This window comes from Talpa occidentalis, unplaced genomic scaffold, assembly GCF_014898055.3.
Source record: "Talpa occidentalis isolate TD23 unplaced genomic scaffold, MPIMG_talOcc4v2.1 talOcc4.5, whole genome shotgun sequence".
NCBI classification, from domain to species: domain Eukaryota; kingdom Metazoa; phylum Chordata; class Mammalia; order Eulipotyphla; family Talpidae; genus Talpa; species Talpa occidentalis.
Window position 1 is genome coordinate 73,757,330 of NW_023604861.1, and position 72,089 is coordinate 73,829,418.

The window sequence follows — 72,089 nt, forward strand, 5'->3', positions numbered from 1 at the left end:
CTAAGGTGCCCAGGGCCTTCCCAAAGTTGAAGCTGGGGTAGGGGAGGAGATCAAAGTGGAATCATTCCAGGGTCCTCTAGGTTTCCAACAAATGCACTGCAACCATTCTTCAAAATATGTGGACAGGAGAACTGGGTGGAGAGAAAACTCTCAAGATGCAGATATCTGGGGGAGGGAAGAATTGAAGAACAGAGAGAATACGCTCCAGTGGGGAAAAAAAAAAAAAAAATCTGGTAATCAGATTATAAAGCACAAAGAATCTCACCTGTGTTGAGATCAATGTAAATCATGCTAAAAAGCAAATTTTGATTCTTTCCTGAAATTGTGGCAAAATGAGTCTAACTTACATTGTACTCAGTCCTCAACTCAGCTGAACTACTGATGAAATTGACACACTCTCCCTCCACATGCCTTCATAAAGAAAAAAATGGCCCCCTTTTTAGACTATTATTTACTTAGCCTCCACTATTATTCTACACAAAATGTTCCCAGATAGCAAGATATATGAAAGGTGCAAAGAAGCAAGGCAAACTCAACCATTATCAAAAGAGGAAACAGTCACTTGAATCAGGCCCAGAGATGACCCAAATAGGGGTTTTAAAATAACAGCAATAAACATTTTAAAGGATCTGGTGGAAAACATATGCAGGAGCAAATTAAAAATTTCAATGGGGAGAAGAAAACTACTAAAAAATGATCCAAATGAAAATGACAGAAGTGAAAACTATGATATCAAAAATTAAGAATATTTTAATGGTTTTAACATCAAACCAGACATAGCATATCAATAAAATTGAAGAAAAATCAGTAGAAACTATGCAAACAATAACAAAAAGTAAAATAAAGAGAAAAAGAAAATATAACAGTGGACTAATAGCAAATGGTCTAGAAAATATGCAATTGGAGTTCCAGAAGAAAAAGAGAGAGATAACAAGGCAAATATGCTTTATCTTCTCTTGTCTTTTTTTAAAGAAATATTAGCCAAGTACTTTCCAAAATAAAATCATAATTCCAAGAAATTCAGTGAACCCAAGCAGTATAAATAGAAAGAAAACCACACCACACCTAGACATGTCATAGTTAAGCTGCTGAGACTCAAGAAAATTCATAAAGAAGCCAGAGGAAAAAAATCTTATAAGGAACAACCATAAGCATGAAGCCAGGAAACTGAAACAACTTTTCTATAGTGCTGAAAGGGGGGGAAAAAAAAGCTATCAATTTACTATTTCATATTCTCCAAAAAGAGACAACATTCCAACATTTTCAGATAAACAGAGTTTGTCTCCAGCAGATTAACACTACAAGAAATGCCCCCCAAATTTTATGTGTGTATAATGTATATTTGGTTGTATGTGTGCATACATGCATATAATTTAAAGAATTTAGCAGAAAAATACATGCGTGAACAGATTAACAATTTCAGGAGAAGGAAAGAAACTATACAAAAAGACCCAAATAGAAATGGTAGAAATGAAAAGTTTACCATCAAAAATAAACAATTTCTTTAATGGATTTAATGTCAAAATAGATAAATTAACAAACTGAGCCTAAAATTTATATGGTGATAGAATAATCCAAACACTTGTAAAAGAATAACAAATTTGGAAGACTTATACTACATAATTTCAAGCCTTATCATAAAGGTATATGGTGTGATATTGACACAAGAATAGACAAATAGATTAACCAAACAAGGCAGAAAATCCATTAATCAAACCATATATATATATATATATATATAGAGAGAGAGAGAGAGAGAGAGAGAGAGAGAGAGAGAGAGAGAGAGAGTCAATTGTCTTTTTAAAAAATAGCCCTGGTTCAGCTGAATACCTGCATGAAAAACAAAATAAACTTCAACACCTACGTCACTCCTTACACAACAATTAATTCAAGAAAGAGAGATCACAGGCTTAAAATATAAAAGCTAGAACCAATTACACTTTGTGTATGTTGGGACAAACAAAGACATTTTAGGATGATTGCAGAAAGCACTGACCAATAAGGATAAACTGATATAATAGAATTAATCTGGGCTAGAATGTATTTCTCAAAAATGGCTACAGCAATGTATCCAGCCCCACATGTTCTTTCAAAATTTTGTAACTCCCCCACAAAGAAATGGATTCAATTAACCCTCCCCTGGAATCAGGGTAAGCTTGGAGCTGCTCCAATACTTAGAATAAAATGGAAGTGATGCTCTATGACTTCTGGAGCTAGATCAGAAAAGGGAAACAGCTTCCATCTGATTCTCTTTTTCAGGAGATTATCTCCCTTGCAACCCAGCCACACAGAGTGGTCCTGTTAAATATTCCCACCAACACATCCACCTATGATCTAAGGTAATAGTATCAATGGCCAGATGTGATATTTTTTATAAATTTTTTATATTTTATTTTATATATTTTTACATTATTTTTTCATTTTTGCACAATGTATGCTTTTTCATCTTGGTTATAGTCCCCATACAATTCCCACCCCCTTTATTTTGACCGTAATCCTGCCTACCCTCCCCCCATCCATAGTGTGACTCTGGATCACAGTTGCTTGTTAATTTTGATTTTTACTTTATTATAATTAGTTTTTTCTGCATCCCTTATTTAGGCTTTCTAAATGCCTGCTATAGTGAGACCATCCGGTATTTTCCTTTTTCTTTCTGATTTATTTGGCTGAGTATGATCCCTTCCAGCTCCATCCATGTTGTTGCAAACTGCATATCTTTTTTGATTGTTGAGTAGTATTCCATTGTGTATATGTACCACATCTTCTTGATCCAGTCATCTATTTTTGGGCATTTGGGTTATTTCCATAGCTTAGCTATTGTAAATAGTGCTGCTATAAACATAGGGATGCAGGTGCCTTTTTGAATTAAGGATTCTTTGTCCTTTGGGTAAATACCTAGGAGTGGAATTGCTGGATCATATGGAAGCTCCATCTTTAGCAGGTTGAGGAATCTCCACAAAGCTTTCCATAGTGGTTGGACCAGTTTGCACTCCCACCAGCAGTGTGGGAGAGTTCCTTTTTCTCTGCATCCTCACCAACATTTGTTGTGGCTAGTTTTTTTTTTTTTAATATGTGCCATTCTCACTGGTGTAAGATGGTATCTCATTGTAGTTTTGATTTTCATTTCCCTGATTGCAAGTGATGCTGAACATTTTTTCATATGCCTGTTGGCCATTTGCATTTCCTCTTTGGAGAAGTTCCATTTTAGCTCTTCTGTCCATTTTTTGACTGGATTATTTACTTTATTTTTGTTGAGTCTCATCAGCTCTTTGTAGATTTTTGTGATCAGTCCTTTATAATCAGAGTTGTGTTTCTCCCAGTTGGTGGGGTGTCTGTTTGCTTTGGTTACTGTCTCTTTTGCTGTACAGAAGCGCTTTAATTTGATGTCGCCCCAGCTGTTTATCCTTGCCTTCACTATCACTGCTTTGGATGATGAGTCTTTAAAATTGTTACTGAGGTGTGTGTCATGTGGTGTTTCGCCTATATTTCCTTCTGTATATTTTATGGTTTCAGGTCTTATGTCTAGTTCCTTAGTGCATTTTGAGTTGGTTTTTGTGCATGGTGTGAGGTAGTAGTCAAGCTTCATTCTTTTGCATGTAGTGACCCAGTTTTCCCAGCACCATTTATTGAACAAATTTTCTTTCTTCTATTGCATATTCTTTGCTCCTTTGTCAAAGATTAGTTGACTGTAAATCTGTGGGTTTATTTCTGGGTTTTCTATTCAGTTTCATTGAGCCGTGTATCTGTTCTTGTTCCAATACCATGCAGTTTTGATGATTATGACTTTGTAGTATAGTTTGAAGTCTGGGAGTATGATGCCTCCATTCCCTTCTTTTTTTTTTTTTCAGGAGAGCTTTGGCTATTCAGGGTTTTTGGTGGCTCCATATGAATTTCATCAATATTTGTTCTATTTCTTTGAAGAATGTCATTGAAATTTTTATTGGAACAGCATTGAATCTGTAAATTGGTTTTGGTAGGATGACCATTTTGATAATGTTAATTCTTCCAATCTGTGAGCAGGGTATGTCTTTCCATTTCTTTGTGTCTTCTTCTATTTCTTTTAACAGTGTTTTATATGGGCCTCCCCGGTGGCGCAGCGGTTGAGCGCTGGGTTGCAAAGCTGCCTGCAGCCTCTGCAGCACCGGTTTAATCCCCGGCTGCTCCCTGGCCACCGGAGGAGGGTCCCACATGGCACACAGACCTCTCCTGCTGCCCACTGCTCCCCTCAGCAGTGTGCTTCGGTTGTTCTGCCTGCTCCGCTACCCGCTCTGGCTCTGGTGAATTCTGTCACCCTCCCGCACTTCTGACTGTACCCAGTGCTTGTATAAATAAATAAGTAAAAATAAATCTTTTTAAAAAAAACAGTGTTTTATAGTTTTCTTTGTATAGGTCCTTTACCTCTTTTGTTAGGTTTATTCCCAAGTATTTGATTTTTTTGTTTCAATAATAAAAGGAGTGGTTTCCTTGATTTCTTCTTCTTCAGATTTATTTTTTGTATATAGGAAGTCTACTGATTTTTGTGTGTTGATTTTGTATCATGCTACTTTACTAAACTGATTGATTAGTTTGATTCATTTTCCTGTGGAGTTTTTGGGGTTCTCTATGTATATTATCATACCATCTAGCAGATGATTTTTGCACCCAGGCTAAGGGACTCCAGCTGACACCAAAGGGTCGAGACACGCTATCCCTATGGAGAACTACTAGAGCTATAGATCCAAGACCAAAATAAATGGTGTCATTACTTTAATTCCAAAAATTGGGGGATAGTATTTTATGTCATCATCATATATGGAGCATTATCAAAGTAGAAGTAACTTTGTACGTCAAAAAGACACTATTAAGAAAATGAACAGGCTATCCACACACTGGACAAAAATATTTAAAACACGTGTATCTAATAAAAGTTGTATATCCAGTATATACTAGGAATATCTACAAATCAAACATTTAAGAAACAACACCCTTATTTTTTTAAGGCAAAGACATCTCACAAAGTAAGATATGACCATTAAAAATGAAAAAGTGCAACATATCTCAAAGTGCCAATTAAAAGCATAATTTCATATCTGTCAGCATCATTAAAATAAAAATTTCAGAACAGGTAAAATGTTTACATAGTGCTTGATATCAGTATAAAATAGAACACTCACTTTGGAGAACTATTTAGCTGTGTCTTATTAAGTTAATACATCTGTCTTATTCTGCAGAAATTTCACTACTAGGTATTTGCACAGAAGAAACTAAAACAGAGGCTTACACAAGAATGCTGATAGCCAATTTATACATAATAGTCAAAAATAGGAAATAACCCAAATATCCATCTAGAGGGGAAAAGGAAGACAAATTGTGGTACATCCATACAATGGGATATAACTTAACAGTGCAAAGAATGAACTATCACAACACACAACATTGTGGGTGAATCTTGAAACCATTCTTTTAAATGGAAGAAGCCAGACACAAGAGTACATATTAAATTATTCCATTTAGATGCAGTTAAACTACTCTAAGCTGATAAAAACAAGAAAGTGATTCCCTGTGAGGAGTAAGGAAATTGACTCTAAAGGGATATGAGAGAAATTTCTGGTATGTTCTATACCTTTTTTTATTATAGGCATATACAATGATTAATGGTCATTGAACTAAACACTGTAGATCCATGCATGAGTCTATAAATGATATTCAATTAAAAATTAAAAAGAGATGTTTCTTTAAACCCTGGAATACATCAGTACCCAAGTAGCTCTTCTTGGGAGGCCTGCTAACGAAGAAGATGAAGGCATCCCCCTGCCAATGCCCTAAACAAGACACAGGAGCAAGACATGAAACAAATTTTCAGGTCCACAAGCAGGGTGCAAGCTGGTCTACACACAGTGCCTCTCAGAGTGTCCCAAGAGTATTCATATAAGTAGGAAATTTTGCAGCGGGTAGGAAGGGTAGGGGAAGGGGGTCAAAATCATAAGTTATGCAGGTGGGGGTAATAAGACAATCAAATGCATGACTTTATTCAGCCTCATAGGCAGGGATTGAGTTATATCAGAGACCTGAAAAGCTTTAAGAACTTACTCTAGTGAAGCTCACCTTACTGTACTTTCTAAGCCACCACTCCTCACCTGACTACCTCCTCCAACCAACTGAAGAGTTTTAAAACTTATTACCACATGTTTTGCATATGTGCATACAACTATTTTTCCAAAAGTGTCTTTCCCACAATGTATGCAGATACTAATCATTCTACTACAAATCCACTTAAGGCATTACTGAGTTGACTGTATCTTTTCAAATATTAAATTAGAACTCCTACTGAATCTTTGTTATTCCCCTTTTTCTATTGAATTTAAAAAAGAAATACCTCAGGGCCTCCCCTGGTGGCACAGCGGTTGAGCACTGGGCTGCGAAGCTGCCCGCAGCCTCTGCAGCGCCGGTTCGATCCCCGGCCACCGGGTGAGAGTCCCACATGGTGCGCAGACCTCTCCTGCTGAGCCCGCTGCTCCCCTCAGCAGTGTACTTCATCTGTCTGCCTGTTGTGTTCCCCGCTCTGGCTCTGGTGAATTCTCTCACCCTCCCGCACTTCTGACTGTACCCAGTGCTTGTATAAATAAATACATAAATAAATAAATCTTTTAAAAAAAAGAAAAGGCAACTGTTAAATAAAAAAAATAAATAAATAAATAAATAAGAAATACCTCAGACTGGCACTCAGTACAATCCACAGCATGATCTCTACCCAGTGTCCAGTTCTACTGAAACAGACCACTGGCCTGGTCTCCAGAAATCCTGAGAAATCTCAGAATATGCATATCTGTCTTTGTTCACATTCTCTCCATCTACACTGACTCAAAATATGACCCATACTTTCAGAATAATTACAATTGTTACCTTAATTCTACTGCTTTCCCTAATTTCATTCTCCTTCCAAACCCCTTAGTACCTTTTTTTCCCTCTGGGATTCTTGAAACCTCTTGGCATTCAAGCTAAAGGCGCACATTGAGGACAGAATCTGACCTCTTAATGCACCATGACCCCTGGATCAGCATTGCCCAGTGCATGTCATGAGGCTTAGGAACGCTTGGGTTAGGGACATTAGAAAGTCCATGGGCTGGCATTGTTCAGGTCATGCCAGCACTGAGTGGGAAATCAGACAGAAGAGCTCCTGGAGTCTGTTCCAGGCCTACTCTTCCAGGTATCTGAGAAGGTTCTAGGAAACCTCCCAACCTCTGCCTTTCCTGAACTCCCTTGGCTACTTGCCACCTAATTCAGCATTAGACTGATTGATTGTGTTGTTGTTTACATTTAAATTTTTTGCAAAGACAATACATTCACATAATTCAAAAATGTTTCTGTAATTAAAAGATACCAAAGACAACACCTCATTCTCCTGCTCCTGCCATGTGCTGACTCAGTTAATCACTACTATTAGTTTTTGTATCCTTCCAGATTTTCTTTATGCAAATATAAATATATATTCTTCTATTTTATTACACAAATAGAGCATGTGTTAGTTGCTTCTGCAATTGATTTGGGAGGTAAATTTGCCTCACCAGCTGCAATGACATTGCTGTGAGGTGTGTGCCTTAAAGCTCCTTGGTGGCCAACTATTGCCGGCTCAAGGCAAGGCACACGCAATGCTTAAATAGGTGCTTCTTGGTTGGCTGCCCTTCCACAACTTTCTCTGCTCTGCTTGGAGCTGAGAGCACGTGCCCCACCTATGGTTCCAATGTATGAACAGGGGCACTCTCACTTCCTCAGACACATTTTTAGAGAAAGAGTTGAGCCCCAGAGGGATCAGTGCAAGTTTCAATCCATAGTACATCAAGCCTCCCACCCTCTTTCAATCTGGTAGAGGAGAAAGCACAACGGACCAGGAGTCAGCAGACTTGAAGTTGCAGCTGTGTCCCACACTGGCCGTGCAACATTGGACAAGCCGTGGTTCCTCTCCAGGTTTCATTCCTCAAGGAAACTTCCAGCATTTGTGTGGCCTCCATCAGAGTCTTCTGACCTCAGCTCTGCAAACTTCAGGTGCAGTGGGTGTGAGGGCATGTTTGCACCCCAGAGTCCAAGGGAGACACCTGGGGTATTTCCCCGAGACCTGAGTCTGCTGACCTGTTGACCCCAGTTCTGGTGGCACAGTCCTTGTTGCAGTCCCCATACCATCCCTGAACATGTCAGTGCAAAGGCTCCCTCCCCAGGACCCAGGCAGTTGTCTTCCCAAGGCAAGACTAAACTTTTCCTGCCGAAACTTATGCCTCTGGGCATAAATGAGGGGCCAGGTCATTCATCCATGCAGACTTCAAGGCCAGGACTCTTCTCACCAGCACCCCCTGAGCAGGTGGCACCAGAATGGGGAACTGTGTGGTTCCTGAGAGCCTCTGCTGGGGAATTCCTCTCAATTCCTCTCTGCTCCGCTGCCCTCCCCACCTGCCTCCTTGTGCCTTTTGGGACAGGAGAGAGTTGACATGGAAAGACCACCACAGCCATCTGGCTCACCCTCAATCTACAGATTCAGAAACTGAGTCCAGAGAGCAGAAGTCACTCATCCGGGGCTCACAGCTGCCTGAGAACAGTATTAGTAACAAGTCACCTAACAAGCCACAGAGAAACCTGTAGAGGCTCTCTTGCTCCCCTTCCAGAGGCCTCGTCCACTGAGGCAAACACCACACCAAAGCCCTCCTCTCAGGGCCCGGTGAGAGAGTGTCTTAGGATGGATCCAGCCAGACACCTCACACAGTTTCCTGTTCTGATGAGAACCCAGTGGGTTGATTCCCTTCTCTGCACCAGAAGCAAAGGCCACATGTAGGGGCACAATATTGGTTATAAATTTATTACAACTGTCCTGAGCAGGACAAGCATAGAAAGGAGAACAACGTAACAGTTTTGTCTTCAGCTGAACAGCATTCAGGCTGCACTTGAGAGTTGAGAGCAACCTCAAGTCGGAAAAGTTATTACTAGGTGCTGGAGATCAGCGGGGCTAGTGGAATTCCTCCTCCGTTGGCTTTTGCTGTTTCACTGTCTCCTCCATGAAGCCTTCTTGACTATAACGCCCAAAGTTCCCCATCCTCTGCCCTGGGCCCCCGTACCATGTCAGGGCTGCCCCACAGGGTGTGTGTCTGCCCTCAGCGCTGTGACCAAAGGCTGGGAGTCTTCAGGAGGAGGCTGGAGTTCTGCTTCTTCAGCATCCTTTCAGCCCCAAGCACAGCAGAACACACAAAAAGGTGCACAAGAGCAACTTCCTGGTCAACTGATTCCAGTTTTTTTCTATTGAATGAAAGATGCACCAACCACACCACCCTTGACATACTCGTTTCTCCTGTCAGGCAGCCTGCATGCCCCATGCCAGCACCCCAGGAGGTTCCACAAGAAGCCAGTACCTGGCAGCAAGGTGTCTACAGAGTGTGTGTACCTAGGGTCAGCCTCAGACCCCATTTGGGGCAGACTCCACAATGCCTCTCTGCCCAGGCTTGGGGCAGCTGACTGAGACCTGAAAGTCCCCTCTCCAGTCTTCACGACACAAACACACATGGTGTCCATGTTTTCCTTCCTGTGCTAGCTCCAAAGTCTCTGTTCACCCCATTCATCCTGGATGAATAAGTTAGGGCACGTATGATTTATCCTGTGGCCTGTATGGACTTGAGGAAAAGACATGCCATGGCCACACATTTCCTGCCACCAAACTCTCCCCCCAAGGACTGCTTCCTGCTCTGGCAAAGCTAGGTACGGGCAGCTCCCCACACCATGAGAAGGATCTGAGCAGTAAAACCATAAACGGAGAGAGAGCAGCAGTAAAAGCAAGCACCACCGTGTCACTGGACCTCACAGAGGCCCTTGCCAACACTTAGAAAGACCCTACAATTTCCAGACTGTTCCGCTCAATAATAATCTGGGGACAACCTTAATGCTTGATTTCTCCTTCCCCATGATTTGTGGCTTGTGAAGCTTCAAGATTCTTGAGTCCAAAACAGTATTTTTGCTCATTAGGCAAAGTTGCAGGGCCAGGCAGCTGTGACTCTCTCCAGCCTTCTCCCTCCTGGCCCCAGCCTGAGGCGGAAGAAACCTCCGTGGCAAAAGCTAAGGGTCTCACAGTGATATTAATTTAGCCACATTCCACACCTGTAATATTCCTGAGTAGTAGTTAAGCTTGTAAATCCATTATTTATGATGCAGAATCGCACAGGCAATGCAACATATATATGTTAGCATAACCGTGAGAAACTTCACTTTTGAATGTCCTTGTTTAGAGAGGTACAAATTTTACAACTTTAGCAATGCATCACCAAGCATTTCTTACATAGCCACTTCCATACGTGGCTCAAAGTGGTTGTTATATTTAAATATAGAATTTCCCCTACCTGATGACACTGAACAAATTAAAAATGGCTCAATCATTTGCATCCATGTTCTGGGTTTCTTACCATCGCCCTCGCTTCCCTATTGTAGTATTGAAATCAGACCTTAATTGTGCTTGTGAAACAAAAACACGGGAGACCATTTCCATTGCAGAACAGAAAGTCAAAGGCGAGCACCTGCATTTCTTGCTTTGTTGGTTAGGGGAGGGAGGGGAGGGAGGAGGAAAGGAATGCTTCCATTTCCACATCTCACCTTCAAGTCGGAGACTGAGACTCCCAAACTCTGTTGTGTCCAGGCACCCACTTCTATGCCTGGGCCTCGATCACCTGCTCTTGAAAACAGGCATACCACCCAGGCCTCCGCACTGACAGAAGAGAACTAGTCAGTAACTAAGGAAATACCCCCCCGATAGCACAAGTACTATTCCTTTCTGAATAGCGCTGATCTGGAAACATAATTTACCACCTTCCAGTGTCCTGCTCCATGGAGTTGAGAATTCTAAATTCAAACCCATTCCAGGCTGTTATGAAGATTTATGTGTACAGGCAGAGCATAGGACATACTTATTAGCTTTATTTATAACTTTAAAAAATTTAGACATAGGACGGACAGGCTTAGGTTTCCGCCCTTAACCTGTTCTTCTCCCAGCAGGCAGTGTGAGGGCAGTTGGCTTCCCATTTCCCTGCACACAGTCTTCGCTGCCATCAGAACCACAATCACCTCGATTCATGGCTCATCATTTAATTTACACCACGCTCCCCTTCAGCCGTCAAAAGGACTGCTGTCTACCCTATCCCTTCCAAATACTTCTATCCTTCCAAGCCCCAGCAGTCCACCTACTCCAAAGCATCCCTGTGCCTCCTGCTGCTGACAGACCTCCCTCCTCTGCACTCCTGCAGGGACCCCAGCCCTGCCATCAGCCCTGCCCTGCTTAAAGACTGCTGGAATCACCTGGTGACTTGCGTCAACTTGTCTTTCCACCCTTCCTGACCTCTGGGAAGTCCCCTAGCTAATGTTTCCATGCATTCCAAACAATGCCCAACAGGGTGTTGAGCTGAAAGTTGACATTTGATAATTCCTTGCCCCTTTTGGAGGAAAGTTGGAGTTGCAATCAAAATTTTAGATGCACTTGGCCTCTAACCTTCCACTCCCACACCCAGGTATCTAACCTGGAGAAGCACTTGCTCACTTACACACAGATGCATCCTGAAAGGAATTCACACATGGAAAGGGCCATCCCACCACAGCAAGCACACAGTTCAGGGTGAATGGGAGCTGTTGTTGCTGCTATTGTGGATAGGAGGTTGCCATATAGTAGGTAATAGCAAAAATCTGGAAAGAATTTTTCAAATGGCCAGCAACAGGCGAATCATTAAATGAATATATATATGTATATCATTACAATTCTATGCAAATTTTAAAAAGGATAAACTGGATTTGTATGTGTTGACATGAAAAAAATGCCTACTTCATTGTTGTTTACCAAAAAAAAGCAAACTGTGGAACAGCATGTATAGTATGATTTTATATTTTTAATCAAGAACTAACTAAATTATTGTGTGTGTGTGTCCACATTCATGGAGGCAGCATAAAAATCATAATTAAGAGCACAGATTCAGAACTCAGACTGCTTGGGTAATAATCCTGACTTTGCCTCCTACTATTTATATGATATCAAGTAAATTACTTAACTTCTCAGTGCCTTAATTTCATCAAATGTCAGGTGGAGAAAATCATAAGACCTGCCTCCTAGGGCGGAGGTATGGACTGAATGAGTTCATGAGCCAAAAGCACTTAGAACACTGTCTGCCCGGCGCATAGAGGGCTCCTAGTAGAAGTCCACTATCAATGTTATCTGCAAAGCAGAAAAGACAAGAGAGAAACACCAAATTATTAACAGTGGTTTCATCTGGAGCAAGAAATTGGAGGAAAGGAAACTTTCCGTATTTTTACCAAAAGCAGGTGTAATTTACATAACATAAAGGAGCATCCTACTTACCTACCGGCCGGCTGCCTATTGGACTAGTAAGGCCAACTGCTACCTGAGATGTAGTGGAAGATGTCAGGATGCAGGACCACGAGCCACAGCTTCCCCATTTCTAAATCCTGATTCTAACTCCAACCCACAGTCAGAAAATAAAAAATGAAAGATGTTAGCACCAGCTGCTGCCCCACACACACCCTGCAACCCCACAAGATGCTAAAAAATGGAGAACATCTGTTTTAAAAACAATTACTATTTTCAACAGGAAGAAAGGGAACAGGAAGTAAATTTGGCAACCAATATATTTTTATTCATACATCTTGACTGCCAAGGTAGGATCTAGTGCTGCCTTAACAATCATCTTCCTGTGGTGGAAGATGGGTCTAAGCACTACTAAGTATGATGCCCTCACCTCAAAACCCTCCTCTTCTTAGACATCTTCCCAGTCAACCCCAGGCTGCCACCTCCTCTACCTCCTCTAACTCAGAAATGCTTTGGCCAATAGCTCTAGGAAGCTCTCATCCCAGGCCCACATTGTGAATTAACATCTGCGTCACCCAAGACATTGCGAATGGCGCCCTCTCTACTCTCTCTCCACTGGGCTTCAGCGATCTCCACCACTTCCTCGCACAAGGCCATCAAGACATCTAAGCCAAATGCCCTGGCCCGACACTCAAGACCTCTGCCAGCCTACACATATTCCCTCCCAGCCCTATGTCCTACCACTTAACCCAGGATCCCCTGTCTTCCTGGGGATGCCATCAGGCTGGCCAGCTCCCTCCGACGCAAAGCAAACTTAGCTCTCCACCTTTGATTTTGGGGTCTGCTGTTCTTGTGTTCAGTCTCTCCACACTGTTATCAGAGCCACCTCCCCTTGGCCGTCACATACTCCCTCCTCGCTTTTCCATCAAGCAGACTCAACACCCCCACATCCTGCTCTCTGACCAGTGCCCAGTGGTCCCTCTGCCCTCCTGTGCTCAGCAAATAACCCACGTGACAAGGGCTACCCGCTGGATGGGAGGGCTTTTCTCCTCAGCCAGATTATGAATTCCTGGAAGGCAGAACACCTGGCAAGTTTGCTCTACTTTCTCATGCTGGGAATTAGGAGAAGGTGAGGTAAGAATCTTCCCCCCAAAGAACTAGAGTTTCGTCTAGTAGTGAAATCTCTATTGACAGCATGCCAACTTCTCATGGCAACATTTTCTTATTTACCTTTTTGTTCATTTTTCTTGTAGGAAAGGGGTGGGGAAAGACAGTTTAAAAATTAAATCCAAAATGTTCAGCTCTGATAAGATGAGCTTTCCCAAATGCCAATAATTCCACATGGCTCATCTAAAATTAGAGAGAAGTGACCAGGATTTTTAATGGATTGGCTTTCATAGTAGATGCAAGATAGTCAAGATCTATTTAAATGTCTTTCCTAGGGAATTGGAGCAGCAGGCAATGCATCAGATGCCAGAAGTCCATTTAAATATTATACTAAGGGAAGAGAATTCATTTGGTCAAGCTGCTAAAATGAACAGGCAGGGACAGAAATGCCCTGGAGAAGTGCTGGGTGTCTCATCTTGAATCCATTTGTAAAATAAACACATTTATTTACCAAGTTTAGTACTTCGACTATTTCCTGGAATCAGTATTTGCACAAACCTAGGCCAGTATGGCCAACTGGAATTAAAAAATGACCAAGACTACAAAATTAATTTGACACCCCTCAATTTCCTTTTTTAAAAACATGAGACAAAATCCTAATCAAATTGGAAGTTTATATAGTGTTTCAGTCTACAGCTTGGAAATGGCCACAGTACACTGGCAAGCGGCAGCCCTTCACGCCTCCAGTCCCAAAGTGCTTGCAGTGATGGTCCAAGATACAGCTGTTAGTGAGCTTAAAATGCAAACACACTTCTCCTTTCTTCTGTGGAAAGAACTCGCATTCCCACTGACACCTACCGCTGTCTTACAGATGGGCCTAGCACTAAGATTTCAAACATTCTTCAGGAAATACACAGACACATATGTCCTGCTCAGGCCCCATGCTACCCAATCACATTTTAAATTGCTTTTCCAGTAGGAACCCAGGAAAAGGTTTGCTTAACTACCACCTACACGTGGGCAGGACACAACTGGTTTGACAATCTATGGCCTCTCCAGTGCTGCAGGCAACTCTACCCTCTGCCTGGTTAACTACCTCGTATGGGCTTAGGATTGGATGTTTGGTAGCCTGAACTTCCTGAACTTCCAGCAGAGGCAGGAAGACCACACAGCATCAGACATAACATCCCACAAGAGGAGGTGACCCAACAGACCCGCTGTGCTGGCACTGGGGCTGGCTGGTGAGGATGCCATTTAATGGCTCAGCAGCGTGCCAGCCTGTTTTCATAATGAGCACCTCCCTCTCACCTCGCTCTCACCTGAGATCAGAACTCCTACAGGTAGGCCTGGTTCTTCCCCATAGCTCTCAGAGGTTACAGAGTCCCTCTTTCCTTGTAAACTCTTTCAGCAATAGCCTGCCCTGCTCTCACCACATTGTCAACAGTTCATAGCTAAAGCCTCCGTGGAATATCCCATCCAATCTCCCATAAAATGGGACATGAAAATAAACACACATATTGTATGTTGGTTTACATTTCCTGCACAGACCCAGCAGGGGCGGCAGGAAAGACATTAAGGAAACTATTTCTAAAGCAATGGGCTACATTTTAGCAAGAATACTCTCACTGACCCTAAAAAGAAAGCCATTCAGATGGCTAAAATCCCATATAATTCTTTGAAAACATTCTTGAACATTCCCATTTTAATTTCCAAAATCAATATAGCTTGCTAGTGCCCCACGCTCGGTGACAACAATTCATATTGATGGGGAAGGAGGTATGAACATTTTTCTATTGAATGGAAAATTTGGTTATTTTTAAGGACATTATTCCAAAAGAGGAAAAGGTCTTATGTCCACTGCACCTGACAGACTATTGTTTTGTTCCTGGAAGGCTGGTTTCTCTTGACATTTCTGCCCTCATTAAAAAAAGCATATCGCAGTTGTCACCTTTATGTTTTCAGTCATGCGTTTCAAGGCCCCAAATAAGATGTTGTCATTTTATTTTTCTTCTGAAGCAAAAGAACCCCACTTACATGTACACTCAACACCAAAAATGCAAGAGAAAGTCTTGGAGATATCTGAGGGAGACAAGACGGTGGGAGTGGGGGAGGGTAGTGAGGCAGGCCACCCGCCAGAGTCCTGTTGAAACCAAGAAGCCGCAGTTGCCGAGTGCCCACTCTGGCGCTCGTTACACCCCTAATTCCGAGCACCTGGCAAGTCTGAGTTGGTGAGATGTCTGAAGTAGAGAACAGTAAATGTGATTTTCTTTCTTTCAAGTACACTCACTAACTAGATAATAATCACTTACTATTAGCACATTAAAATTATATGTCAGAGGAGCTACCAATGTACTAGAAAATAGTTTATTCTCAGGTACATAAATGGTCCTTCCTGAAGTCTTGTTCACACTGCTAATTTGCTCAGCAAACCCGTTCTTAGGGAGGGTGTGAGTATCAGGGGCTGGCGCCCCGCCAGACAAACCGGTGCAATGCAAAGTCACCAGCACTGGAGAAAACAATGGCTCTCCCATCATGACAGAGCATCTACTATGACTGAGGACCTGCACAAGAACAAAACAAGCCCGGAGGAGGCACTGAAGTGATGCCATTGCCTCTCTCAGGAAAGGCCTTCCTTTGCTGAGAACAAAATGTTAACTCCATACTCCGACCATTAGGAGAAATTCTCCCACAGCCTGCCCCATGCTAGCCCCCACCTTGCTGCCCTAAGTCTTCCTCCTCCCCTACTCCAAGCTTCTCCTTCAGAGGAAAGGAGGGAAAACAGCATGGAGTGCCTGGTCTAGTGCTCCTTCTGGTGCCCTGTATTCATGTTTTTCCCTCTTTGAACCCCTATGCCACTAAGGGGCAACACAGGCCTGGGGCCATTGCCTTTATGGGTTGGCCAAGGCAGGTGTCTTAGATCAACTCTACTCTAGCCTTAAAGAGGAATTTCTTCTTCATTCTCATCCTTGAGGACCTGTGTTTTGGTCTGGTTTGTTTTGATTTCATCTTACAAGACCAAGCTCAGGGTGAGGGCTCCAGGCCACAGGGAATTACTAGACTGAGTTAGGGCCAGGTCTTTGGCAGATTTCAGCACAGTCGGGAGTTTCACGTAGAGGCTAGGGCCATTGTCTGTGATCATTGATAAGATGCCTTTATCAAGAGTGCCCTCAGTATCTCTCCCTTGAGCCTAACGTAAAATTTGATATTGATATTTAGGTTCCTAGTTAAATAGCTTTCCAACTCATCACATGCACTAACAGTGCATGAAGAAACTCTGAAAAGAGGGCCTCCCCTGGTGGCGCAGCAGTTGAGCTCTGGGCTGAGAAGCTGCCCACAGCCTCTGCAATGCCAGTTCAATCCCTGGCCACCCGTAAGGGTCCCACATGGCACAGCAGACCTCTCCTGTCTCACCCGCTGCTCCCCTCAACAGTGTATTTCGTTGGTCTACCTGCTCTGTTCCCCACTGGCTCTGGTGAATTCTCTCACTCTCCCGCACTTCTGACTGTACCCAGTGCTTGTATAAATAAATAAATAAATCTTTAAAAAAAAAAAAAAAAAAGGGAAGAAAAGAAACTCTCAAAAGAAGTGTAAGTGGAAATCTGTAACATAAAGCAGTCCTCACACGAATGACAAGTCCTCAACTGACTGTCAATTGACCATAGGCCAACGATATTTTATAAGCCAAGAGCTAAAATTGACCAGTCTTTTGTCCTCCCTGCACTTGAATATAACACAGCTGCTAATATCTAGCACCATTTTTAGGGGTGAATGAATTTTATATATATAATATATATACACATATATATACATACGCACACACACACAATGAGATACACCCTCCAAAGATATTAAAATTCACTGTCAGGGCCTCCCTGGTGGTGCAGCAGGTTGCGTACAGCACTGTGAAGCTGTCTGCAGCCTCTGCAGTGAGGGTTCAATCCCTGCCAGCCAGCGAGAATCCCACATGGAGCAGCAGACCTCTCCTGACTCGCCCACTACTCCCCTCAGCAGTTTATTTCATCAGTCTGCCTTTTCTGTTCCCCACTCTGTCTCTGGTGAATCCTCTCACCCTCCTGAGCCTCTGGTCTGTACCCCAGCTCTTGTATAAAAATAAATAAATCTTTAAAAGAAAAAAAAATTCACTGTCAGGAAAATCAATCTTTCTCTACTCTAGTAAGAATCTCAGGGGTAACTCCTTCAAGGGTCCTGCAAATTTCTCCCCCTCATGCAGACAGCAATAAAGTCATACCTTTGGAGGCTGAGATGGAGGCTGGAGCATCCCAAGCAGATATTTGAAGTTTCCTGATTTTATTTAGCATTAACACAAATTTTGTATTATATTCCATAATGTAATAATAATCTTCCTCTTGTTTCCTCAAAAATCATTAAGTAAAATAGAAGCTCCAGGAAAATTGCCATTGTCCCATAATCCTGAGATTTGCCCAGCATACTACCAATTCACTCCACATACCCCAGACTGAGAAGAAAGCAATGAAGAAACCAAAGTTATATTTTGAATAGTGAAAGTGACAAGAGTGCTTATTACCAAAGTAGAGGGAGACCAAAAGAGGGAATCAACTGTAGCTGTACTTTTTCCAGAACCATTTTCCACAGCCACTGCTATCAAATGGTTAAGGTATAATGCTGGCTAGTCATGAAGTTTCATACTGACTGTATTCATTTGGCACAGGAAAAGGTTTCTCCCCCAGGGACCATCAGAACTTGGCTTAGGAACAGGTTCTGAGAACACCTTGAGAACTTCATACATATAAGCTGAATTCCTTGATCCCTTAATACACTTAAATTCTGATGAAGTCACTGAAGGTGTCAGAGCAAGACACAAAATCCTCAAGAGACTATCACCAACTTAGCATTTCCAGTTCACATGGAGACATAATTCCACTTATCAAAGAGAAGTACAGAGAAGCACTCATTATGAAAAGTAGAAACCCAAAATGAATAACATGATAGGTTGGTCTCAGTTGGGTTCCCCTGAATTTATTACCTTAGAAAGTTCACCTCAGATCTAAGTCTTCTACCCAAGACAGTAGCTGGTGGGAAGTAGCATCTTGGAACAAATCACCAGTCAGGGTACCCTCTTCAGGGAGCAACAGCTGGTAATCCCACCAACATAAATGAAAAATAATCATTTGGGAAGCAGTTAAAGTAACCATGCTTGTAAAGACAAAACCATTTAAAATTTTAATATTACTGAATAATTTGGTAACTGATGGGGTGAGACCCAGAGGAAAAGATCCAGAGACATGGGATAAAGCAGTAAGGAGGTCAGGGAGGAGAAGGAGCAGGGCATAGTTGGAAAGCTGCAAAGCCCAGAAGACAGAGAACAGGAAATGCAGGAAGAGGCCTGATGGTGAGCATAAAGACTGGAAGCACCAAGTTCTTTACAGAGAGGTTTATGCCATTGAGAGGAGTAGCTTTCATTTGTTTTGTTTTTTCTTACTATTTCAGATCTGTGGCTTGGACAAACAAACTTCTCATTTGAAAAGAAGAAAAGAGACCTTGTTTGCAATTCACATAGTTTAAAATTGGCTATGACTTTTAAAGTTAACCAGATGATGGAGGGAGAGGATTAGCATAAACCTGAAGCTTCAGAAGATGGACCTTCAATTTAATTTGTACTTCAATCCACCTTCTTGAAACAAAGCAATAATTACATTTTCATGTCACATCATCTGTCATGATTTGAATTGTAGGAAGAATCTATAAAGGCATGATAATACCTAGGGAAACTCATGGTCAGCTAGCTTAATTATTAGCATTGAGCAATATTTTCCCTATTTCAACCCAAAGTTGCCTCAAAGTAAACCTTTCTCTCTGTCTCTCTGTCTCTGTCTCTCTCTCTCTCACACACACACACATACACACACACACACATGCACTTGAGCACACATACTTGCCACCTCACCCTCTCACTCCGCATGTTCATGCTTTTAGAGAATCCTAAAGTTCCTTATAATCTCACAGACATATTGTGATATATCAATTCTGTTCTCATTTGTCAGGTCAAGAATAGGGAGCCAACACAGAGGTTTAATTTTAAAGGTGTCTGGGTTGTCAGGATTTCCAGATCCAAACAAAAACTAAATTTGGCTGAGCATTTCTTCCTCCAGTTCCTGGGAAGGTACACAGAAAAGGTCGAAATGTAGATGGACCTCAGAGACAGGTGCAAAGGGCTCAAAAATCTACCACCCTTGAGAGTGCAAACTGGTCCAACCACTATGGAGAGCTGTGTGGAGATTTCTGGACCTACTAAACATAGAGCTTCCATATGATCCAGCAATTCCACTCCTAGGTATTTACCCAAAGGACACAGAAACATCAATTCCAAAGAGCACCTGCACCCCTATGTTTATAGCAGCACTATTTACAATAGCTAAGCTTTGGAAACAACCCAAATGCCCCAAAATAGATGACTGGATCAAGAAGATGTGGTACATATATACCATGGAATATTACTCAGCATTCAAAAAAGATAAACACATGCAATTTGCAGCAACATGGATGGCGCTGGAAGGGATCCTGCTCAGCGAAATAAGCCAAAAAGAAAAAGAAAAATACCGGATGGTCTCACTCATAGCAGGAATCTAGAAAACTTAAATAAGGGACCAGGAAAATGAATATAAGAAAGTGAAAATCAAAATCAACAAAAAACTATGAACCAGAGACACTTTTTGGGGGTGGGGGGCGGGAGGGGAAGGATTGGGGTCAGAATGGGGCGTTTGCAATTGTATGGGGGAATATAAAAATAAAATTTATTATTTAAAATAAATAAATAAATAAATAAATAAAATACATTAAGATGCTAAAAAAAAAAAAAAAAAATCTACCACCCTTGAATAACTGAAAGCAGATCAAGTATCCTTCTGCTCTACGAATTCTCCATAGCTGGAGAATAGGCTTCCTGAAAAGGTATGGGCACTGGTCAGAGAATTCCAAGTCATCAGGGGAGAGATCCCTTGAATGAAGTGCCCAGTGAGAGATCCTTCTCTTGAAACAGTAAAGTCACCAACAACATAAAATCTGCCAGCAGTCCTGCTCACATTCACTCCATGTGTGTGCTTGGACACAGCAAATAAAAATGGCCTGGCAGTCCTTTGAAAAACTTTCCTTAATCTTGATGTTACTTTAAAGCCATCGTAAATCACACAACCTGCCAATCTTGCCACGTTTTATAAACTGTAGGAGAGGTGGAGCATTTCTGGCCCAACGATCTCCCAGAAACAAATGCCAGTTGGAACACTGCAGTATTTCCTCAGTACCACTCAACCTCTTAGATGAGGTTCTACAAATATATTAACTGTCATCTTTTCAATTTCTTTTTTACAATGGAAAGCCAAACGCACTAACTGAACGGAGTTGAGGGCAGGAGATATCTGGGAATTGAAGAAACACCCAGCTACAGTGGGCAAGGCTCTCCTGGCTGCCAGTTGCCACCTGTCACATTCCTATGGGTTCCCTGTTCCCTACCAGATCCCGCAAGGTCACTCCCCACTGAATCCTTGGGTTCCTGCTCAATCCCGGTTGTCCCTGCAACTTGCTGCCTTCCAAGCGGGTGCCAACACGAGGCCGGCAGGGGAATGCTCCACAAGGCCTTTGGGATCCATTGAAATGCTGAACCCAGGCAGGCCTAGGGCCTGGCTTGCCTTCAGGAAATTCCGGGCTGTCTGCAGCAGCTGTGGTTCGAGTAGTACAACAAATTCACTTACTGAATGACAACAGCTTTATTGGCAAGCCAATTCAATTAAAGCCCCTGCATCCAACAAAGTCTCCGGCAGCCCTCTCTGCATAAAGAACGTGGAATCATGCCTGCATTTCCCTGAGTGCCCTCAACCCTCGCTGTCCCTCTACATGAGAGGGAGAGGGATGAATGAATTAGACGCGGATGATGGTAATTAATGGCTAGCTGTCAGAGAGTCATTTTGGAGGCTCAGCCGTTGAAGGCTTCCTATTAAAGACTGAATCCCAGCACAAACTGACCCAGACAGGCTAGAACTCCCTTTCTAAATGGTAGGAGAGTCATGGGCACCTGGGGCAAGAAGGGAGGGGGCAGAAGGGGAAGGCAAAGGAGGGTTGGAGGGGAAATAGAGAAGCAAAACATCAGGCTGCTCGCACTGATCAATGCTTTTTACACTATTGATACATAAATAATATGTTCATTTTTCATTTTTACAAAATATGTCCTTTAGGCTACCATTATGGCAAACTTCCTTCAAAGCTCTGACATGAGCTTATTGGGGGTGGGGGGAAGAGGGTTGAAGGGTGGAGCTATAGACAAAACACGTTTTCTTATAAAATATACATAGAAAATCATTTCGCCTTCGGTAACAAAGATCAGATCAGAGTTTTTCCAATCTCTGGCACAGTCAAGGAATATTAGAGAGGGCACTGAAGGGAAAGAAAATGGTTAACAAAAAAGCTCCAACTGGCTCATTTGCATGGAGATGGGCAGTTCTCCCTTTCTCTGTCGCCAGTGCCACCAACAGAGCCAAGTGCAGGTTAACTACCTAACTGGAGGTAACTTGGGTAGATTGGGCTTAATTATTCCTGAGAGTAATGGGTTACCATATGCACAGTTTGAAGCATAAAGCCAGATATGAAAGGGCCAAACTGATCCTTCCCCTTCAATTTGAATTGGGTGAAAAGCTGGCTCCTGGTTTGTTCCATCTTTCTAAAAACTAGTCTTAGAGGCCATAGGGCCTGATCTGCCACCCACAAGATGTGTGGAAATCTATGACTTACTAGAATGAGTCTCTTGTCTCACTTCCATAAAAAGAGGTGAGAACTCCAGGTGGGAAATTCCATTTAGGGGATTTGTTTCTTTGTTTTTCTTTGAGAGCCTCCAAAATGCTTACTGAGAACCACACTTCTACATTCAAAGTTCAAAGTAAATGCCACCTCCACCAGGAAGTCTTCCCAGATTCTCTCCATAAAAAATAAATTACTCCCTCTGCAACTCTCCCATAATGCTTGGTGTGTGCCTCTATTGTGGTTTTTAATTCTCTTCTCTTTACTCCGTAGTCAACTGCTCCCTGTCTGTCTTCCCCAGTAGACAAGGGCTTCCTGAGGGCCAGGGTCTGGGCTTTGTATAGAGCTGGCACTCCATAAATCTAAGTGGAATTGAATTGAATGGCTGTAAGGAAATGGATATAATTTGGCAAAGCCTCAGTCTTGAAGAATTATGTCGGGCCTTGCTATGACCCTACAGCCATCAAGATTTCACTGCTGTTTTCCTCACTGCAGCCACCAAATTGGCTGCCCACTTTAATTAGAACAGAGGCCAGATGTCTGACCAGCACTGCTAGAACCGGAAGAGCTAGCAAGCTGGTGGAGTTTCCCAGTTGGGGGCTCTAGGGGCTGGCTTCATGTGGTTGGGTCACCTTCCCTTGCATACTTCCTGCCCTCTTGCTTGACTCCCCTTCCCCCAACCCCCTTTAGGGCAGCTGTCCCTTTTATCAGCAAAAGCCCTTTCCTGACAACACATCTGTCCAGCACAATGTTTCACCCTGTCCAGTGATTCAGTTACCCACAGCATCTGCATCCTTGATCACTGCAAGGGCATGAAACATTTGTATCCATAAAGAGCTGGCAGAGGCAGCATATCTCCTTTCAGAAGCCTCCCATCCACTAAGTAATGAAATCTAATATTTAAAGGGCGTGACACCCCGTTCATACTAGATTTCATTAATCAATGTTTTCATGGAAAGGATAAATCCTTTATGCATGCCTTTTTCCTGATTTTTCCCCCATTTAAAAACTGCAATGCTTATTTTTCTTCCCTGCTATTAGCTCACAGAGACCCACTACCGTGAACCCTGGTTCCTTGCTTCCCAAAACTCACCCTCTTCACATTCACACAGAGAGAATAAAGTTCAACCAGGAAAGGAACTGTAGGAAAAGAAACGAGAAAAAAGTGTTCTAGTTAGTCTTAAGCATGTTTCATTACACAAAACCCTTGCAACCTTTAAAAAATAGAGAATGTCACTCAATTGCAAGTCCATTCCTGGCATAGGAATGGCCCATACATCAGCATCTCGGGAATATTAAGTAGGGGATCACAGCCTGCATCAGGACATTTACCAAGACCCACACTACTGACAGTGACCATGACAAGAATGCTATTGGTATTACAGCCACAAAACTCACATCTTTAGGTGAAGCTCAGAGAAATAGGATATCACAGGTATCCATCCCAAAAGATGTTGACCCAAGAATATGCTGATTTTTCACCTTATTACATGGCCTCTTATGTATCTCCATATGGCTTTGAAATTGCAATGAAGACCAGCACCAAAGCACTTAATAGTGTTGCTAAGGACAGAAGAGGCCTAACAATACTCCAAGACCTCTGGATGAGTCAGAGGTACTCTTAAGATGTCAAAACACCTATGATTGCACTAATACCTTAATGCTACACGTTCTCCCCAATTTATGGCATAGTGAAGGCCCAACAATTTGATAAATAATGCCCCATTTTCCCACTGTAATTGTTAAATAATGCCCCATTTCCCCATTAGCTTCAAATGTAATTCCCTCTGTTGAGTAAATACCTTGGTTCCTGATGACACTTTTCAAAAATGCAATAAATAGAACAATATGGGAAAACAATATGCACAAAGATGCCCATCACTACAGGCTTTCTAACAGTGGGAAATTGGAAGCAATCAAAATGATAACAATAGGTAAACGGTTAAGTAAATTATGATACACTACAATGGGCCATCATGCAGCCATTAGGAGGATAAAGACCATATAGCAACAAGGGAAAATAAGTGACACATGCTAAGTGGGAAAGGGACCGGAAATTGTGTTGCGCTATGGTTACAACTACATAAAAGCATACTTATATGTAAAAAAAAAAAAAAAGGACTGGAAATGAATAAACAAAGATAATAATTGTCTTAGGGATTATGAGTGCTTCTTTTCCCTTATCTTTACTTCTCAAACTATCTGTAATGTTACGTGTCTTATACCATTAAAAAAATGAGAGGAAAACCCAGAAACTTTTAAGAACAATTATTTTTTTAAGTAGTGATAACTTTGAAATAAAGAACAACCATATGCAAAATACCCTAACTATATTAAAACCAAATTAAGATGTTTCTCATGGAAACAGTGACCCTGGCAGGATGAGCACCATCCCACACTGCTGTTCTCACCGCTAACTCGCATCTCCCAGAGCTTTCCCTGCTGCAGACTTTTCCACTGACTCAGATTTACAGGCCTCTTCTAGATCTTTTCATCCCACCTGAACAGTTTATTTTAGTATAATCACTGGATGGGAAGAAGCAATAGCCTTTGAAACTGAAGGCCGGAATATCAGAGTGGCTTTAACTATACATGTCATGTCCAGTTGGCTGGCTGTTTGGCTGTTGTCTGCAATGAAGCTGCTCACCAGGAGACATAGGAACGGCCACCGAGGTGAGGTAAGGGACTGGGAAGCATGGACTGAGCCATTTAAAATAATTTGAATCTCCTGACTCTGTTGAATAAGACCCCAGAATATAAAACAATTTGCAACTCCAGCCATAGATCTGCTGTGTGTGATCTTTGAAGAATTAAGAACAAGGGGAGAAAAACATCAGAATGCCAGCAAGACCCAATTATATTTTCATATTGCAAATGTTGGACATTGTTCTAGTGACTCGTGCCCACTTCTTGACCAGAATTCATTCCCAAATTACCTCTGGACCCCACAGAAAAGAGCATATCTAAAATTGATCTCATGGGCAGATAATAATAAACTACAGGTACTAGCTATAGTGCCTGTAGCTAACATTAAATATGTTTCTAAATTTATTTCTAAATTCTAAGGAGGCCTCGGATAGTCATAAGATTATTCAGCAAGATGTTCCATTCACTTGGCTATACTCTTTGTACGTCATATTCAATTACACAAGTCACACGTTTCTGTACCACAAAACCACTTTTCTGTAGTTTTGAGTGAGTAGAACTTATGTTCCCACATAAGCTATAAACACTAATCATTTTTTAAGACAATGGCCTCCCTTTAGGATTTGGCTTCTTGCCATCACACTTTTGGTGACTGTATCAACTCTAGTGTGTTAAAATATCCAAATTCATAAGCATAAAGTATCTATCATTGGTACATGAGTCTACTCCTAAGACTAGCCCTTTAAGCTGTTACAGGAACTTTTATATGCAACCTGAGTACCAGACAATATATTCAGTTTGGAAACCAGACTTTATAAAGTGTGAAATCTTTTAACACACCATATGAGTGCTCAAAACAATTATAATAAGTGTTGCACATATTTTAAAATGTGACTCTTGCTGGCCTTCTTCATCTCAGTGCTTCTGGCCTCAGTTCTTAGGTCAATACAATATATTGTTTCAGTCATGTTCTTCCCAGGGAAATGAAAAGGCGAATATAGCCCTTCCTTTAGAAAATGAAAAGAAGAATTTAGGTCTTCTTTAGGGTGCAAAGCCTAGGCAGCACCCAAATTAAGAGACCTAAGGGAAAAAAGAGCTAAATGAGGCATCCTCCCAGAAAAGTCATTTATTTTGGCTTTAACAAGAGACAAACTGTCCTTATATCTTTGCTTAGAATGAGCGGAGTTTGAGAATGCACATTATTAGTTCCTGAAGCAAGCCCATAAGACATCTCACACCACACAGACCTGTACCACCTGCTTGGTAACTTCCTCCTTGCATGCTCAGGTTTTTGCAAGTCTTTGCCTGAAACAGTTTCTTAAAATTACTGTCAAGTCAAGTGCTACCTCCTCCCTACAGAAACCTCAGCCCACCCAGGGCCAGAGGAGGCGCTGAGTGGGAAGGATACTTGGACTCTTTAGGTTGTTGGTAGCCACCAAATCACCAAAGGAGACTGTGACACAGCCCCCCAGAGATTCTAAAGAAGTGGGAGTAGTAGCCACACAGAAACACACACACACATACAAACACACACACACACACACAGCTCTGTCACAGACAGACAAGAATGACACTTTGAGAAACAATGATGTCACCCAATATCCTTGAGCAGTTGCCCAAGACACATAACCCATTGGCAGCAGAGTCCGGAGCAGTATTCAGATGGGTAGACTATTTCCACATCCTGCTGGCCCTGGGGAGCTAGAGGAAAAACAATGAGAGCTGCAGGCCAGGCAGGAGCAGGAGCACTGCTGTCCTGGTCGACACCAAGATGTGCTGTGGAGGTGGGAGCCTGGAGCAGGCCCTTGGCAGAGTTACTAAAGGGTCCACCTTTGACGATGCCTGTGGCTGACCTTCTCCATAGAAACCTCAGAACAGAACTCTTTTCTAAACACATGCATTTGATCCACCATCTAGACACAACTGAGCATCTGGGGCTGGCTTCACAGAATCAGAAGATCCAGTGCCAGCTTCACCAGCCACATGTCCACAAGCAAACCCTTGCAGTCTCTGAGACTTGTCTGCCCGTTTGAGAAATGAGCCTAGTGCCTATCCTGCCTGGCTTTCTGAAGATCAAATTTGTTGTGAGGATCAAATAAAATCATGGGGTTTTCTTTGAAAATTAAAACCTGGAAACCTAAGGTCCTATCTTAGGACTAAGGGCCTATCCTAATGTTCTTATTATCCTCCTTATGTTCTTGGGCAAAAAATAGAATGAATGGACCTTCTTCTATGACAAAAATTGGATAGGATAAATCATCTCAAAGCTACCAGAACTGATCATATTTTCGAGGACACCTATAGCCATTCTACAGTGTCAGTGCAGATTGTTAAAAGAAAAACACAAAGGAAGCGTTTAGAAGACCCCTGACGTGTGCAGACTGACTTTACACAGCTGAGACCTGCAGCCACATGAGTTCATCTGGCCCAAGTAGCCCTGGCAATCCCATTGCACCGGGTCCCAATGCTCTTGGGCCATGGATGGCTCTCTTCCGCAGCTATCTAAACACATGGTGCTGTAGGCACTTCCTGTGCCTGCTATACCAACATATGCAAATGCATTCCATGTAGGAGTCCAAATAATCAATTTTCTGCCTCCATTTGCATGTTGAAATGAGGAAAATATTTTTGACCTCTGTTTTTTATTCCAGATGGAATTTGTTTGCAAAACACACACACACACACACACACACACACACAAAACATAACAACACAGCCCTTCAGGGGCTATGGAAGGGTGGAGGAAGGTGAGGGGTGGGGCTTCTGGGAAGGCTTGGGGGCCCCAACTTCCTCTTCAATAGAGCAGCTGCACGTCTACCTAATTGGGTGCCCACAGAAGGCTTCGTTTTTGCTAACAAAAAAAAAGAAAGGAAGGAAGGAAGGAAGGAAGGAAGGAAGGAAGGAAGGAAGGAAGGAAGGAAGGAAGGAAGGAAGGAAGGAAGGAAGGAAGGAAGGAAGGAAGGAAGGAAGGAAGGAAGGAAGGAAGGAAGGAAGGAAGGAAGGAAGGAAGGAAGAAAGAAAGAAAGAAAGAAAGAAAGAAAGAAAGAAAGAAAGAAAGAAAGAAAGAAAGAAAGAAAGAAAGAAAGAAAGAAAGAAAGAAAGAAAGAAAGAAAGAAAGAAAGAAAGAAAGAAAGAAAGAAAGAAAGGCATGAAAACTAGTTATCCAGTCCCTTGGCTTATAGGTGAGGAGATTACATAGGAGAAAGTTCACTGATGTTCCAACTTCCTCCCTTAGCCACTAGCCCAAGCAGGAGAGAGACGGCAAATTCTGCTTCTAGTGGAAGAACCCCCTTGGTCCAGAGGGTCCTTCATCCACAGGGTCCTTGGTCTCCCTGTGGGTTCCCACCTGGGGCAGCAGCTGGGAGAGTGCCCCCAGGCCTGTCTGCCCACATGGCTGCTCTCAGCAGTGGCCCCCTCCATTCCATCTTGTCAGCACATCCCTAGGACCTCTCCGGGGCACATCATCTAATACCTGGGTGCCATCCCCAGGGTTCCTTGCCTCCTCAGCCAGCTGATTTGGCCTGCTGGTTTCTGGATAAGCACCACCTTTACAGACTCAGCTCCACTCTAGGAGTGCTTTCAAAAGACAGCTCTCAAAGGAAACTTACTAAGGGCTCTGCAGTGACTCCAGGGAAGCAGGTCTATGTAAGGCCCCCGGGTTGTCACACTTTATTGCCACCCTCAGAGCCAAGCCTTCTGACCCTTCTTAGCTCAGCATGTGTTCTCAGCTCTCCAAAGTTGCCCTCCCAGCAGTTGTGAGGGGAAATTTTATGCTCTTTCTGGAAAATATCCAAATTCATAGCTGAGGGCCTTGGCAAACCTTCAAGTTGTTCTTCATGAGAACCCACCATAAGGCGTAGAGACACAAATGAAGACCTACTCCACAGGCATCTAACACGTGGTCCTGACTCGGAGATGAGGCTGAATGGGACCTTAAGCAAATGAGGGGGAGTTTTGGGATATGGAAAGCTTCCAGATATTTCTTCCTCCTTTAAGGTATGCTGTCTCTCTGGACTACTCTCCCCTCACCCCATTCCCCCAACCACAGGAAGAATATACAAGAGAAGGCTGAAGGGTGCTTTGCTCAGCTCTTTTCCATGGAGCAAATTACATCTGTCTCATAACTCCAGGTGTCACTGGCATCAGTGGCTTCCCTCGTACTTTAGTGCCAAGTTCAAGGACACGACTCACAAAAGAAGGGAGCGCAGCATAAGACTCTAGATTGAGCAGCATGCTGTGCATCCTACAGAGAAAGATATCCTACCAGCCACCAGATGTTAATAGGTGTCTTGTTTTTGTAAGGGGCCCTGAACCAAGATTCCTTGGTGGAAATGGCTGACTCTAGGTCTGAGGCTAAAAAGTACGGTGTGATTATCAAATATCTTGATCCAGAAAGTAAGGAAGTATGCGAAGATTAATAGGAACATAGCAAAGGGATATAGGAGCTAAGAGAGAGACAGGGATTAAAAAGGAAAGGAGGCTATGGAGGGAAAGGCAATTAAGAGAGGAAAGGATACTAGAGGGGGGATAAAGGAAGGAGCCCTAAGAGAAGTGGGGGAGAGAAAAAAAGGGAAGGGCCGGGAAGGGGAGAGCAGGGAAAAGAAAGGATGGAAAAGGGAAGGGAGGAGAGGGGAGGGGTAACAAAAAGCCTTCTGTGGATAACTGGGGAATTCTGATGCAGTGGGAAGTGTATAGTAGATAATATGACTCTGTTTCATTTATTGGGCATAGTAAGAGTGTTATGATTATGTAGGAAAATGTCCTTGTTCCTTGAGGATGTCATCTGAAATGCGTGTGTGTGTGTGTGTGTGTGTGTGTGTGTGTGTGGTGTCTGTCTGTGTGCCATGGGGTGGTGGGGAAGATAGAGACCAAGAAAAAAAAAGAAAGAGTAAAGCAAAATATTAGTTGGTGAATCTTGGTGAATGGTACACACATTTATTTATGAGTCTTTCAACTTTTCCTTAGGTTTGAAATTATTCCAAATAAAAACTTGGGGGTTGGGGGGAAATGTTTTTTACAGAGCAAATTTACCCTGAAGTGGATGGAGCTTAAATGTCAGCACCCCTCATTATCTGGAACCCCTCAAAAACCTTGGTAGACTAATAAAGGTCATCAATTTAAAGAGTAGGTAAGATGAGTTATTACAGCAGAAAACTTGAAACATCTGAAATCTTACAGCCACATGTGAGGAAGGAAACTTGATAGAGTTTGTTCCAAATTTTTGAACAACCTAAAAGTGTATATGACATCATTGGTAACAAGTGGCACAGCTGACATTTTCTTAATGACCAACAATAAAAGACAAATTTTCCTCAACTATGTTAGAGAAAGACAAAATTCTCTTTTTCTTCTCTCTTTAGAAAATATTACAAAATTGCTCTCACATGGAGAGGTGAGCAAAGAATGTGTAGCCATAAAATATAGAAGGAAACATCATCGAGGTATTTTAAGTAATTAACAAATAAACATATTGTTAGTTTTCCAGATTTTGTCAAGATTGTGGTACTTGTCACTATTTTTAATATTATATAATATACTGTTTTCTTCGTTTATATAAGAATTCACCTTCCTTCAAATATGCGTGCACTGTTTCCCAGACATGTTGCCCACACACACACACATGCACATGCACACTTAAACATACAGCCCTTTTGTGCTTAAGGGTCCACAAAACACATTTGGAAAACAATGCCCCAGAGCAAAAGTAGCCTCTTTTTATCCACGTCTATCCATCATGGTAATGCTGCACCATGACATTTGACCTCCAGAAAGACATTTATTTGAATACTTATTTAAAAGCAAATAAACCATATTTTTCAATGATGACTATCTTTACAGACAGTGTCTTTTCTCCAGTCATGTTTATTAACCCAGTTAAGTCCCAAGCAGCAATCTGAGGGAGAAAGGACAGAAAATAAGGATTTACCCCAGGGCCCACTTTGCAGACATCTATCCCTCCCTACCCCTTCAGCCTATATTTGATGACTTCAATGTGCCACAGAAGTAAACTGAGGCACAGGGGAGGGAATGGGTAACTTCTTATAACAAGGTATAGGATTCAGGCTTCCATTTGGGGGATTACAGCTGAGTTGGTAAGTTACAGGCTCAATTTCTGTGGCCTGCTTATCCTCTGACGTTTTGTGCCCAGCACAATCAGCGTTGCCTGGGAGAGACAGAAGAATAGGGCTCATGTAGAGAAAGGGAGGGAATATGAGAATTTGCCCTCTTACACCTTCCCAAAGTGGAAACAACTTGTCCTCTCCCCATTGGAGAGGGCTCAAACTTTGACACCTTACATTATAGATAAACCCAAACAGATAGCCCTAAACAAGATAGGCAATCTTCAGGGAAAGGGCAGCCTTCCCCAGGTGCCTCCTCCTAATCATCCTTCATCAGCAGACTACAGATCAACGCGCAGACACGGATGGGGGCCCCATGAAGATACAGGAGGAACATAACCCCATCACATGCTTGCTTGGCCTAACTCTCCCACCTAGACATGGAAACCCAAAGGCAGGAAGAGGAGCCTTTCTGATAGAGACTCAAAAACTATGATCTGAAGGAAGGCCCAGGAACAATAGCAACATAATAATATGGCAAAATCATGGTTATTTATTAAGCATTTTCCTATGCATTCAAGATACTTTTCATGAATTATTTCATTTGCTATAACAAACTAGCAAACACTTCCTTTGGCAGTATCCACCAATTCACTATGGTAACAGGTACAGATTATTGCTCTGTTTTGACTCATTTCAACGAACAGGCAGTAGAAGTCAACCCCTACGATTGGCATCATGCCCACTTCCCCACCCTTCACCCCATCATGGCACCTCCACTAAATTCCCAGAGGACCAGCAACACAGAGCCTCAACACAATGAGAGGAGTCCGGTAGGAAGGAAGGATGCGGGCGGAGATGGTGACCACATGGGCTGATGTGGTGATCACTTTCAAATACTAAAAAAGACATATCAGCAAGAAATTAAATAATTATATAGGTGACATTATTGCCTTTTCATTTTAATCTTAGATAATATTGAATTTATTTGAACATAAATTTATTATTAGACAATACTGAAGTTTATAAAGCTAAAGAGAAATTCATTCTTCACTTCCTCCCCTACAAGAAGCATTGACAGCTCAGCGGGTGTCCTTCCAGGTTTTCTGTGCATATGCCTATGTGCAAAATTGACCTAGACAGGTTCACAAGTCCCTGCCTCCAAGATCATGATAGAAAAAAATGACACAGGAACATTTCTAGAAGTGATAGAAAGGGACAGAGAATAGTGTCACCACTTCATCCCTAACCATGGCTGCAAGGGGCCCACCTCAGAGTCCATAGAAACAGACTTTGTGGGGCCTCCCCGGTGGCGCAGCGGTTGAGCGCTGGGTTGCGAAGCTGCCCGCGGCCTCTGCGGCGCCGGTTCGATCCCCGGCTGCTTCCCGGCCACCGGCGGAGGATCCCACATGGCGCGCAGACCTCTCCTGCCGCCCGCTGCTCCCCTCAGCAGTGTACTTCGGTACTTCTGCCTGCTCTGCTCCCCACTCTGGCTCTGGTGAATTCTCTCACCCTCCCGCGCTTCTGACTGTACCCAGTGCATGTATAGACAAAACAAACAAACAAACAAAATAAATAAATAAAACATGCCTCTATAAAAAAAAAAAAATAAAAAGATTTCAAAAACTGTTTCTTAAAAAAAAAAAAAAAAAAAAAGAAACAGACTTTGTGGCAGTGATTCCGGGGAAGAGCAAACAGGAGTGCACTCTTGGGAACCACACTTGTAAGAAAGAGAGAAAGCAGAATTTACTGGGGGCCTCGAGGGGGTGGGTGGGTGTGAACTGTAAAAAGGCCTTAGTCAACTTCATAGGGCGCTCTGGAATTGGGACACCCTTTTGAATTGTCCCAAGTTCAAGAAAGGGAGCCAGGTTTTCCTATCCTCACACCAACTAGTAATTGGATGCAGGGTGCCCCTGGGGAAAGGGATAAGATTGAGCAAGACAACTTCCTTCTTCCAGGGATGATTCCTGGGAGAGTACAGCTGTGAGTCACAAGGAGGCAATGTCCTCTTGCTCTCAACGAGGGCAGCTGGGCAGCTCACCCCAGCATTTACTACAAGACCCTAGGATGTTTCAAAACATTCTCTTGGAAAATAGCATCTCTCCTAGAAAGGATGAAGAGTAAATGGGAGAGGAAAAAACTTGTTGGTGAACAAATAAGAGAATGCCACAGCTCAAATATTGACTATTCCTGAAATGCCAAGGCTCATACCTAGTGTTCCCATGATTTCCAAGAATACTATGCTGGACATATCCTGAATGACAACACACCCCAGACCTACAATACAGTTGCCAACAAGAAATGGCTGGCATAACTCTCCCTCCCCTTTAGCCCAGAGCATTGAATCCTATTGGGCAAATTTTACCTGTGTGTTTGGAAAGGGGAAAAATCTTTTCTTTAAGAACAATTTAAAAGTCAATCTAGGAGGGGGCATAGAACAATGTAAACCTTTCTTGGCAACCTCATTGCTGTACCACAAGCAAACCACCCAGGGTATAGGGCATAGGGCCACAGCCCTATCCCACCCCAGCAGCCCTTCCATACACCCAGGCCCAGAACGCCTGGTGATTCTGATCACCAGGCTGTTTCCTTCCTTCTATCCTCAGCAAGAACACCCACACTACGTGTGGCAGGCCAAGTTTCAGCACAAAGCTTGGCCCCCAGGCATCTGAATAGTGTCCTGAGTCCAACCATGTCAAAAGTGGTATTCTCTGGGTGATCCTGTGTCAAAAATTCATCTTGATTGAATTTTCCTACAAGCAATCATAAAGAATAACAACTGTCCCTTCCTAAACCAAGCCCAGGCTACACAATTTCCTATGAAACCTTCCAGAGTTCCTTCAAGCAGGATTTCTTACCAGCAAGAAGTATCCAAAATTGTCCTGACCATTCAAAATCACATAACCACTATCCACACTCCTGGTGAAGGTGCTAAATAATCACCTCCGAGTCTCAGGCTCCCAGTCTATAACATAGGGAGCTGTGTGCATTGTGCTTTGAAGAACAGGTTTGAAAAGAGAAAACATCCCTTCATCACTTGGAAGACAGAGTCTATGAATAAAAGGTAACCGATGGACCTCACAGTATGAGTTGCCCATCAGTTCTAGAACGTAAGAGTTTTTTATTATGATGATGCAACTACCACAGACCAAATCACCGCCTGCATTAATTTAGTCATTAAGAACCTTCTCTGCCCTCCACTTCCCCACCCCATGTCCATACAAATGTAAATCTTCTCTTCAGGAAGATAGTCAAAAGAAGGGTTGATATTTGTGAATTTATTTTTTCAATAATTTTTTCTCCACTTTTTTACAAAGATTGGCAGAGCACTTGGCAATTCTTCCCTTACCAGTGAGTGACTTGAAGGACAATACTACAGAAAAATAGGGACAAGAGGGTGCTAGACACTGAGGAGCCCTGCATTCGAAGGAAACCTAAAGGACAGGTCCTCCTCTACAGCAGCTAAGACTCTCAGTGCACTGACCTGGACAAGGCACCAGTTGAAGCTTTTTGTGTTAAGTTATTTAAGCCTCCTTATCACCCCAATTTTCAGATGAGAAAAGTGAGGGACAGAGAAGTTAAAGAACTTAGTAATTGGTATAGAGTTGTAAATCAGAAGCAGACACTTAGTGACTTAGGCATCTGTGCACTTAATCCTGATGCTTTCCTGCCACCAGAATGGAAGCACCTTCCAAGGAGGGCTTTTATTTTCAGTCCTTGAGTTGTCTTTATGTTCCAAATTGTCTACAAGACACACAGTCAGAGCTATCCATTTCTAATGACACCAGACCTATCTGACTTAATTGAGCCACAAAATTAATGAGTAATTGGACTCCAAATGGAACCTAATCCAACACACAGCACAGACCCTTATAGTTCAACCAAGCAGACCAGAAAAAAAAAAAATCCTCACAGACTGAAATCTGTTCCTGATCAGCAGACACTTGGACCCACATGCTGGACAAGTGTGGGAGGGGATTGCTAAACTCAGCCCAATTGTAGCCTCACGGCACATTGCATCCTCCCTCTAATACATCTTAAGCAAGACACTGAACCCTCTGGGCCTCCTTCTAGAAGCAATAACATGAGTCAATACATTTTCAAGAATAAAGTAATAATAAATATTTACATTATCCTTAATCATTTCCAAAACATTTAAAAGACATCATCTCATTTAGTCCTTCTAAGAGCAATATGAAGGAAGTTTTGTGGTGTTCATCTTAGAGATGGAAAAACCAAAGCTCACAAAAGTTATGATTAATCCAGCCCTATAGTTTAGTCTTGATGTTTGATCCCAACTCTCTCCACTGTGCTTTTTTGATTGTGTTCTGGTTAAATTCCCAGCAGTTGCAAGTCAGGGTCAAAGAGAAGACTGGAAATCTAGACCTGCCATCCAGCCAGGGACTATTCATCCCTAGCACCTCAATGCATCATTGCCAAATGCAAGAGAATATTGACTTCCACTGTTTAACCAAGCAGATTTGTCCCCTGCCTGCTGCAACTGCTAATCAGATGATGAATCACAAAAGGACATTGTTTTCCAAATTTTTATCTGTTCCCCCTAATTCCCAGTCCCTTGGCTAAAATTCTAAGAGACCCAAGATGTTAGTGGTCAACTGTGCAACTGAATTGTTTTATGATTTGAAGACTGAACTACCCTAATATAGTTCTTTGCTTATTTGGCTTTTTTATTAAGACACCACTGCCCACCAAAATCCAATGATTCTTTTTATTATTAGGGCATTGATTCCTCCCAGCAACTCTCTGAGATTGTTATGCAATCAGATAAGAAAACTGGGACACAGAAATGTTAAGTGACCTCCTAGTGAAGGTTAGCACTGTGATTCAGGATTCGGCTCTTACTAGAGACCACAGAATGCTCTGGTAGAACTTTACCAGCAGCATTTCTTCTCCAGCATTTGACTTGAGGGTTTGAGGATCGGAGTATTTTGTTTTGGCTTTTAAGTTTCACTATTATTTATCAGTAGAATTTATCACCATATCTTATCATTGTCATTTCAATCTTTTAACTCATAAGAAGATCCCTCCCCACCTCCATTAAAACAGATCATTAATCTAGCAAGCCCACATCAACTAAAAGAACTGCCACCCAGCTCCATCCATCTTTCCCCAAAGCCCAGGCTGTTTACTGCTTGATCCATTCTACAACCTTTGGTTAAAGGAGTTGATTTATTTCTTAATTTGTTTTTCCCAGAATATTTGCTAAATTCATATATTGCTGCTGTTAAGAGTTCAGACAACTACACCATTTGAGGGAAGAGTCCCCATAATACTGCCTGTACTTTCGACACCAGCAGCAACTTCAGCTGTATTGAGGATCATCCTCACTTCAGAGTGAAAGGCTACAAATCTGGGGGGGTTCCCACAAATAACCTCAGACTCAATAATTCACTAGTATGACATAGAACTTGGGAAAGTACTATCCTTATTATTACAGTTTTATTATAGTGGAAGGATACAAATTTTAATGAACCTAGAGCTATATAAGGGCAGAGTCCAGGAGGGACCTAAATGCAAAGCTTGTGATTCTCCTCTTCCCATGGAGTCCTGGACAGTGTTCCCAGCCACAATATGTGACAATACCCACAGATTATTTTCAACAAGGGAAGTTCACCCACGCTTTAGTGTCCACAGTTTTAACTGGGGCTCAATCACATACTGCCCACATGGTTGGCTTTTAGTTTCCAACCCTCCCTAGAGCTTCAGGCCAATACCTTTTAACCAGCTCCTTGGGAGGATAGAACTGATATAAAATGCCCCATAAATCGTGTTGCTAAACTGTCCAGTGACCAAAGCCCCCTTACATAGACATTCCTATCAGACAGGACATTCCAAGAGCCTAGAGATCATCTCCCAATAACGGAGGGCAAAGACTAGACCTCTCTTTAGGTTTAAGGTTAATTCTTCACTACAGAGCCAGACATATAATACCAAAGTAGATATTTTCTATATATATAAATATAAACAGTTTATCATTTTATACATTTATAACATATAAATATATATACTTAATTTTATTATCTATATGTAAAGATAACAGATAAGTGATCGTGGTAATGATAGACAGATAGGCAGATAGACTAATCTACAATTTCAAATTTTGACTCAAGATAAACTTAAAAGGGTCACCTGTCTAGTCCCTTGGATTCAAGCAGGTAATACACTTCACCTATTTTGCTACTGGGATCTAGAAAGGTTTACTCCCTTGCCCAAGCTCTCATGGTCTGATTTCTACTAAAAACACTCATTTCCCTCTAGCATGATGCCACATATACTTGCCTCCAAATCCCATTCTCCCTACCTGACATTTACCACCATGGTCTGGGATTTGAGAAGGCACTCGCTTTTCAACAGACAATATGCTCCAAGTGCCCTCCCTTCCCACACTCTTTGGAAAATTCCAGGGAGAAACCCATTCCCATAGTAATCCATTCCCATCCAGATTCCCAGCTGCTGAGGCCAATGGGCTCATATAAAGATCTCTGGGGTCCGTGTTCAGTCCCAGAGCATCTGGAAAAGAGCCCTCTGCTCCAGGACTCCAAGTGTGGTCAAAGCATGTGTCTCTAATGAGCAGCACCTGCAAGGGCCGAGACCCCATCACGGACAGAAGGCTCACCTCTGCTCCTCTTGCAACAAGCTCTTTTGGATCTCTGGGTCCCAATTTCTTCTTTGTATAAGGAAAGGCTTAACTAAGAGATCTTGTTACTACAGGTCTAGCCCAACTTTTGGCCTACAGAGTATTAAAAGAGAAACTTTTAGAAATGCCAGCTTCCCTGTTCTCTCCCAGAGATGTGGCATTCGAATCTGCAATTTTAGCAAGATCTCCCAGTGATCCATGCAAACGTTGTCTGAGATACATTAGCTCAGCCTCCAGGTTCTTCCCAGGACCTCAATTCTCTATTCTCAAAGGGCAATGGCTCATGACTCAATTTCCAGACCTCTGGTTGAGATGCCTCTAGAAACTAGAGGAATTCAAGTTTCTAATCAGGAGTGGTCAAAAGTGGAGTCGCGGAAGGCGTCTACGAAACCCAGAGCCCTTGGACAGCCAATGCTGGGGCTGGGGAGCGGGAGGAAGAATCGAGTTCATTTTTTCCATAGCCAGGCTGTGTGTGCCAGCTGAGGTCTTTAATGTAAACCCTCCTGTACTCCGACCTAAACAGTGAGCGTAATTATGGGCTCGCTTACCCCCTTCAGATGCAGGGCTCAAGGTCGGCCCTCCACAGGGTCCTGCAGGAGGTCTTGTTTCTGAATCAGGGGGGCCTCTGGTTAACCAGAGCAGACCCGACTCTGAGGGGCAAAGTTGACATACCAGCATAATTACACGTAGGTTGACCATATTTACTGCAACTCTGTTGTTCTAGAATTTCAAACAAAGGCTAAACCATAGGAAAACACACCACTAAAGAGAAGCAGATTGTCCCGAGTGATTTATTGAAGAACAAAAGCGAGGGGAAGAAAGAGAAGAGAATTATCAGAGATACACATACTTCCCTTTCCCCTGCCTGGTCTAAGGAGAACACACAGTGACCACCACTTTCCCACCCTCCCCAACACAGGCCTCAAAACTCTGACATTTAGTTTTTTTCTGACACAAGATTTCAAGTGGCACATCAATCCTGTACACCCGTTTAGATTCCCCGGAAGAAAGTGGGCTGTGGCCCTGTCAGGGACCAGGTCTTTCCTTTTCCCTTTGACTCATGCCTCTCTCCCCACGCACCCTCCTACGTGACACACACCTACATCTCCCATAGATATATTTCTCATGAACACCAACCAATTTGGCTTAAGAGAAGCCAGAGCAACAGGTCAGGCCTATTCTGGCCCTTTACTTTGGGAGGATACTGACAGGAAAACTTTGAGTAAGAACCAGAATTGTTTGGCCTCAGCTCTCACCTGTGTACATACACAACTGATGGAAAGCAGTGGCATCTCCAGTGCACAGTTCAGAGCAATGATGAGAGAGGGGCATCTAGAAATCAGTTAGAAAATAGTGGCCCCAATTTAAGCCTCTATACATGCACAGGTGCCCACAGCTGTAAGGCTATGTTGATCTCAGAACACTTGCTTGTAGTTGCTGTCTACCATGGCCGGAATTATCATGTTAAAGGTTTAACCCCAGTGTGATTATATTTGAACATGATGCCTTCAAGGTTAAATGAAGTCATATGGATGGGGCCCTAATCTGATTAGACTGATACTCTTATAAGAAGAGCAAGAGACACCAGCGATCTTTCTCTCCAAGTGCGTAGAGAGAAGAGGCCATGCAGGTACAAGAGGTGGCTGTCTCCAAGCCAGGAAGAAAGGTTTCTCCAGAAGTCAACCCGAATGGCACCTTAATCTTAGATTTCTAGCCTCCAGAACCATAAAAAATAAATTTGTGTTGCTTAAGCCATCCAGCCTGTGGCATCTTGTTCTGGCAGCCCTAGTAAACACTGTCCATCCTACCCCAACGCTCACACACACGCACAGTTACTGTTCCAACTCTTTAGTCAAGGAAACTTATCAAGCGCCTACCGCATGACTGGAAAAAGAAATAGTTGGACCTCCTGTTCCTCAGACAGCTTATGATACCTTTGGACAGACAAGACCAACCGTGAAGAAAAAACAAATTGGAACAATACAAGAAGGGATTTGGCCAAAGCTCTGCTTCTTGGGTGGAGCAGTACAGCTGATAGGTCATCATAGAACAGGGTCACCGGATAAGAAGCAGAGAGAGACTCACATACTGTAAAGGTACATGATAGATACTAGAAGGTTTTTTCCTTACCTCTAAAATATTTTGCTTCAAAAACCCCAAAACTTCAGCCTTCCAGTTGGAAAAGAATAGGTTTCCTTGACAAAGCTCAAGGGCACCTACCATATGACTGGAAAAAGATTTGAAATTCCTAATTCCAAATCCCATCAGGGTTGTTGTGTGCCCTGTCTCACTGCCTGGGGCTCAGAATGAGTGACAGGGTCCACGCCAGGTGGTGCCACACAGATGAAGAAATTGCAAGTGATTAGGCTAATTAGCCTATTTACACACACTCATAAAATTGTGAAAGAACCTTTTGCAAAACTTCAAATGTTGTTACTGTTCAAAAGTCAGGAAAAAAGAACCCAGAATCAGGATAGGACTCAGGTCCTACCAGATGTTCACAAAGGTTAAGTTTGCTAAATGGAAAATTCCAAACTTGGCCAGTTAGACACTCTATTAAGCCACCCTCCCTCTCCAGTCCTTCACAGTTCCTAGTGACACCACTCAAAATCTCCAAGCCTGAGCAAAGGACAGGGTCTAGACCCAGAACCTTAAGTTAAATATGGGTGTCCACCATATTGGACACCCAGGATTGTTCTGGACAAGGACAAAATAAAAAGTAGGATCATTCAGATGTTCATCCAAGACTTTTGACATAGCTTTGGCTTGGTGAAGTCATACTGTCACCCAGATAAAGAAGGGAGGTTTGGAACAGAAGAAAAGCAATAGAAAATGCTCTGGACATTTACAGAACTGTCTGTAAGAACAGCAGCCCCCGTTTTTGTTGACCTCTCCCATCCACTCACTCCCTTTGATTCTGTGGTTCCAGCCATCTATCATCCGGCCAGAGAAGTGGGCTCATTGCCAAGATTGAGCCAATCCATTTCTCTTTCCCTCTGACTGGTCCAAGGATTGGTATGGGACCAAGCAGGAAAATCAGGATTCATCCCCAAGATGAAGAAGGAGCGTTTTGTGCACTGGTCACATGAACCAATAAACATCTCATTCTTAAGCAGGTCCCAGTAGTAGTTTTGTTACTTACAACCAGAGGACTAATATAAGAAGCATGTGGACTGTCACCAGTTGCCTTCTGGTTTATATGAGACCCATTCTCCCCCACCCTGGAATTAGGTCCTACAGGCTACCCTGAGGGAGAGGGAGCTATGTTTGAGGGTGACAAAACAGGAGAGATGGGGGGATTCCTGCTGGTGGTGACAGTGACATTGTCCAAAGTGTCATGGGGAAACAACTGTGGGGAACTGCCCCAATATGCCACCCAGCAAGGTCATGTTCTGGCTTCTGTGCGCTCTGTGAACAGAGCCAATGAAATCAGATACTTTGCAGGAGCCCCTCCAACTAGGAGTTGCCATATCTCTTCCAGTCCTACCTGCCCTCCAGCAGAGCTGACTGGAGAAGTCACGACCTATAACCCTTTGGCACCTCCATCAATGCCAAATAGGAATTCAATGTAGCAATCGAGAACATGGGTTCTGCATCAGGAACACCTGCATGTTCACCCCACTCCTTACCGACCATGTGGTATAAATAACAATACCACTTGAACCTCTCTTTACTGGTCTGTATAATGGGGATCACAGAATCTAGCTCATAGGATTATTGTGAGGGTTAAATGTGATCACGTGTGTGAGGCCCTTAGTACCTTACCCAGCACACTGGCACTGTCATCATCATTAGTACCGCTATTATTATTAGGAAATACTATGAAAAAACTGTGCTTTGTGAAATAAGTCAGGATCTGACCCTGTAAAATCAAAAGGTGCATCCTCACTGGGAAACAGCTAGCAGCTCCTTCTGACCCAGAGTGGCAAATTCCAGGCTTGCCTTTATATTCTTTCTCATTTATTTTTTGATTTATGAAAACGCATCCATCATTTTCTAAGGAAAGCCTCCAGACACATGAACAAAAATGATAAAAATGCACAACAAAAACAAATAAAACATTCAGCATGGCTAACAAGTCGGACATTTGGCCCCAGTGGGGTAGATAAATCCAGAGCCGGACTCAGCACTGGGACTCAAAGGTCAACAGACGGAGACCTTACTGAAGGAATAAAAGAAAGGAAATTCTGGAACTTCAACTAACAGCCTACTTCAATTCTACCAAGAGCACATTTTCTAGAGGCAGCCCCCAAAGGGTCTCTAAGAAGCCAGTTCAGAAAACTAAGATAATGGCCCCCTCCTTGCTCGTTCACTAGGGAATGTTTTCAGAAAGTCAACAGACCTCTAAAGTTATGCCAAGAATCCCGATTACCTACAATTCCCATTTTGGTTATAGAAGGGACTTCTTAGGGAAGGACACTCAGTTAAGAGAGTTGGGGCTCCCCAGAGAATGTCAAAGTCACCCCTCTACCCTCATCTCTTTAATCCAGAGACATTGCTATAAAGGATCCTCTCCAAGGAATTTTCTTGAAGACCCATTTCCTGCTTCTGATACAGATATCTGATTTTTGCTCAAGGCTGGGAACATGTGAGAGGAAAAGTGAAAAAGAAGCCTGTATAAGCAGGCAGGATGTCTGTGCTGTAAGGACAGAGCCCTTGCTGCAAAGCACAGTGCCTTCATAATACCTGATCGGTTCCTAGATCCCCCCCCAGAGTGTCACGTTGGGTGGACTCAGAAAATGCCTTCTGTCCACAGCCTGTGGGGGTTCTCCATCATGGTTGTCTGAGCCATTTCATAGGCTGCCAGGAGGCCAATGATGTGGCTGAGTGTGGACACTGTGCCCAATGGTGGGTAACACCTGGCAGAGCCATCGGATCCACTCTTAGGACATATGGTTGTGGGACACAGGGACCTGTCATGACAAGTAATGGTAGATGTAGCAGAAAAGGAAAGTGTAAGTGAATCACTCCAAGTACCCAACACTGGAGTGGACAGTAATGGACACCTACCTCTGTTAATAACAAGTATAAATAATAATGTTAATGGAGCCCCTGTTGACAACCAACATACTTGTTGAGCACAGATTGTACCAGCCATTGTTTGGCCCTTACACACATAATCCTTTGAATCTTCACAAGGAATCATCATCTTGCAGATGGAGAAACTGAGGCTAATGAGGTGACACTACTAGTAAATAGCAGAGGTGGAATTTGAACCCCACAGCATGATTAAGGAACATGAGATTTCATTCCCTAAGTTACATACCTTCCTGCCAAATCCCATATGGCAATGAGTGATGTTCCTATTCTCAGTGAAGCTTGTTCTGTGACCATTCAGAAGATTTTTTTTCTTCTTCCTCACCCCCCTGTGGATTCTTCCAGTAACTCCCCACCATCTAAAGTAATGGGGATATGTCATAGTTCCTTAAACTGGAAGCATCTAATGAAGAGAGAGACACGAGAGTTCCCTTAAAATGGCTTATAGGGCAACAGAGAATAAGTGACAGCCCTGAAAGGAGGTTAAATGGCCCTCACTGAACCTTAAAGGATGATACACAAGTCAAAACATTCAGTACAAGCATCTGGTGCTGATGATGACTTGACAGTGAACTTGCCTTATGAATCTCCTTCTTCTAGTCTTCAAAAAAGACCTTCCCAGAAGCCAACTAAATCCTTGGTCTAGACCAGGGGTCAGCAAATTCTGGCTCCTGTGCCAAGTCTTGTCTGCCACCTGTTCTTGTAAGTAAAGTTTTATTGGCACACAGCCATGCTCATTTGTTTACATGGTCTATAGCTGTTTTCTCCCTACAACTGCAGAGCTGAGTAGCTGTGACAGAAACCATATGGACCACGAAGTCTGACAGATCTGTTATCTGGCCTTTAAAAAAAAAGCTTGCCAACCCTGGTCTAGAGTAACTAGGAGGAGGACACCCCAACACAATCAGGGATTCCACTCAGCAGAAGTCAGTGATTAAGCCACGGAAACTATGTGTCATGAATATTTAATCAAGCGAATCAGCAGGTATATAGTGAATGGGGCCACAAGCCAATCCTGAGATATCCATGGAGCTGGTCTCGGCTGGCAGGGAAATGAATCTGGAGAGGGGCCATAACAAGGTGGCAGGGGGGATCAGGAGGTGGGACCCCTGACTCCTCATTTCGCTACAGCACTTCTCTTTTTTTACCCCCATCTTCATTTCCACTTAACACTTTATTTCAATTCTGTTGGGTTTTTTTTTTTTTTAAATCTCAGTCAGCAAGTACTTCTTCAGCTCCTAGTATGTGCCCAGAATTAAGGTGAGTCCTAGAGTGAAGGAGGGAGAGAAAGAAGCAGTACCCTGTAGGGGCAGGAACAGGACACTGCAGGTTTTCTGTGATCCAGCAGACCGGGTAAAGGAGGAGTCAGAGTCCTCAGTGGTTTTGCAGGTTTTTATTGGGGTTTACTAGGCATATGGAAGGCAGGGGTGTTGGGGGTGGGGGGCCGGGAGGCTGGCAGTCCTCCCAGCCCCCAGCAAATCCTCACTCTCTCTGGGGTCTCTGGCCTTCTCTCTGCTCTTCTGTTCATTCTGCTGCTTCTCGGCTTCTTCATTGGCTTCTGCTGGCGTCCCCGTGACGCTGCCCTTAAAAAGCAGTCTTAGCCCAGGTGAATCCCATCTACCTATGCCCACACCCTACTCCAGGTGCCCGCCATCAGGCATGCATTCAGGACCGCAAGGATCCATCATCTATCCTGATGGCGGGAGGGCAGAAAAGCCTGACACTTTTCCTTACCCTACAGTCCACCCCCTCAGGGTTTTCTGCCAAATAGTCTTCATATATACAATTTTCTTAGCAAACAAACAATGCAGCCATGGCCCACAAAAGCAAATACATCACAATATAACAACAAAATACAACAGAACACAAATAAGTCCAGGCAGGGCCCCAACCTAGTGGCAAAAGACAATTATTGGTACCAGCAGATGAGCCACCAAATCTGCTGCTGAAGGCACTGCTCATACGAGGGAGGGGAACCACTCACGGCATCTACTGTAACACACCAGGGGCCGTCAGGCTTCCTGGCCTTCTCTGGCTGTAGTCTCGGCTACAAGCCACACACCGCATCCACCCCCAGGATGCACTCACTCTGGGATTGGCGATTCTATTCTGTTGGGGTTAATCGCCAACCCTCAGGGTTTCTGTCTGCGTCGTTTCAACACTCGGCTTTCATAGCCACCAATGCGACTCGCAGACCCCTGCACTCAGGCCAACCCACTGCACAAGCACATGGGTCGGGGATCCTTGGATACAAACTCTACATTCGGCTTGGGCTCCACCCCGAGCCACGTTGCCCACCCGTCCCCCAATGACGGGTTCCTCAGCTCCTCACCCTCACTCGACAACGAGCAGGGCATCACCCACAGGTGATTTTACGAGACTCACTGGCCTTCCTCAGCTTACTTAGTGCTTAGCAGCCACTCAGGGCTTCCCAAATTGAGCATCAGCACCAGCTTTTGCCTTCTCAGTTGGCTTTTCTCCTCCGCCTAGCTGCTGGGCACACACAGGCTGCTTTGGGACACTGTGGCCCACTGGCCACCCCCAGATTCCCATCTCCTGGGGTGTACGAACAATAGCATCTTCCCCCAGGGTCCCAAAAACTTAACTTGCCAAAGTTCCTCCGCCTTGGGGCAGGATTGTCAGTCCAAGTCCACCAGTTCAAGTCCATTAGTCCATTAACCTCTCCCTGCATCAGCACTGGTGAGCTCTGTATCGTGGTCCTCTCTTCCGACGATTCTTGCTGCCTCAGGGGTCGTTGGCTGGTCCTCTCAGGCATCTCCTCCACACGAGTTCTCGTCCCGCAGCTCCTGGACCTCATCCCTCTCCTGTGCTGCCATGACGCTTCCAGCGTCATCACAGGCAAACACAGTCTATTACTCCTCAGTCCCTCCAGGTCTTCGGAGGGCTCCATACCCGTCTGCATGGATCATCTTGCCGACTTATGCCAATTGTAGGGGCAGGAACAGGACACTGTGCAGGTTTTCTGTGATCCAGCAGACCGGGTAAAGGAGGAGTCAGAGCTCTCAGTGGTTTTGCAGGTTTTTATTGGGGTTTACCAGGCACATAGCAGGCAGGGGTGCTGGGGGGCCGGGAGGCTGGCAGTCCTCCCAGCCCCCAGCAAATCCTCACTCTCTCTGGGCTCTCTGGCGTTCTCTGCTTCTCGGCTTCTTCATCGGCTTCTGCTGGCGTCCCGTGACGCCGCCCTTAAAAAGCAGTCTTAGCCCAGGTGAATGCCATCTACCTATGCCCACACCCTACTCCAGGTGTCCGCCATCAGGCATGCATTCAGGACCTCAAGGATCCATCATCTATCCTGATGGTGGGAGGGCAGAAAAGCCTGACATTTTTCCTCACCCTACACACCCCTTCCATCCTATGTCTAGCACAGCAGGTGGAACACACAGGGGATACATAGATAGAACAACATGGAAGAGTCAGCCAGGTGGAGAAAGGCTTTTGAAGTTCAGGTTATGGAGAAAGACTTGAAATAAAACCTTCAAAGGTGGGAAGGGTTTGCAAGTGTAAGAGGGAGAAGGAAGAAACTTAGGGCTGGGAGAAGGATGGGCAGGTTGAGGATGAAGAGTCTTCTCTGTCACCATGTGAGGAGCTCGGATCCCACTACCCAGCTTTTAAAAAAAAACGGAGAGCTGTATTAGCCGTTACATAGATGAGGATGCCAGTGGATGCTGCTCAGTGAGAGGGAAACATGTCTACATTATCCAAGTCCCTCTAGTAGACATGCCACAGTCAGTGAGAAAGGCTTCCAGCCAGACATGAAGGCAGGGCAGGAAAGGACTTTCCAATAACCTCAACGTAAGCCCATGTGTAGGGTAAAGAAAATGTCAGGCTTTTCTGCCCTTCCGCCATCAGGATAGATGATGGATCCTTGTCCTGAATGCATGCCTGATGGCAGGCACCTGGAGTAGGGTGTGGGCATAGGTAGATGGGATTCAGCTGAGCTAAGACTGGGCTTTTAAGGGCGGCGTTATGGGGACGCCAGCAGCAGCAGCAGAAGCCGAGAAAGCAGCAGCAAAAGCCGAAGCAGAAGCCGAAAGAGAAGCAGAGAAGCAGCAGAACGAACTCCAGAGAGCCCAGAAAGAGTGAAGACTTGCTGGGGGCTGGGAGGCCTGCCAGCCTCCCGGCCCACCAATACCCCTGCCTGCCATGTACCTGGTAAATCCCAGTAAAAGCCTGAAAAGCCACCGAGGGTTCCAGGCCTTCTCCTTCACCCTGTCTGCTGGGGTCATAAAGAACCTGCTCTGTGCCCCTTCCTGCCCTTACACCATCTCAAATGATAACTTGTGAATCTGGGGCTGCCTGTCTCAGGGAAGTGCCTGAGAGATGAAAAGTGAAACAGATCCCTGACAGGCTGGTAAGGTCCCCATATCCAGCCATACCTGCATTTCATATTTCTCTGCACTTTCCAGTTACCAACAGTTTCCCTTTTTTGTTTAGTATGTGTTTGAGCTAGGTTTCTGTTGCTTGTGATATAGAGCCCTGCCTGCAAATCCCCACCAAGGTCACCTTAGGTCAGCCCTTTTGAAGAACCTGCAGCCACTGCTTTTGAACACCAGCTTCTTGCTCCATTTGACTGCTTACTACCAGAGAATGCAACCTCTGGGACCACTCGGGGCACCGCAAGTACTTCATCTCTCACTCCCTCCCCTGGCTCTGTGCCCCAGCTATTTGGTCAGCTTCCAACCATCCAATCCCATCCCAGCCTCCCCACCCCACCAACACTCCCCCCCAGTACCTCTCCCACCCATCTTTCATGAAAGGGAACCAAGGCCTGCTTCAATAAAAACAGGTAACCCCCACTTTTCAAAAGTTTGCATTACACCCCTTCACTTTTACAAAAGACCTACATTAGTACCTGTTTTCACTAAGGAAACAAAATCCAGAGAATTAATCTCTTTTATGATAAAAAGAAGAAATAGTACTCATCTGTTTTGCCACAATCGTCCTAGAGGAAGCAGCACCCAAGCAGGGAGAGCAGCGCCCCTCCTTCCCCAGGAGCTACTTTACACAGGTGTCTATTTCCATAGCATTCTGCTTTTACTATCTGTTAGTGTGGCTTTAGGTTTTATGTGCTATTCAGAATGACTTGTGGGGTTTTTCTCAAGGGGGTGGCAAAGAGGGGGTTCTGGAAATGCTCAAAACTTTTTCCATATAAATGAATAGTCCACTGCCTCTTCATTTTAGGCCCTTTCAGCTTACTAAAGGTTTCACAGACTACTCCACTTTTGGATAGAGGGGAAAACTATCCCTCACCATGGAAGGAAATAATAATTGTCACCAAGGTGGTGCACCCCGGGAAAGAAAACCACACCCTTCCTTGATAAATACCCCACAACTGCTGCTTGGTAATGGTTCTCGAGTCCTGGTGGACACTCTGGGTTTCTGACATTTGCAAAAGAAAAGCAGGCAGATCCCAATGGCTGAACATAGGGCCACATCCTCTGCTTCACTCACTCCCACACACAAGCACAGACACTGCTTTGCTCTCTGAGCCTCAGTGGAAACCATGGGGTATTAACTACTGCAGGGTTCTGTCAAAGATAAATCATCTCAAACATCGCTAAGTCTGGACAAAGATAAACAGCAGTGTGGGGAAGAATTCTAGACTGGCCCTGGAGTAACACAACAACTGGAGGATGCAGGAGGTGGCACATAGGGAGCTCGCTCACATTCCAGAAACAGTGCTAAGCACTTTACGTGCACTATCTCATTGAATCCTCATGACAGGCCTCGGCAGCAGGAACATATTATTGTCTCTGTTTTTCAGATGCGGTCCCTGAGGTTTGGAGAGAATGCAGGCCTTGTTCAAGGTTGTCTGCTGGGCAGTTCCCTGAGCCTGGAGTCAGACCTTATTGCATTTGGACCGCCCTCCAGTGATGGTAAGGAACTGACCAGCTGCTTACATTCCCCCTTAACTATCTCCACAAAATTCACAATAATGACGACTTGCTTCCTACTGGGATTCCTCTGGGAACCTATGGGATGACTTGGAGAAATTGAAAGCTCTATAAAACAGTGGGTATTATGAATCTCTAGGCAGCCAGTCACAGGTGACTCACAGTCAGTCTGTCCATCCTACTTCTGTCCCCCTCAGGATGCTAACAGTGTGGATGAAGTAGCTCCTAAAGTAACCATCACCTGGGGAAACACGTTCCTTCCACAGCAGCTCCAAGTTAAGGCTTTTCGCCCCACCTGGCCCACAGCCCCAGTGAGCAGCACAGGTTGGTGCTCTGGAGTCTCTGGGACGAAAGGTCCTGAGTTTCTCCCACATTCACTATCGTGCACACTCCCAGCCTCATTTTCTCACCTCTGAACCAGGGATAATGATACCCACTATTAGGGCTTTTTGTTTAGGGGTGTGTAGGGTAAAGAAAATATCAGGCTTTTCTGCCCTTCCGCCATCAGGATAGATGATGATCCTTGCCCTGAATGCATGCCTGATGGCGGGCACCTGGAATAGGGTGTGGGCATAGGTAGATGGGATTCACCTGGGCTAAGACTGTGCTTTTAAGGGCGGCGTCACGGGGACGCCAGCAGCAGCAGCAGTAGCAGCAGTAGAAGCCGAAGCAGAAGAGAAGCAGCAGAAAGAACGCCAGAGAGCCCAGATAGAGTGAAGACTTGCTGGGGGCTGGGAGGCCTGCCAGCCTCCCAGCCCCCCAGCCAGCACCCCTGCCTGCCATATGCCTGGTGAACCCCAAATAAAAAACCTGCAAAACTACTGAGGACTCTGACTCCTCCTTTACCCGGTCTGCATGGGATCCGAAAACCTGCACTGTGCCCGGTCCGGCCTTTACAGGGTGGGAAGGTGTGTTTTAATTTTTTTCATTATGAAATATTTTAGAAATTGAAAACATAAGCAATAATATATAAGCCACCAACAGTTCAAAAGATAACACATTTTAATGGACATCCCTCTGGCACAACCCCTCCATCTCCTTCATCTTCTCTCCTTACCAGAGGTGGCCATTTCCCTGAATAAAATGTAGCTTAAGGGCTGGCAAATTTTTTCTGTAAAGGGCCAGACAGTATTTTCAGTGGTGGGTCACATAGGCCCTATCATGAATATCCAGCCACACCTGTGGAGCACAAGGTCGGAGACAACGTATAAAGAGTGTGGCAGTGTTCCAGTAAGTTCTATTTCAAAACACTGACATATTAATTTCTTGTCATTTTCTGGTGTCAGAAAATATTCTTTTCATTTTTTAATCAGCTGTTTTTTCATATGTGTTTTATTCCAGCCTTATTGAGATGTAATTGACAAGTAGCTTTTACTAACTCTTTAAAACCACCAGAAATGGAGGCCTCCCTGGTGGCCTAGGGGTTAAGTCTCAGCACTATCACCGCTATTGCCTGAGTTTGACTCCCATCCAGGGAGCTACCCACATGGCCCAGCTGACCTCTCCTGTCTCGCCCGCTGCTCGCCTCAGCAGTGTACTTCAGTAGGTTCTCCTGTTCTGCTCCCCACTGTGCCTCTGTTGAATCCTCTCACCCCCTGAACCTCTGGCCTGTACCCCAATTCTCATACACTATAATAAGCAAATAAAATCAACCCACCAGAAGTATTCCTTGTCCAGAGCCTACACAAAACAGGCACAGGCTGAACCTGGCCAGTGGGTACAACTTACCAGCCTCTGGCATATCCCATCTCCAGGCATATTTTAATACTGCAGCTCTTTGTGTGTGCTGACATATACAGCATTGCTTGGTGGATCCTAAAATTTCATAAAAAGGGCATTACAAGTGCATTTGCTTCTATAACTCACCACTTTTTTAATGTTGATTGTGAAGATTTTACTTGAAATTGTTAGCTATAACTTTATTCATTTGAACTGCTGTACAGGATTTCATTATATGAATTTAATACAACTTTTTTATCTTGATGGACATTCGGGTTATTCTATTGTTTCACTATTACAAACAGTGCTGCAGCAAGCACCCTTAATATATCTCCCTATGCACATGCACAGGGGTGTCTGGGACAGCTTCTCTGTAGAATTACTGGTCGTGAAATTCTTGGTGATCACTTAAAGCCAGAAATGTAAAGAACTCCGTAACATGCCTGCTACCTGGGAAGCGTCTGATCACTGGTAGCCCACGGTCCCCTTAGGTATCAGGCAGAAGATTTATTAATAATAATCTGAAGTGTTTTCTTTTACTTTTTAATTCAAAAAGACTTTTGTGTGCAGAAGGTGTGGCACAAAAAATTATACAGGCGGGTAGTCATGGAAGGAAACGGTCAGTTAGATCAGGATTACCAGGAATGGCTTTTAAAAAAGCAAGGGTGCCTCCCTGGTGGCGCAGGTGGTTGAGCACAGCACTGTGAAGCTGTTCCACAGGATCTGCAGTGCGAATTCGATCCCTGGTTAGGGAGCGACCCACATGGCTCAGCAGACCTCTCCCGTCTCGGCCGCTGTTCTCCTCAGCAGTGTATTTCAGCAGATCTGCCTGTTCTGTTCCCTGCTCTATCTCTGGTGAATCCTCTCACCCTCCCGCACATCTGGCCTGTATCCCAGTTCTTATATAAATAAATCAATCTTAAAATAAAATAAAAAAATTAAAAAAGCAAGGTAGGGTTTGAAGTTGGGAGCAATGGAGGGAAAACAGGTGCTGAGATGAAGGTGATGACATAATAGCTTCAGTCAGAAATAAGTTTGGTGCATGCAGGGGAATCCAGGAGCAGGCCTGGCTGGAGCACAGGAATTCTTTTGGAGAGAAAAGAGAATATTTCAAAGTCCTTTTGGTAAGTCTGAGTGCCAGGCAGGGGTGTGGGACTTAACTTACTGGGCACTAGAAGTTCAGGAAGTGGGAGTCCTCGGAAGGGCTACCTGCTAGGGGTAACCCTTCAGCCAGTCCTAATCGGTAAAGCTTGAGAAGGCAAACCAGAGACGAGGCTAAGGCCAGATCCAACAAGGGCAGCCTCATGGCCTTAAGTGAGTCCTCAGAACTAACCCGTGCATGCAGGTTTCGGTGGCCAGTACTGCCATCACTCAGCAGGTAGGCTGGACCTTCAGAGTCTAGGGAGACATGAAGCTGCTGCCTGAAGTCAGACACAGCGGAATTGTGTGTTGGTATATTGAGCCCCATTGTTTCCAGCTTGGCCCTCTTTACACAGAACCTTTAAACTGATTTAGCATTTGTGGTGCAAGCAGAGATGGTGTGCTATTGTTTACCCAGCTGGGACTGCAGAGGCTTACCTACTTTTTTTTTTTTTAAGATTTATTTATTATTTATTTTATACAAGAACTGGGGTACAGGTCAGAGGCACGGGAGGGTGAGAGAATTCGCCAGAGCCAGAGTGGGGAGCAGAACAGGCAGACGGACCGAAGACACTGCTGAGGGGAGCAGCGGGCAAGGCAGAAGAGTTCTGCTGTGCCCTGTGGGGTTCTCTCTGGCTGGCAGGGAATCGAACCGGTGGTGCAGAGTTTGCGAACAGCTTCGCAGTACGCCGCTCAACCACTGCGCCACCAGGGAGGCCGGAGGCTTACCTACTTTAACCTATACGTGAGACAAACTTGTCGTTAAAGAAACTGTGACTGAGACATGAAATCAGAGAAAAAAGAAGAAGGAAGGAAGTAAATATCATCTCTTCGTTGACTTGGTCATTCACTTATTCATTCAACATACACGTATTAATTATGCCTCCTTGTCTGTGCCACTGTGTCAAGTACAGCAAGAATGTGGAAATGCACAAAGTAGGGCATGCAAAGTCCACCTAGCCACTTTTTTAAAATAGTAACACAAAGCAGCATATAAGTTCCAGAATTAATCTGCTCAACACTGAACATGATGGGAATTCAAAGATGTAAAAAGGGGGCTTGGGTGAGGCATTTCAATTCAGCTGTTTGAAGGACTGAGAAGCTGAGAGCAAGCAGTAGGAAGGTCCAAAATAGAGACTGGGACCACAGACTTATGACAAACACAGCAGCCTCCTCCACTTGCCACAGCACAGCCACATAGTCAGTCCTAGCTGGGGGATACCTTCTGTCAAGACTCTCTCTTGCTCCCTGTCTGGCTGATGCAGGCCCTGCTCCTGTTCTGTTCCTGCTCCTGTTCTCCCAGGGATGTGACTTCCTTGCTACTCTGAGTTTTCATTTCTTTGACTACCCTGCCTCACTCATCAGACTGCTGTTAGTACCAAAGACACGGCCGGTGCACGCCAAGTCACCATGCACAGGAAAGGCACCTATGCCACCTCACACCTGTCATGCTCACAGAATAGAAGTTGCCACATGAACATCAGAAATACAGTCAGCTACAAAACTAGAACGAATGTGATGGGGCAACAAGCAAGAACAGCAAACCACTGAAATCAGAAGTCCAGTCACAGCACACTAGTGGCCAGGATCCTGGCCACATCACCGTCTTCTCTTACAGCCACAAGGCCAGCAAGGCTAGGCAGTGCTGACAGGTGGACAGAAACTCTGTGTTGGTGAACACTGTGAGTTGTCACATCCAGCATTACTGTCACATGCATGAGCAGGACATCTCTCTCCGGCGTCATTGCAAATGGCTCGCATGTCCTAAAAGTCCTCTCAGGGTGAACAGTGGTTTCCAAATGGTGTTTGCATACCCCAAGCAGTGCATCAGCTGGGAAGAAAATATTAGAACCTTAGCCCATAGTTTCTCTCCCACTGCCCTAACCAATGACCACCAACTCCCTGCTTAAGGCAGCACAATCTCGCCGGTTCTGCAGATAGAAAGTTCCAGCTGGGTTTGATAGTGCCCTCTGTTTAGTGTCTCACAAGGCCAAAAGCCAGGTGTGGGCAAGGGTCACATTGCTTTCTGAAGCCCCAAAGTGGATTCTTTTCCAAACCGACTCAGGATTTTGGCAGAATTCACTTCCTTGAGACCAGAGGACTGAGATTGCTGCTTTCTTGCTGGCTGGCTGTTGGCGGTCTTCACCCCAGGGGCAGCTGCATGGCTGCCCGTGCTGCCAGTGCGGGCCCCCAGTCCTCCTCATACCTCAAATGATTCCAAACCCTGCCCCGCCCTGCCCATTACCGAGCATCTCTAACTCTGGCCAGAGAAAGTTCACTACTTTTAAGGTCTCATGGGATTAGACTGGGCAACCTGCATATTCCAGGATAATCCCTCTATTTTAAGATCCTTAACCTTAGTCACGTCAGCAAAGTCCCTTTTGTCATGTAAGATCACACAGCCACAGTTTCCAGGGATTAGGGTATGGACACCTTCGGAGAACATTCTGCCTACCACAATAATAAAGAAAACAAGCTTACTAATATTTGATGTACAGATCTCTGCTGCAGGGACAGTTTGGTGTCATAAGCAGCACTGGAGCTGTCTGGAGGGAAATGGAGGAATTCTGTGGCCAGGCTGGTTGCTAGTGACACCCCACTTGTTTGTGTGCTTTTTGCACCTTATGATAGATTATAACTTATGCTTTCCCAGAGGGTGGGATTCAGCAACAAGAACCTCTTTTCTTTTTGAATTTATCTCTCTCCTTTTTTTTTTTTTTTTTTTTTTTTGCTAATACAGCCCAAGTATGAGAAACTGAATCCAGGACCTGACTTTTTTCTCACTGTGTTGCCCAGCATTTTCAAAAATAATGAGTCTATCCAATGCTCTCACTCAAAATACAATTATTGATAATATAGTTCTTAGTAAGAAAAAATACTTTTTGTATTGCTAGTAGATAAAAATCATTATTTTTAAATATTTATTTCACCTGTATCAATTCTTAACATTTTACTTCGGGAGTTGTACTTAAATATAAATAACTTGTATACAAAAGTATGTGTCCATAAGCTGCAGTTAAATAAATACACATATGCTAAGTGTACATTCTCTAAAATGTTTTTACCGACCAAGCAGCTCCAGTGGGGTTTGGAGGATAAGGCCTTAGGTCAGAAAAGAGAGATTGTGCTAGCATTATTTTCTGGGGTTATTTCTAAGTTTCTTCAAAACTTCTAAATATGCTCCTTTTCCAAGTAGTTGGGGTTTGGGTGGTGACTGATTTTTCAGGCAATTTGGAGAATTTATTTTCCAAGTAGCCCCCTCCCAGACTCTGGTTTGGTCCAAGTGTGTTAAGAGAACGAAGCTTTATTTCAGGTACCATTTCCTAAGGCGCAAAGGAGAGATGGGCCTGGGCCTCCTGCCTGCTTGTATTCAGAGTCCAGCAGGAGGTGAGAGCCCCTAAATGGTCATGCGGGTGGGGGGGGGGCTTCCTGTGCGAGACTTGACACATTTGCAGTCCCATCAATCCAACACCTATGGGACAGGAAGCCAACGAGGTTTGTGGAGCCAGATAGCCAAATAAAAAGGGATCACTTTTTACTCTCCTGAAGTTAATTAATGCTGAATGGAGCAGGCCAAGCACAAAACTGATGAGGCTTTCCCTGAGCAAAGACTCTACATTTTACCCATAAAGTCAAATAAACCTGACCCTGGGACTCCCACAAACACAGGGCAGGCCTAGCTGGGAGGTACAGAGGAACTAACACTTTTCCCTTCACACTCCTTCTGGTGTTTCCCTTCTGGGTCTTATTTTTATTCATTTTTCCAGTTTATAAAACACACTCACCGATGGGCCCTTAGGGCACATGTGGAAAAGCTTAAAAGACAAAAGTACAAAAACAGACTGACTTAGAGTCAAGAACGAAAAACACAAGAATTCTCCATCTCACCCCCACCCCTACTCCTACCCCCTTACATTCTGGGCCTTCCCCTCCCATATTTCCTGAAAGGGCCATAAAGTTGGGCTTTCTCAGAGGAAAAGGAGGTGGGTGTCAGAATTATTTTCTAATATCTCCATCCAAGTCTTGCTCTGAAGCCTGGTGCTGTAGCCCAAAGCGGTTTGGCAAAGTGGTTGCTTGAACAAGGAGTTCAGGCCTCAGCAATGGGCAGTGGGGCCTCTTCATCTGGTTCCAGGCCCTGGACAGGCTCCAGGACATCCAGGTCACTTCCAAGATCTCCAGGATCCAGACCCCATGCATACTTATCAGGAGCTCCGATTTCCCATGGCAAGGAGGGAAATAAAGACTATATTATTTGAGAGCTGCCTAAACAAGGTACTTTAAAATTTCATTCATTTCTCCCTTTTAAAGAGTGCTGGCAAAATTGTTTTAATCTGTTCTAACAGCTGACTGACAATTTGAAGGGTGGGGAGGTAAAAAGAAAAGAGGCTAGACTCCATTGCCACATGGAGAAGCAGTGCCATTCAATCATGCTCCTTGTCATTAAAAATGTATTTATTTAGCACCTACTATATGCCACAAGCTAGGGATACAACTGCAACAGAAACAACTTGCCCCTGTTCCCCTGCTTCTTACAGTTTAGTGGAGAAGACGGACATTAAGCAAATAATCACATCAAATAACTAAGTGATTTTGGTTGGGCCTTGTGCAATGAAGTAAAAGCACAGAGTTCTGCAAATGATGACTTCGGGGACACTCACGTACACGACAGGTCAGAGAAGGCCTCTCAAAGGACAGACATTTAAACTGGAATCCAGAGGATGTATGGAGATCACCAAGTGAAATGTGGGGACGAGTCTTGGAGGCTGGAAGGGGGAGGGAGCAGCGGGGTCTGCTGCCCCACAGAGGGCCAGGCACATGAGATGAAGCTGGAGAGAAGCCCATCACGCAGAACCTGGAAGGCCGAGCCTTTAGAATGCAGTTTTATTCTAAGTGTAGAGAAATGATCTGCTTCACATTTTCAAAAAAAATTACTTGGGCCAAGGAACTCCGTGTCTACACGGGAACTTCCTGGAGCTCTGAAAAACCTGGAGGGGACACCATAACCTGGGGAATTATAAGCATGGTCTTCCCTCCCTGCAGTGCTTGCCTTGTGCCACCACCCAAGGGACAGCTGGAGGGTTTGCTGAGAATCTTACACATGGCAGACATGAAGGAGCATGGGAGAAACAGGATTCTGAGGTGGCAGGAACATGTCTTCTAGCAGGGCGTTAAAGCACGCTCGGCAGAATAGCTAGTCCTCAAAGAGGGTAATCAGGAAAGAACTGAAAGTGGACTTATGAGTGACTCGTTCATCTCCTGGGGTCCAGCAGGCATAAAGAGGCCGTTGGCCACTCACGATTTCCCTCCCTTAGCCAAACACTGCTTTCTGCCAGGCAACCCAGACTCCTTCACTACAAGAGATGAAAAGAAAATAACACTGTCCCATGGCCTCTTAATCAAATGACAAAGCACAACAATTGTCAAGATACTTTTGAAATTTCTTCATCCCTAAGGCTTGGACTCACATTTTCTTGTGGCAAAAGGGAACAAGCAAAGCCAAGTCCGGATATACTGGCTCAAAATGTCACTAAAAATCAGGATCCTTGAATTCTCCTCCTTCCAGAGGAATTTTCCAGAAGAACACAGTTCTCCAGTGCCTGGTCTGCTGTGCTATCTATATTCACAGAAAAGGTAAGCAGGCCTCTGCATGAGTTGGCTACATGCCCTGGGTGCCCCCAAAGTTAACATAAGGCATGTACTTTGCTCTGACTTTCTTTACAAATATGGAGCTGGGGTGGGGGGGCAGGGGGAGGCAGCAGTCTTCTGTGATTTATTAATCCTGCTTCCACCTTCATCCAATGCATGAATAAATGAAAGGGAAGGTGTACTCAGCTGAAAAGAAAAGGAAAAAGAAGGGAATAAGAGACACCCCCCTGGCGAAAAAAATGAAAAAATAGGCAATTTTCCCAAAAAGCCATTGCATAGGTTAAAATCGCCCCAGGGAATGTTTAACTTGCTCCTTGGTCATTTATTTGAGCTTTAGGCCACTCCTGGGCTGTGGTGCTTAATGGAAAGAGTATTTACCTTAGCAACCGCAGCAAACCGGGGATCCAGCAGGCATGCTGGGAGGACACAAAATACCTTCATGAAGCAGGCCATCAGCTAAGAAAATGTCAGGCTTCGCATTTGGGGATGCCATCAAGGGATCTTTTAAAAACATTTTTCTGTTAATGATGGCTGAGGGTGGAGAAAGAGAAGAAAGGCGCAGTCAAGTTTTCCTTCTATTTTTCACTACCGTCCCCCTCTTCTCCTCTTTCTCCTCCTGCTCCTCCCTCTCCTCCGCTTCTTCCTCCCCCACCTCCTCCTCTGTTAAACAGTATGCAGCAGTTAAGGCTGGCTGGATAAAAAGGAATCACTGGGGAAAGGGAGTTCAGAGAGCAATGCCTGTCTTCCTGACATCTTGTTGCCAACAGCCACCAAGATTGCACATACACAGCTCCGTGTAAGAGCCTAGAGGTCATTTTCCCCACAAGCCAAGGGGTAAATTAAAGATACCCACATGTGTGCTCTTGCAACCCCCCACATCTCCATATCCCCGAATGTGAACACATGACATTTCCCTTGCCTGTGTCTAATATCAGTTCTAGGCCCACACGCTTGCACGCGCGCACCCACACACCCACACACACACACACACACACACACCCTACATACCAGGCAGACCTCTTATTTTCAGGAGCATAAGAAGGAATCTACTATGCAGGTACACTCAATATTCAGTTGGCCCAGGTAGTGCAGCTGGCCTAAAGCATTAGGGTGCAGGTCACAAAAGGAAAAGCAATGGACATTTGTACCTTCCAACGAGCTCCAGTGAGTTCCCTGCTTGTGATTTAGCAAAAAGCCAAAGGCTGAGTTCTCTCAGCTTGTCATGGGGAGACTTCCTAGCTAATGGTGGAAAGGAGATGGAGAGAATAGTGGGAGATGAGAGGGATGGTGGGTGGGTGGGAAAGGTGTAAAAGAGCAGAGAGCGCAACCCCCAGGGAATCTTACTGCATGCTATGGGAGGAGGGTCAAGCCAGCGTCTCACTCACCCCCGATGCATTGCCTGAGAAAGGCCATTTCAAGTGATGTAGTTCAGTGTCACATCCAGACATACCCAGTATTGACAACAGAGTAGACATTTGTGCTCTTAGCACCAGAATAGAAAATACAGTCTCTGAATTTGTTGAAATAGACTAAGATTGAGTTGCAAATAGGTCCAAAGGCAGTGGCTAACCACAGCATTTTATTCCTCGCTTACATAATACCCTGGGAGGGTGCTCTGTCTGTGAGCAGCTCTCTCCACATAGGCTTTCAAGGGCCCAAACCCCTTCCATCGTGTGGCTTTGCCACAGTCTACAGCTTCATTCCCCTAGGAATTGGTGGAAGAGGAAGAGGACGTGGAAAGTCTTGGCTTAGAAGAGACACATTCCACATTCATTCACTTTCCACCAGTAAGGAAACGTCCCGTGTCCTCGTAGATGGGGGACAGAGATGCAGCACCCTTTCTCTATAATTCAGAGAGGGAAGCAAAGGAAATGGAACACAAGTTTGCCTCATCCATCATGTGCAAACCAAGATTTTTCTTGGGAGCATAAGAGAATACTGAATTCTCATATACGTGGCCCTTAAAGATGCAGAATCTCCAAACCTGGAGTTCCCATGACACAAGAACAACTGGCTAAACTGCAGGAAATGCCAAAGTAAGACCCCAAGAGGACAAAGACTCTTCCTGGGGGTTACCTCTAAATTACACATTGAGGGCCTCCCCGGTGGTGCAGCGGTTGAGCACTGGGTTGCAAAGCTGCCCGCAGCCTCTGCGGCGCTGGTTCGATCCCTGGCTGCTCCCCGGCCACCGGAGGAGGGTCCCACATGGCGCGCAGACCTCTCCTGCCGCCCGCTGCTCCCCTCAGCAGTGTACTTCGGTCCTTCTGCCTGCTCTGCTCCCCGCTCTGGCTCTGGTGAATTCTCTCACCCTCCCGTGTTTCTGACTGTACCCAGTGCTTGTATAAACAAAACAAACAAACAAACAAATAAATAAATAAAACATGCCTCTATTAAAAAATAAATAAATAAATAAATTACACATTAAGCTAAATATATCACATGCTATTTCAGTACATAGGTCAAAGAGGTTAAACTGTTGGTTTCTTTTTTTGCATTTATATTCTGCTAATTGATTTGTATAAATTGTTGATGTAAATAACTTTCATTCTGAACATACTTGTTCTGTTTTATGCATCGTCACACCATTTAGTCCTTGGGAACCATGAAGAACAAAGTGTTACATAACTGGTTAAAAGACTTTTTTTAGCAATAATATATTTAGACCAGACTTATTTAACTGTGGTTTGCCTGCTGCTGATCCAGCAAGAACTGAATGGGTGATTATCAGACCCAACCTGGTGCTGTTCCCAGGGTGTCCCTCTCCCAGGCCCTGCAGAATTCCCAGGTAGAAGAGCAGTGACTGTCACATCAGCCTATAGGATAGGCTCCCCCGCCTCTCCTTCCTTGTCAACAGACCCCAGCTGTCCCTCTTCTGTGGCCAAATATGCCCAAAACCCTGGCTGAGCAGAGGTCCAGAGGGCAGTCCCTGCCCAACGGTTACTTCACGACTGTGGACCAGGAACTCCATAGGCAGCATGCCCAGCAATCTGCAAAGCTGTCTGTGTGGGATGCAAATGCCACCAGGCCCAGTGATATGTTTGGGGTTTTGACAGGCATGTTCAGTTAAGTTCAATTCCAATCCCAAAAGCTTGGGAGAACAGGCATGCTGACTGTGTACATGCAGACACAGCAGTAAGTATGAAGGGCTAAGCAGACAGAGAGGCCCAGCATGCAGGCCCTAGGCCTGGCATGCCCCATCAGAGGAGAAAATGGCAGTTAGCTATGAGGGAAAAAGGGAGAAAAGGACAAATTCTGACCTACAATCTAAACTAAGTCCCTGACAACTTTGATGACAGCCCAGCACCCGTACTCCCCCTCAGACTTCAGTGGCAGCCAAGCTTCCCTCAAACAAGGGAAGTTCCCTCATACAAACCCCTGTGATTCCATCTCACAGGAGGAGATGGGGGGAAATGGCAAAGTCAGGCCTATCAGGAGTTGAGCCCGCTGGGGCCTGGGGTCTCCTGCAGACTAAACATTTAAAACCCTGAACTCCCACAGATGTCAGTCTGGCTGGACGGCACAGTCGGACACCTCCAAAAGGCCGTCCACTCCCTGTCTGAGAATAAACAGGACCACGAACTGTTGGAATTTTGAGTGTGTGTGTGTGTGCTTGTGTGTGTATGTGTGTGTGTGTGTGTTCTTTTAAGAAAGAAAATGACATTTCCTTACCCAGAGGTCAGAGGCTCAGCCCTCCCCACCTCAGCCCACACACACACCAATTCCCTCAGCCCCACTATAGACTGCAAAAGACAGACTTTCTCAGGACTCTGTCCCTCCTCACTGCACCGACCCAGATGCTATCAACACCTCTGATCCTTCTCCTCCATGAAGACTGACCCACACATGTCTGGCTGCCAGGGCCTCTGTCCTCCAGCAGTTATCTCGGTATTTCAGATTTGCTCAAAACCACATGGCCTGAGGCATGCGCTGCCATGGTCAATGCTGATTGTGTCTGGAGTCATGGCCTGTCTCCAGATATTATACTGGGTGGGCAGCGCTGGAGAAGTGGGGATTCAAAGTTCCCATTAAGGCTAAAGCAGCAGCCCCTGGATCCCTGCAGTGATTCAACTATTGTAGATCTGTTGTTACAGAGGAGCCAGCCTTGGGCTTTTCCAAGTGACCACCCTGTTCCCAGATGATAAAGCAGTGCCACTGAACTGCAATCCTTTATCTGTCCAAGTTTCTCTCAAGTTAAGATCTAATGAATACAGTCTCAGAGAACCCAGGATCTGAAAGCTCCCACAAACACCTGTCTGTCCACCTCACAACCTCTCCATTATACTGCCAAGGTAACCACGGCCTCTGCAGCCCCCATCCAAGACTCTCCTTCTCTGTTTCTCCTCTTCTTGAAGGAGATGCTAAACTGTGGTGCTCCAGAAGTTGAGGGTGGGCGTGGGGCGTGTATCTCCTTCCACACAGCAAAACCAGAACAGCCTCAGTGAAGGTCTTAATTATGAAGAGGGGTGAGTCCTTCTTCAGACTTCCTGGAATTCATATCTTTAATTTAATTATTTATTAATCATCACTTCACAAACCTGGAAGATTTAGGCCTTTAAAGAATTAGACACGTGTACTACTAAGATTTGCAACCCAGAGTACAACAGGCCAATCACTGGCCTTCTCCCTTCTTTTAATGTTTATAGAAACATCTTTACCATTCCTTCTTCTCCCTAAAATGCATTTACCCTAAATTAATCTTACAGAGAAAGCCCCTCCCCCAGGGAGCAAGAGGAGGGCAGGTATATTAACAGTCAACTCAGAGCTGACCTTTAACCCTCACTCCTTTCATCAGAAGATGGACCATATATTAAGCAAAAGGGCCAAGTTGAGGGCAGCTGCGGCCGCCTTTGGCCTGTCGTCCTTATCACAGATCAGATGCCTCTTCTCCCAGGCTGGCTATAGGCCAAAGCTCAGCTCAGCGCAGACAGCTCCCTGTGTTCAGTCTGGTTCCAGAATTCAGGACTTTCCCACTGCCTTCAAAGGCAGGGTCATTGCCAAGACCCCCGACAGCAAACCCAGTTTGTTCTGAAATAGAGCAGGGGCTATGGGGGTAGATGGGCAGACCTCACAGAATGAGTTTGGAGCAACTAGATGCTAGGTCCTCCGGGTCTGTATTTATCTTATCTCTACTTCTTATGTGAGATAAATTTGGGCGTAGAAAGGAATATTAATGTGGTAAAACCGTGATTCATTTGGGATGGGGAGGTTATATGAACAAATCCACATAAATTGGCAATTGTTCTACATTGCTCTTTACACAGATCACAAGGTAGTCACCCCTCAAGATGAATTTAGGGGTCCAGGAAGGTTGCCACACTTTTCTAATCTCTCCCCAAAACATCCTTTTCATCTTTCAATTCGGGGCCTGAAAGCCCTTCCAAAGTGAAAAAGCCTTTTACTCCACAGTTGTTACTCTACAGTTGTTACTGAGGCTGTAAAATACCTCCAGTATTTTATTATTTGGCTTTCGTTTGTGCCCCCAAGACCTAGATGACTCTAGATCTGGTGTCTGAGGAGCTTTCAGAGGGAGGCCCAGGAGGCGTGGAGACAACAACCTCTGATGGGAACAGCCTGGTATCTGGAAGGAGACAGGCCTGGAAACTAGAAATCCTGGCTTCACCAGTTACTTGCTGTGCAATGTTGGCTGAGTTGATTAGCATCCCTGAAAGTTTTCTATGTATAAAATAGTCAACCCACTGGGTTATCATAAAAAGTAAAACAATGGCATATGTAAAGTGCCTGGAACATACATAGATGATCAATTTTTCTCTTTCTCTGGCAGGGAGGGAAATTTTCCTAAAGGGGTAAAAACAAAGAAAATGATACTTCACTCGTTTCTGAGCCCAGAACTGAGCCCAGTTCTGAGCCCAGAACTCCCCGGAGCTATAAAGTAGAAATTCATAAGTAAAATAAATTAAATAACTGGAGAAAACATGCATTCATAGGAAGCTTCTGTGACAGCCTACTTTGATCTATATACTAGGGACCAGCAAATTTTTCTGTGAAGGATCAGGTAGTAAATATTTCTGTCTTCGAGGGCTGGTCTCTGTCACAACTATTCAAACTTGCTGTTGAAAGCAGCCATAGGCTTAGAGAGACACAGATCTGTAAATGAACAAGAATGACTATATCCCAGTGAAAGAATATTTACAAAAGCAGGTGGTCTGGATTTGGCCCTTGAGCTGTAGTTTGCTGACCTCTGTTCTATATTAGTAAGTCCCACATTTCCTGACCTCTTTTTAGCAGACAGCCACCTCCGAAGATCTGGCCATATTCCATTGTGGAGTCTCAAGGAGGACAAAGTTCTCCAGTTTGTCAGTGTTCACCAGTATTTCGATCCCTCTGGACTATAGCTGTATTAAGCAAATCAACTTTTGTTAGGGTTTTGGTGACTATTGCTAATACTGAGGGAAATATACCAAGTGCAAACCCCAGCCAATCTGCTCGTGTAGAGTTAGGTTTAGCATCTTCAAGAAATAATTATACATCTCAATGGCAAAAAAAAAAAAAAAATTCTTTCACTTATAGAAAATGTATAGACATTTTCTAAAGAAGACACACAGATGTCAGCAAGTATATGAAAAATGTGTTCAACATCACTAATCATCGGGGAAATGCAAATAAAGCCATAATGAGGTACCACTTCACACCTGGTTGAATGTCTATTATCAAAAAGACAAGAAATAACAAGTGTTGGCGAAGATGTAGAAAAAAGAACACTGCACTGTTGGTAAGAATGTAAAATGACACAATCACTATAGAAGAGAGTGTGGCTCTTCTTTCAAACAGTAACAGTGGAACTACCATATGACCAAGTAATCCCAATTCTGATTATTTATCTGAAATTAACAAAAATACAAGTCAAAATGAATCATTCCAGGGCCTCCTCTGGTAGAGCAGGCGGTTGAGTGCAGCGCTGTGAAGGTGTCCACAGCCGCTGCAGCACCGATTCAATCCTGGCTGGCCAGGGAGAATCCCACATGGCACAGCAGACCTCTCCTGTCACGCCCGCTGCTCCCTTCAGCAGTGTATTTCATCAGTCTGTCTGTTCTGTTCCCTGCTCTGTCTCTGGTGAATCCTCTCACCATCCCACGCATCTGGCCTGTACCCCGGTTCTTGTATGCATGAATAAATAAATCTTTAAAAAAAATGAATCATTCCAAGGTTTGTTGCAGCATTATTTACAACAGCACAAAAATAGAAACAACCTAAAAAGTTCATCAATGGATGAGTAGATTTTTTTTTAATTGTGGTATATACACATAATGGAATATTACTCAGTCACAAAAAAAGGCCATCCTGCCATTTGCAATAACATGAATGGAACTTGAGGGCATTGTGCTAAGTTCTTTATGAAAAAAAAAAAAAGATGAATACCATATGATCTCACTTATATGCAAAGTCAGAAAAAAAAGGAGCCCATAGGTACAGAAAACAGAGTGGTGATTATCAGGGCTAAGGTTGGGAAAATGGGTGAAGAGGGTCAAAAGGTACAAAATTTCATTTATAAAATAAGTAATTCCTTGGATATAATGGACAGCATGGTGATTATAGTTAATAATATTATGATGTATATTTGAAAATTACTAGTATCTTAGAAGTTTTCATCACAAGAAAAAAATTTTTTATAATTATGTGTGGTGATGGATGTGGTGATCATTTTGTAATACAAATATACATATCAAATCATTATGTCACATACCTGAAACTAATATAATGGTGGGGTGGGGAGAAGGAAGAATCAAAGACTGGGGTGAGGGGGGCACAAGCTCTATGGAGAACACTTTGTTCCCTTCGTATCCATTAACTCAGCGATGCTGAAACAAAGCCATGAGGTAAAGCGGTGCCCCACTCCACTGAGTGGGTGAGGTGAGGTTGCTGGGGTGAGGAGACTCACCTGCACAAAGTTTCATGGCTAATTGAAGTCAGAAATGAAATCCAGTTCTAGCTCTCTCTACTGTATCACAATATCTCCCTCTGCCCAGTTTTTCCTGCTTTTTCCTTGAATTTGGGGCTTTCAAAACTGGCCACCTGAGCAGGTGTCTCCCACACTGAAAGGGGCTACATTTTTTATGTGCCAGGTAAAAAATTAAGAAGCTCCTATCAATGGGAATAACTGGTTTGCAAGGTGTGATTTGTGACTTCTCAGGCAAACTGCAGATTGTATCTCATTTTGAAGTGTAACTTCTGTACCCTGGAAGAAGGACTTTGAAGACAGATCAGGGGAGGCGACCTGCAGAAGGGGGCAAGGACAGGGCTACGACTTTTCCACACAGTGTCACTTGACAGTCTCGCTGCTCCTGCATCTTGTTTATTCATCCAAGCTCATCACTGCACAGGTAAAACCAACCTTGATCCATTTAAGAACAGCTTTCAGAATGACAGCTGGTCTAACAGCTAAACTTTCATGCCTGCCAATGCTTGCTTTCTGCACAGATTCTGCCCAGCACAATACATGAAGGAGAGGAGAATTCTTCAGCACCCCAAAATAAGGGAAACCACGATTTGGCCGGGAGTATTGGTTGTTGGAAGAATTCAAGCCTCATTCCTAAACATGTTCCCTTTCCCCCTCTCAAATGCACATCTTAAAATTCTGCCTTTGCTCTCTGGATTCCTGTGTAAACTGTCTCTAGCTCTTTGAAATAAAGACTTGATATAAACCCTAAAAAATGAATGGCTAACACTCATGGAGAGTCACTCCATGTCAGACTCTTTGCATGCAGTGACTCATTCAATGCTCACAATAACCTCACAGCTGATTACTATTATCCCCATTTTGAAGATGAGGAACAAAGTATCTCAGAGCAGGTACTGCTTCAAGTGAAACTTGGGATTTGAACCCAAGTCAACATGCCTCCAGAGCTCTCCTGCCTCTGCTGGTGTGTTCTCCTTCATAGAGCTGTCTCTGTTTCATAAAACTTGAATAAAGTCTGCCTAGGAAACTGCTATTCCCTGGTGACTCATTCTCCCTCTCCCTGTCCTTCAAATACTCAGTGTCTGAAAAAGGGAAAAGAGGAAAGTAATTATAATACCCAACAGTCTTGCCCCCATTTGTGCAGTGTCGGGGGGAGATTCAGAGATGCTGGACACAAAGGGGTGTGTCACTGCACCATCCCAGCCAGGGGCTCCTCCAGCACAGCAGAGATTATTTGGGGACCAGGATGAGAAGGGTAGATGTCCACAGTCCACTGGGGTGCAGGGGAAGCTCAAAGCCAGAAGGGAACTCTGGCCCACTAGGTGAAAGCGTACTCCCCTGGCACCACAGAGCAGCTGAAGGGCCTCAGAACCCAGAAACCAAAATCACCACTCTCTGGGGTCACTTGGAATGCATCTGAGTGCTGGGTTTCATTCCTCTCCTTTGAGGTTTCAGGAGATGCGTGTGCCTGGGCTGCAGACCTAAGGCTCACCTTCAAGGACATGCATGAAATACAATACCGCTCCCTCCCCCTAGCCTCCAGTCAAAGCCTCAGGCCTCAGACAGCCCACAGGAACCCAGGAGGGGGGTGCAGACAGGCCTGACCAGGGAGAGAAAGAGCACATGACCCTCTAGGGCTTCTCATGCCACCACATTTTAACAAAAACAAAAACTTAAGATAGGTCAAATTTCATTCATTTCTCCTGGTTTACAGAAAGCACGTCTGAGAGCCAGGGTGGGAAGGCAACGCCAGAGAAGGTCCCTGAGGTAGAGAAACGCAGACAGCCAGTGTGTCCAGAGAGGAGGGAGGGGGACACACTGTTTGGCAAAGGTGTCATGTGATATTAACCATGGTCTCAGACCTGCAAACACTGACCTTCGCCCCCTCTTAACTCCACCCCCTGTAACCACCCCCCCTTTCATATCTGAAATGTAGATTTGGCTTGAATACAAAACACCTACCACTGACCAGAACTGAACGTTTGCACACCCCACTGCATTGAAATGATACAATGCCAGGGTCAGAGTAACACAAAATACTCGGACCACTAGACATAACACAGACTTTTTATTTCTAAACACCATTACAGCAGTTGGCAGTCCCCAACCCCCACCCTTAACCCAAGGCTCAAATGTAAGAGAATTTCCACTCTATCTCCTTAGGCTTGTTTTGCCTTCACTTTCATTATTCATTCAGTGTCTTGGTGCTTTCTTTTTGCCTTTATTAAAAAAAAATATTGGGATCTTATCTAGAGCTCAGGCCAGCCTTTTCAAAAACGGCCCCAGTACAGGGGAAGGCACCTTAAGAAAGGGTGTGGAAATCTGTTTGCAACTTTCTAGAGTGTAATTCTAAACCACAAGGAAGACTATCCTTCTGCCCTGTGCAGCTGAAAAATTTAACAAACCGCACTGCTCTTCCTACTCAGAAGCAAGACACCCCCTCCAGCTGAAACAGTGGATTCTAAAGAGATACAAGAGGATATCTTCTCCTTAAAACACTCACCTTTGACCTGAGTGTCCAGTTTGAGTGATATGTGGACATGTGTCTGATAAGTACATAGTTATGCAAGTATGGACAAATAAGTTCATATACATAAAAGTATGTATATACACATGTCAATGAGTAGATTATGTATGTGCAACAGTCTATACATGTGTGTACAAGTGTGTGAATGTATTTGCATATGTGAGAGTGTATATAAGTATGTGAGTTCACATATGTGAGTTTATGACTGAATGTTTGAGTGCATGTTCATGTAAATGAGTGTACTTGTGTATGCATGAGTAGTGAGTATACATGAGTATCAGGTGTATGTCAGTTGCATCATGGGTGTGCGTGTTAGTCTGTGTGACTGGGTTTTGTAAGGAAAAACACAGGTTGGGTTAATCTGCTGAATTATGGGTCTATTGGCTATTCCTGAAACCCACCCTCCCCACCTCAAATCAAGGCAAGGTTGGTGTGACCCCAAGGGCCAGAGAAACACTAGAACAAACACTCTAGGGAGGCAGTTCTCTTGTTGAAGACGCTGGCAATTGTGAACTTGACCTTAATTCCCTGAAGAAGCCTATCTCAGGAGTGAAAGGCACACCCAAGATGACACCACACCCGAGAATGAAGCTAGGGATAGGGTGAGACTCAGACACAGCTGCGTGCTTGCTCTTTCCTAAGGGTACATCTGCTCCAAGTTGACTGGACCTCCTGCAGGAAAGACCAGCCCAAATCATGAGGAAATTTCCTACATGCAGAGTATCCTGCATTTCTGCCTTTCTGGACTCAGAGGCTGATACATCAAAACTGGTTCAACCCTCCTAAAACTTTCCTCACTCCTCTTCCACCCCAGCATTTCCTCTTTCCCTGCAAGTCCCTAACACTCTACTGCCAAGTGACAAAAGACTCCAAAATTAAATTTTCCTTTTTTCCCCATAAATATATGCTCTTCACTATCCCCTTATATTTCTAATCTCCTAAACTCATTTAATTATGTCCAAAGTAATTAAACTTGCTATCAGGGGGCATCTGGAAGGAAAGTTAATACATTTTAATTTGACTTAAACAATGAACATTCTATCCCACATATAGTGTGGGGGGAGGTGCTTGTACACACACATTCTTACAAAATAGGCTCATGGGGTTTATGGGTGGCAGGAGGTTCTCGGGGTAGGCGCTGGGAGGATTCACCCAATCGAGCCAGGAGACCATGATCACCATGCGGACAAGGCCTTGGGGTGAAAAGGGATTAAAACTGGGCAGGGTGGGGCTTCCAGAGTCTCAAACACCCTTTTGACAAAACAAAGTCCCCAGGATTTAAAGCAGACAAAGACCTTTCTCCCTGAGACTTGAGAATTTGTATCTTCTTTTAAAAGCAGAAGAGGGTGGGCTTCTAAAAACAAAATAATAAATTGTGGCTTGTACTGAGCCTCCGTAAGATTGTTAATGAGGTTCTTTTCCTCAACTGGTCTGCCTGGGAAAGCTGGGCACAGGTTAAGGTCCACATAGTCCCCTATGACAAGAGTAAGAGGAGGTGGACCCTGCCCTCCATAGGCACACACGAGGTCTCTTCCACACACATGCTAGGCATTCATGCCCCTGGTAACCCAAGAGGACAGAGGGGTTCAGAAAGAACCCTGAGGCTGGTGGCACCCCGTCTTGCTCCCACCTAACAGGCTATTGGACACTGAGCTAGACCCTTCCCTTCCAGCTTCCTGTGACCAGGTAGCCTCAAATTTGTCATCTGTGAAGTGAGGAGTTGAAAAGAAGCAAACCAAAATCCCCATAGCCAGAGCACTGTATGATTCCATACTTTCTTGCTTCAGACTCCCAGGGAAATGTGCCTCCTGGTGAGAAGGGGTTGTGGGATAAGATCTGTTGGCAATAGAGTTCCCCAGCAAGGGACAGTGATCCACATGGGGACAGTTAGCATAACTGAAATTTCATCAAATAAATGGTTAAAACTTAATTGTTAAGTAGGAACCTGCCTTTGCCATCTGACAGATGGCACACTCCCTAATCCTACAGCTTATTGCAGTTAGATGCCATCTGAGGGAAAGGATGGGACCCAAGCAGTTCCTACTCACCTCCTAACTGGCCCCAGACCACTCCCACTCATGCCCTAGAGCAACCACTTGTCACCAGAAGGCCCCACTATGCTAACAAGCAACCAAGACAAAACATGTAACTATTTGAGGGGGCGCATGTTCCCTGGTGGGACAGACTCACGATAAGAGATCACACCTCCCTGGAAACAGATGTCCTGATCCTATAACACAAATTGCAGTATCACATCCCCAAAATACAAGCCCTCCCATAAATCATTCAGGGGAGCCTGTTTCGTTTTCCTGTTCTGATGAAAGTGACCCGTGTGTGGGGCTCAAGGCCAAAAGTGCTGCCACACTCCAGCAACTCCACACTTCCCCACACTTACTGGAAAGGTGCTGACCAAAACCCCCGCAGCGCCAACCACTTCCCCGGCTGCCCTGCAGAAGCTGGCATTCCCCTGGGTTCTGTCTATAGCTAGCCCCTGCTCTTGCTCTCCTTCTCTGCCAAAACAACCAAGCCCAGGACCCTTACCCTCAAGTCACCTTTGTCCTCACCTCCCAGGATCATCCCACATCTGACTGGGGAACTAGGTGACATAGTGACATTTCTGTGGTGCTCTTTCTGGCCATCTTGTTTCATTCTATGTGGTTTCCATTAAAGCCCCAGTTTCCAAGTACCTATTGATGACATTAAGTGAGCAGTTACTCTGTGTGGTCAGGTAACACCACCACCACCACTAACATGGAGTCATTCAATGTACTCTTTCGTGTCTGCTTCTTTCACTTAGCACAAAGTTTTTAATTAAGACTTGTCCACATTGTTGTATTCTTCAACTCTGTGTATTATCAACTATTCCACTGTACTTACTACATGTATATGTTACAATTTGCTTGTCCATTCATTAGTTGATGAATATTACAGTTGTTTATAGTTTTTCACTTTTTTTTTTTTTTAAGATTTATTTATTTATTTATACAAGCACTGGGCACAGTCAGAAGCACGGGAGGGTGAGAGAATTCACCAGAGCCAGAGCGGGAAACAGAACAGGCAGACTGACGAAATACACTGCTGAGGGGAGCAGCGGGTGACAGGAGAGATCTGCGTGCCATGTGGGACCCTCGCCCGGCAGCCGGGGATCGAACCAGCCCTGCAGAGGCTGTGGGCAGCTTCACAACCCAGCACTCAACCGCTGCGCCACCGGGAAGGCCCTATAGTTTTTCACTTTTATAAATAATGCTGCCACAAATATTTGAACACAAGCCTTTGTGTGGACATGTTCTCATTTCTTTGATTAGCAGAGGAATTGCTGGGTCTACAGTCAGTATAGAAATTCAATTTGATAAGAACCTTCCAAACTCTTTTCCAAAGTGACTGTATCATCTTGCATGCCAATGAATGAGTGTTCCCATTGCTCTGCATCATTGCCAGTGCTCATTATTGGCTGTATTTTTTTATTTTAATCATTCCATTGTACATGTAGTGGTAGCTCCTTGTGGTTTAATTTGTTCCCCTAGTGACCGATGATATTACAATTCTTTCCATGTGTTTATTTGCCATTTGTATATCTTGAAATGTCTATTGTTCAGATCTTTTGCCCATTTTTAATGAACTGTTTTCTTAATATGGAATTATTCTGAATATAAGTTCTTTATCAGATATGCTATATTTTCCACAAATATTTTCTCCTGATCTTGATCTTCTCTTTTCATTTCATTAATAGTATATTCCGAAGTGCAAAGGTGTTAAATTTTGATAATGTTCAGATGCTTAATTTCTTGTTTTATAGTTTGTTGTGTGTGTGTGTGTGTGTGTGTGTCCTATGTTAAACTATTTGTCTAGTCCAAGGTCACATTGATTTTCCCCTAGATTATTTTTTATAGTTTTAGCCCTTATGTTTAGGACTATAACCTACTTTGAGTTTTTTTTAATAAGGTATGTAAGGAGACTGAAGTTTTTGGTTTTTGGTTTTCTTGCATATGGATTCTAATGCTTCAGTTCATTTGCAACTGAATATCTTTTCCTCCATTGACTTGTCTTTGCATCTTTATAAAATTAAGCTGATCAGATGCATGTAGGTCTATTCTGGCCTCCATTCTGTTCTATTAATGCACATGTCTATCTATACGTCAATAGCACAATATCTTGATTATTCTCCTTTTCACTAAATCTTGAAATTCAGATAGTTTAAGTCCTCCAATTTTGTTTTTCTCTCTTTTTTTAAAGATTTTTTTATTTATGCATACAAAAACTGGGGTACAGGCCAGAGGTGCGGGGAGTGAGAGAATTCAGCAGAGACAGTGTGGGGAACAGAACAGGCAGAATGAAATACACTGCTGAAGGGAGCAGCAGACAAGACAGGTGAGGTCTGCTGCACCATGTGGGTAGCTCCCTGGCTGGCTGGAGGATCGAACTCGTGCTGCAGAGGCCGCAGATAGCTTCACAGTGCTTAACCCCTTGCGCCACCAAGGAGGCCCCTTATTTTTCTCTTTTGAAATTGTTTTGACTATTCTAGACATTTGAATTTCTATATAAATTTTAGTAACAGTTTGTCAACAACAATAACCTACAGGGGTTCTAAATGGATCTGCACTGAGTCTATTGATCAATTTCTCTCCCCATTATGTTTTAAGC